Below are 72,089 nucleotides of genomic sequence, written 5' to 3'. Positions count from 1 at the left end.
AGGAGTGGAATTGTGTAAAGAAGATGTTGACTTGAGCAAATCCATCACAAACCCCTTTGATCCCCTCTTAATAGTGCGGGATCCCTATAACTCAAGAATCATAAAAGAGCTACACTACATAGCTATCGAGAATCCATTCTTGAGTGTATATGTTTCTTTTTGGTGGTCATCACTCCACAACACTAACGTCAAAGGAACTAATACCTTTGACACGAGCCGTTCACTTGAGCTTGATGTTGATGTTTCTTCTTGGCTCAAGATGAAGGCAAGACATTGGTGAAGTCTTCAAGTCTCTCCCCCATACACAATGTGGGGAAGCTTTGCTTTGTATTCATCTTCACTTGTCCATCATGTGATCATCCACAAGCTTCAAGCATGTAATCCTTTGGGATGGTTATCTTGAACTTGCCCTTGTCAACCATGATCACCAATACTTGATGTCATCCTCTCATAGACACTTGAAATCTCTTTCTCGATGCGAGCCCATGAGAATCACCTAACCCTCAGAAACATAGAAAACACGTAGTATGGGTTAGTACACAGAGTGCAATTGATAATTTCTTATCATACCACAAGATCCTATGTGGTGCATCACTTTCGCTCGTGTGTTGACCATTTAGAGTTCGATCTTTGAGCTTCATCTTGGTCAACCTATATCTCTACTCCATGTTTAATCTTGACGTCTTGAAGTGTATATTGAATTCTTCACTTGAATAGCTTGCTTGAATACTTGATCAATCATGACTCACACATGAGTCCATTATGGTCATATCTTTGAGCCACTCCTTAAGATACTCCAATGAACTTCGTTTTGATCATCTCAATGTAATTGTTGCTTCAAAGGAGTTGTCTTCCATTATTCTTCAATCATATTCCAATGGGACTAACCTTCAAATGTATATCTCAATGCAAACATCAGTCCATAAGGATTGTCATTAATTACCAAAACCACACATGGGGACTACATGTACTTTGAGGCGCGCCCTCCCCCTGGGCACGCCCCCCTGTCTCGTGGGCCCCCTGACGCTCCACCAACCTCAACTCCAACTCCATATATTCCGTTTCGCGGAGAGAAAAATCAGAGAGAAAGTTTCATCGCGTTTTACGATACGGAGCCGCCGCCAAGCCCTAATCTCTCTCGGGAGGGCTGATCTAGAGTCCGTTTGGGGCTCCAGAGAGGGGGATTCATCGCCGTTGTCATCATCAACCATCCTCCATCACCAATTTCATGATGCTCACCGCCGTGCGTGAGTAATTCCATCGTAGGCTTGCTGGACGGTGATGGGTTGGATGAGATTTACCATGTAATCAAGTTAGTTTTGTTAGGTTTTGATCCCTAGTACCCACTATGTTCTGAGATTGATGTTGCTATGACTTTGCTATGCTTAATGCTTGTCACTAGGGCCCGAGTGCCATGATTTCAGATCTGAACCTATTATGTTTTCATGAATATATTTGTGTTCTTGATCCTATCTTGCAAGTCTATAGTCACCTATTATGTGTTATGATCCGACAACCCCGAAGTGACAATAATCGGGATACTTCTCGGTGATGACCGTAGTTTGAAGAGTTCATGTATTCACTAAGTGCTAATGCTTTGGTCCGGTTCTCTATTAAAAGGAGGCCTTAATATCCCTTAGTTTCCGCTAGGACCCCGAGGGTTGGACAAAAGATGTCACGCAAGTTCTTTTCCATAAGCACGTATGACTATATTCGGAATACATGCCTACATTACATTGATGAACTGGAGCTAGTTCTGTGTCACCCTATGTTATAGCTATTACATGAGGAATCGCATCTGACATAATTATCCATCACTGATCCAATGCCTACGAGCTTTTCACATATTGTGCTTCGCTTATTTACTTTTCCATTGCTACTGTTACAATTACTACAGAACTATTATCTTTACTTTTGCCACTGTTATCATTACTATCATACTACTTTGCTACTAAATACTTTGTTGCAGATACTAAGTTATCCAGGTGTGGTTGAATTGACAACTCAGCTGCTAATACTTAAGAATATTCTTTGGCTCCCCTTGTGTCGAATCAATAAATTTGGGTTGAATACTCTACCCTCGAAAGCTGTTGCGATCCCCTACACTTGTGGGTTATCAAGACTAATTTCTGGCGCCGTTGCCGGGGAGCATAGCTCTATCCTTTGAGTCACTTGGGATTTATATCTATTGATCACTATGAGGAACTTGAAAGACGAAAGAACTAAGATTTTGCCCTCAACTACGAGGGGAGGTAAGGAACTGCCATCTAGCTCTGCACTAGATTCTCCTTCTGTTATTAGTAAGCTTGCGACACCTAAACCTGCTACTACTATGAATTCTGATATGTCGCGTGTTATTGATGATGCCCCTTCTGCTATGCATGATACTTGTGATGAAACTACTTCTGTGCGTGATACTACTATGCCATTAGGTGAATTTCTTGATGAACAACTTGCTAGGGTTAGAGAGAATGAAATTATTGAAGATGCCATTATTGATGATAGTGATGATGAAAGTTCTCCCCCTGATTATGAACTACCTGTTGTTCCTGAGGGTTATGTTATGAATGAGGAAGCTGCTAGAGCTATCTTTGCTTGCAAAGATAGATATGACCTTAAAAAGTTATTAGCTAAATGGAAGCAGCAATCTCTTAATGCTAGAATGAAACCTGACCCTGCTTTTGCTACTTCACCTATCTGTGTTACTGATAAGGATTATGAATTCTCTGTTGATCCTAAAATAATTACTTTAGTTGAATCTGATCCTTTTTATGGCCTTGAATCTGAAACTATTGTGGCACATCTTACCAAGTTGAATGATATAGCCACCCTGTTTACTAATGATTAGAAGTCTCGCTATTATTATATCCTTAAGATATTCCCGTTCTCATTAAAGGGTGATGCTAAGACTTGGTTTAATTCTCTTGATCCTGGTTGTGTGCGTAGTCCCCGCGATATGATTTATTACTTCTCTGCTAAATATTTTCCTACTCATAAGAAACAAGCTGCCTTGCGGGAAATATATAATTTTGTGCAAATCAAAGAAGAGAGTCTCCCACAAGCTTGGGGGAGGCTTCTCCGATTACTTAATGCTTTGCCTGATCATCCTCTTAAGAAAAATGAAATACTTGATATCTTTTATAATGTACTAACCGATGCTTCCAAGGACTACTTGGATAGTTGTGTTGGTTGTGTTTTCAGGGAAAGAACAGTCAACCAAGCTGAATTACTATTGAATAATATGTTGACTAATGAAAATAATTGGACTCTCCCTGAGCCAATTCCTGAGGCAATTCCTGAACCAATTGAGGCAACTCCTAAGCCTATTCCTAAACCAACTCCGAAGAAGAGGGGAGTTCTATTTCTCAGTCCTGAAGATATACAAGAGGCAAAGAAATCAATGAAAGAAAAGGGTATTAAAGCTGAAGATGTTAAGAATTTACCTCCTATTGAAGAAATACATGGTCTTAATATACCGCCTATTGAAGAAACACATTGTCTTGATAACCCGACACAGGTAGTAAAGTTAATTCTCTCTATAAATATGATAAAGTTGAAATCCCGTCTACTAAATTTCATAGCCCATGCTTAGATGAATTTGATGACTTTATGGCTAGACAAGAAAGTTTTAATGCTTATGTTGGTAGAGAATTAAAGAAGAATGCTTTCGAGATAGGACGCTTGAGTGATTATATGGCTAGAGTTAAAGGCGAACTTAAACTCATTAGCAAATATGCTTCTATGGTTACCACTCAAGCTGAGCAAGTACTTAAAGCTCAAAGTGATTTCCTTGATGAATTAAATAATAAACATGGCTTTGCTGTTAGAGTGGCTACTAGAACTGGTAGAATGACTCAGGGACCTTTGTATCCTGAAGGCCACCCTGAGAGAATCGAGCAAGATTCTCCGAGAAATAATTTGGAGGCACCTAGTTCTTCCAAAAAGAAGAAAAACAAAAATGATAGGACTTTGCATGCTTCTAGTGAACCTGTTGTAGACACACCTGAGAATCCCAATGATATTTCTATTTCTGATGTTGAAACACAATCAGGTGATGAACATGAACCTAGTGCCAATGTTAATGATAATGTTCATGTTGATGCTCAACCTAGCAATAATAATTAAGTAGAGGTTGAACCTGCTGTTGATCTTGATAACCCACAATCAAAGAATCAACGTTATGATAAAAGAGATTTTGTTGCTAGGAAGCACGGTAGGGAAAGAGAACCATGGGTTCAGAAACCCATGCCCTTTCCTCCTAAACCATCCAAGACAAAGGATGATGAGGATTTTGAGCGCTTTGCTAAAATGATTAGACCTATCTTCTTACGTATGTGCTTGACTGATATGCTTAAAGTAAATTTGTATGCTAAGTATATGAAGGATATCATTACAAATAAAAGAAAGATACCGGAAGCTAAAATTTCCACCATGCTTGCTAATTACACTTTTAGAGGTGGAATACCAAAGAAACTTGGAGATCCAGAGGTAACTACTAGACCATGCTCCATTAAAAGAAACTATGTTAAAACTGCTGTATGTGATCTTGGAGCCGGTGTTAGTGTTATGCCTCTCTCTTTATATCGTAGACTTGAACTGAATAAGTTGACACCTACTGAAATATCTTTGCAAATGGATGATAAATCAACTGCTATACATGTCGGTATTTGTGAGGATGTGCCTGTTGTGGTTGCAAATGTCACTATCTTAACGGACTTTGTTATTCTTGATATTCCCGAGAACGATAGTATGTCGATTATCCTTGGTAGACCCTTTTTGAGTACTGCAGGGGCTGTTATTGATTGCAACAAAGGCAATGTCACTTTTCATGTTAACGGGAATGAGAATACGATACACTTTTCGAGGAAACAATCTCAAGTTCATAACATCAATTCTATTGGAAAAGTTCCAACTATCATTATTGGAGGTTTTGAATTTCCTCTCCCAAATGTCAAGAAAAAGTATGATATTCTTGTTGCCGGGAATGTTCATATCCCCGTTGAGGTAACCCAGTGTTATTCGAAATTTCTCCGGTTCCGTGTTATTCGGAATGAGTTTGTTAACAAGGCTTGATCAACCTTGTTAGTGGATTCATTTTGATGATCATGAGAAGGATGAAACTAGAAGGAACAACCTTCTGTACCCTCTTTTTACTTTCTGTTATTTAGAATAAGTAAAGCAAAAATAGTATTATCTGTCTGTTTTCTGAACTATCTGTGCAATAAAAAATATCCCGAAAATAAAAGTGCTCCAAATGCCCTGCAAATTTAGTATAATTTTTATGGAATATTTGAGGATTTTAGGCATTGAAAACACTGTAGGAGGGGCAAGCACCTGGCCACGAGGGTGGAGGGCGCGCCCACACCCCCTGGGTGCGCCCCCCTGTCTTGTGGGCCCAAGGTGGACCCCCTCCACTTATTCCTACACCCACACACTCCATCTTCTTCCAAACAAAATCCTCATAAATCTCAAGCACGAGTTCTAGCTCATTTTGCTGCGATTTTCGATCTTCTTGCTCAAAGCTCCATTCACAAAACTGCTTTGGGAGATTGTTGCTTGGTATGTGACTCCTCCATTGGTCCAATTAGTTTTTGTTCTACTGCTTTATTCATTGCAAATTTTTGCTGCATAGGTGACCCTATTCTTGAGCTTGCATGTCAAATTTATGAGGTCCCAAGTAATTCTAATGCATGATAAAGGCTCTAGGCACTTGTAGGAGTAGTTGCTACCAATCTTGTTTAGTTTTATTCACTTTTATTTTGAAGTTACTAAAATTTTAGAAAATTTCAGAAAATGTTAAGAAGATTTTTAAGGGGCTATTCTAGCCAAGGCTCCCAGGAAAAACAAGCTAAAGAGAAGGAAAAGGCCAAGTATAATCTTCCTCGCATAGCAGAAGTACGACCGTGTGAATGGCCATGCGATAATTTCTTGAGAGAAGACGGAATTTATGAAGAATTTTATTCTTTGATCGAGAATGCAGGCCTCACCGACTTCCTCCACGAATGGATCGATCAGTATCTCTTACTCACCAATACTTTCGTGCAAAACTTTTATTACTATCCTAAGAAATAGCCTCCTTCAGTATCGTTCCATTTATATGATGAATTCAAGGAAATGTCTTTACGGAATTTTTGCGCGGTATGTAGAATACCCTTTGAGGGTAAATTAGATGAACCACATCGTAAAGATGTGGATGGCTTTGTTAACACCATTACTATAGGGGATCCAAAGAAGGGTTCCGATGCGAGAATCTCTAGCATACACTTTCATGTTTTACGCTACTTTTCCATATTTGCTAGTCGATGCTTAATTGGTCGTGGGAACAGTGGAAACTTCAGTGTCCCTGATATTATTATTCTGTTCCATGCCTTATTTGGTGATAATAGTTTTAGTATGGGTGTCGTTATTGCTAAACGGCTAAGCCTGAACCATATAAGAGGCCCCATCTTTGGAGGTATCTATGTTGCACGTCTTGCTAAACATTTTGAGATACCTATTTGGCACCATGAGGAAGAGGAGACAATATTGCCTCCTTAAATTTTAGATTACAGGAGCATGGTAGCACATGAGTTTATTGTTCATAATGATGATAAGACACTCCTGTATAACTTGAGATTTAATAAGAAACACAATGAGACTATTATTATGTGTGCGCCTATGTTGTTTGATTTGACTGCAGTTAATTATCTTGTCACACCGGAAGCGGTGTACGCTCATCGAGGCCAAGCATCCACTCCAGAGCCTGAGCCTGAGCCGGAACCTTCACTGGACCCTTATCGTGCATCATCTTACCAGTGGGATCCGGAGGAGATGGCCAGCCAGTGGTATCCTGATTACACCCCTCAGTACACCGGCAAGAGTAGCCGCGGTCCTTGGCAGTAGACCAACTTAGGCCAAAAGCCTAAGCTTGGGAGAGTACGTATTTCTCACCGACTTTACATTCATGTTCACACACTATTCTAGTTGTCGGTGCTCATACTCTTTCATTGTATTATCCATGCTAGTTTAATTTTCTTTTTTTAGCCTTCTTGTGTTTGATAAACCTTAAGAAAAACCAAAAAAAATAGTTAGTTTAATTTCCATGCTTGTAGGAGAAATTAAAATGAAAACCCAAAAAGATTTCTGTTCTTCTTTTTACTTGTTGGGAGCTTTCCCGTGTAAATAGTTTTATTTTTCTTTTCTTTCCTTTGGGGGTCAAGAGTAGAAGACTATATTGAAAACGTTTAGTGCCTCTCATATGCATGATTGTTTATTTAACTTAGAGCCCATATTACTTGTCTTCTCTCTTGAGTTGAATGCTTGCAGATTCCAGCTTAGTCCAATGCACGTGCACTATTATTATTATACACATCGTTCGGTCGTGCAAGTGAAAGGCAATAATGACGATATATGATGGACTTATTGAGATGAGAAAAGTTGGTATGACTCGACCTCTTTTTCTTTTTGTAAATATGATGAGTTCATCATTCCTGATTCAGCTTATTATGAAGTAAACATATTTGCAATGAAATTTAGAGATTATAGTTGCTTGTGCCATGCTTGATGCTATGAGTTATAATGGTTTACCTTGCGTGTCAACATGCTATTAAAATGATTATGATGTGGTATGATGGGATGGTATCCTCCTTTGAATGAATTGAGTGACTCGACTTGGCACATGTTCACGCATGTAGTTGAAACAAATCAACATAGCCTTCATGATATTTATGTTCATGGTAGATTTTATCCTACTCATGCTTGTACTCGGTGTGAATTAATTTTAATGCATATTCATGACTATTGTCGCTCTCTCGGTTGGTCGCTTCCCAGTCTTTTGCTAGACTTCACCTGTACTAAGCGGGAATACTGCTTGTGCATCCAAACTCCTTAAACCCCAGAGTTGTTTCATATGAGTCCACCATACCTTCCTATATGCGGTATCTACCTGCCGTTCCAAGTAAATTTGTATGTGCCAAACTCCAAACCTTCAAATGAAATTCTGTTTTGTATGCTCGAGCAGCTCATGTTTCAACTAGGGATGTCTGTATCTTCCATGCTAGGTGGGTTATTCTCAAGAGGAGTGGACTCCGCTCCTCATTCACGAGAAAGGGCCGGTAACCGGGATGCCCAGTCCCATGATCCAAAAGATCAAAGCAAATCAATATAATTAAACAAAACTTCCCCAGGGTTGTTGTTAGTTGGAGGCACTTGTTGTTTTGAGCAAGCCATGGATTGATGCTTGTTGGTGGTGGGGGAGTATAAACTTTTACCATTCTATTTGGGAACCACCTATAATGTATGTAGCATGGAAGATATCACCATCTCATAGTTGTTGCGTTGACAGTGACAGTATGCCGCTCAAAATGTTATTCATCTCTATTTTAAAATCGAGCTCTGGCACCTCTACAAATCCCTGCTTCCCTCTACGAAGGGCCTATCTATTTACTTTTATGTTGAGTCATCATCCCTCTTATTAAAAAGCACCCGCTGGAGAGCACACTGTCATTTGCATTCATTACTATTGGTTTATATTGGGTATGACTTGATTGGATCTATTTTACCATGAATTACAATGTTTAGTCAGTCCTTGATCTTTAAAGGTGCTCTGCATTTATGTTTTGCGGTCTCAGAAAGGGCTAGCGAGATACCATTTTGTTATATCATATTATGATTGTTTTGAGAAAGTGTTGTCATCCGAGTTTTATTATTATTGCTCGCTAGCTGATTATGCCATTGATATGAGTAATTGTGAGACCTAGGTGTTATTGTGAGTATGGTTAGTTCATAATACTTGCTGAAACTTGAAAGCTGGCTTTACATATTTACAACAACAAGAGCAAATAGAGTTTGTAAAAGTTTTTCTTTATCACTTTCAGTTTATCAACTGAATTGCTTGAGGACAAGCAAAGGTTTAAGCTTGGGGGAGTTGATACGTCTCCAACGTATCTACTTTTCCAAACACTTTTGCCCTTGTTTTGGACTCTAACTTGCATGATTTGAATGGAACTAACCCGGACTGACGCTGTTTTCAACAGAACTGCCATGGTGTTGTTTATTGTGCAGAAAACAAAAGTTCTTGGAATGACCTGAAAATCCATGGAGATAAGTTTTAAAAAATATAAAAAATATTGGCGAAAGAATCAAGGCCAGGGGGCACACACCCTGTCCATGAGGGTGGGGGCGCGCCCTCCCCCCGGGCGCGCCCCCTGTCTCGTGGGCCCCCTGACGCTCCACCGACCTCAACTCCAACTCCACATATTCCGTTTCATGGAGAGAAAAATCAGAGAGAAAGTTTCATCGTGTTTTACGACACGGAGCCGCCGCCAAGCCCTAATCTCTCTCGGGAGGGCTGATCTGGAGTCCGTTCGGGGCTCCGGAGAGGGGGATTCGTCACTGTCGTCATCATCAACCATCCTCCATCACCAATTTCATGATGCTCACCGCCGTGCGTGAGTAATTCCATCGTAGGCTTGCTGGACGGTGATGGGTTGGATGAGATTACCATGTAATCAAGTTAGTTTTGTTAGGGTTTGATCCCTAGTATCCACTATGTTCTGAGATTGATGTTGCTATGACTTTGCTATGCTTAATGCTTGTCACTAGGGCCCGAGTGCCATCATTTCAGATTTGAACATATTATGTTTTCATGAATATATGTGTGTTCTTGATCCTATCTTGCAAGTCTATAGTCACCTATTATGTGTTATGATCTAACAACCCCGAAGTGACAATAATCAGGATACTTCTCGGTGATGATCGTAGTTTGAGGAGTTCATGTATTCACTAAGTGCTAATGCTTTGGTTCGGTTCTCTATTAAAAGGAGGCCTTAATATCCCTTAGTTTCCGCTAGGACCCCGCTGCCACGGGAGGGTAGGACAAAAGATGGCATGCAAGTTCTTTTCCATAAGCACGTATGACTATATTCGGAATACATGGCTACATTACATTGATGAACTGGAGCTAGTTCTGTGTCACCCTATGTTATATCTATTAAATGAGGAATCACATCCGACATAATTATCCATCACTGATCCAATGCCTACGAGCTTTTCACATATTGTGCTTCGCTTATTTACTTTTCCGTTGCTATTGTTACAATTACTACAAAACTATTATCTTTACTTTTGCCACTGTTACCATTACTATCATACTACTTTGCTACTAAATACTTTGCTGCAGATACTAAGTTATCCAGGTGTGGTTGAATTGACAACTCAACTGCTAATACTTAAGAATATTCTTTGGCTCCCCTTGTGTCGAATCAATAAATTTGGGTTGAATACTCTACCCTCGAAAGCTGTTGTGATCCCTTACACTTGTGGGTTATCAGTGTCAAGCGCTTCACAGTCGGAATTGTGCAAGTGTTTGGCCTGAAGTACGTGAGAACTCCCAATGCTGAAGACGTCGCAAGGCTATTGGAGATGAACAAAGCTCACGGGTTCCCAGGTATGCTTGGCTCAATAGATTGCATGCATTGGAGTTGGAAGAATTGTCCAAAGGCATGGCATGGCCAATTCCACGAACAAAAAAAGGGTTCCACTATAATCCTTGAAGCGGTGGCCGATCAAGAGACTTGGATTTGGCATGCTTTTTTTGGAATGCCTGGATCTTTGAATGACATCAACATTGTCAACCGGTCACCATTGATGAGTAGGATTGCAAATGGTGAACTGCCAGCGGTGCAGTTTGTAGCTAATGGTCGTACATACAACCATGGCTACTATCTTGCAGATGGCATCTACCCAAAGTGGCAAACATTTGTGAAGCTGTTGAAAAAACCGGAAGGTAAGAAATATCTTGATTTCCACAATGCTCAGGCGGCGGCTAGAAAAGATGTGGAGAGAGCTTTTGGAATTTTGCAAGCCCAATTTGCTATTGTGAGAGGACCGGCTAGATTTTGGGATCAGAAAATGCTTTGGTACATAATGCATGCTTGTGTGATCATGCACAACATGATCATCGAGAATGAGCGTGGCCAAGATGTAGACTACTCTCACTATGAGCTCTTGGGACATCCCGTGCGAGTGCGGCGAAGGGCTGAAAGGGTGGCTCGTTTTGTTGCCTCCTATCATGTCATTCAATGTCCGGCAGTGCATAATGAACTCAAGAAGGGTCTCATTGAGGAGTGGTGGGCTTGGAATGGCCGCCAAAGAGCATCATGATTTGTGCATTTGATGTTGTATTGTTGAACTATTTGTTGTATTTCTCAAAATACTATTTGTTTGACGAGTTGTAATAAATTGAACTATTCATTTAAAACTTGGTTGAATGATGTTTGTGATTTAAATATGACATGTCTTTGTTTTGTGGATGTGTTGTGAGATAAAATGCAACAAATGTAGATGTGCGGCTGCTCGCGCGCGCTGCATTTTAATGCACTGTTGGAGCTGCGCGTGTGCTACATTTTAGCGCGGCTGCTGGAGCCAGCGCTGCGCACCTCGCCAAACCTGGCGATGGGCGCGCCGTAAACCAGATTTTAGCGTGCCGCGCATTCAGCGCCCGTTGGAGATGCTCTTAGTGTTTTTAAATTTCTTTTCCCCCAAAAAAAATGAAAGCTTGGTGAGTAACTTAAAAATTATGGTCTACCTAGCCATGTATAACATGATTGAAACATTCACTGAATATCTTGAATAATTATGTTATCCATTTTCCACAATAATAGTACTCTCTCAGTTCCTAAATGTAACTATTTGTAGAGATTCCACTAGATAGACTATATACGGAGCAAAATGAATGAATCTAAACTTAAAATGCATCTATATACATCCGTACGTGGTTCATAGTGGAATATCTACAAAGACTTACATTTAGGAATGGAGGGAGTACATTATAGAAAGAATTAGGCATAACATCCCTGTTGCTGGTTGATTCCCCATTTTGCTACGGGATTGCAGCAACTCCTTGCGTCACGCCAGGATGTGGTAACGAGAGGCAGAAGGAAATTGCATGGGGAGGAAGAAGAAGCACAGAGGAAGGATTGTATTCCAGAGAATAATGTTTACAATTGCCGGTTGTCCTTCCTTCCTCCACACGCTAGCTATATAACCATTCTATTACAGGCCACACTAGGCCGGCCCAACGGCCATCCACACACTCAAGGCACGGCAAGGCCCAGGTCATTGCATGGCCCTCCCCTTAAGCAACAGGACGCCCTCGGACTGTTCACCATCACGCTGTTGTCGTTCGCGCCACATCTGACGCCCATTCCCAAGTTGCCATGGACACAGGGAGGCCTCTCCATGCAATCTTCAGTTGCTGTCGCGTGTGTCCACCAACCTGCACCAAACGGGATTGCAAATACCTGTGCCGGTGTCATAGACGTTGACAGAAGTAGTGCATCAAGCGTCTCTGACTGTACTGTAGTTTGGTCTAGGGGTTTGGCCAGTTTCAGCAGGGACACATGAACTACAGGATGGATTTTGCTTGATGCTGGAAGGTCCAGTCGGTAGGCTACAGTTCCAATCTTTTCCACGATCTGGTAGGGTCCAAAGTACTTGAATCCAAGCTTGTGGTTGGAGCGTCTCACCATTGATTGCTGAACATACGGTTGCAGTTTCAGATAGACCCAATCACCCACTGCAAACTGCCGGTCAGACCTGTGTTTATCCTCTTGCGCTTTCATCCTATGTTGTGCTCGGAGGAGGTGTTCCCGAATCAACCCTTGCATCATTGTGCGTTCAGCCAGCCAGCCGGAGAGATCTGAAGATAGAGAACTCTGCAGATTGGAAATGCCCAAATGTCTGGGTTGATAGCCATATAACACCTGAAATGGTGTATGTCCCAGAGCTGAGTGGTCGTTTGTATTGTACCAGTACTCGGCTTGAGGCAGCCAGTATGCCCATTTCTTGGGAGCCGAGTGTACCATGCATCTCAGGAATGTTTCCAGGCACTGATTGAGCTTCTCTGATTGGCCATCAGTTTCTGGATGACTAGCAGAACTCATGTTCATCTTCGTGTCAGAAAGCTTGCATAACTCTTGCCACAACGTGCTTGTGAAGATCGGATCTCTGTCCGCTACCACTACTTGAGGAAGGCCATGCAGTTTATACACATGATCCATGTACAATTGAGCCACCTGGAGAGCAGTGAATGGATGTGACAACGGAATGAAGTGAACGTATTTGCTAAATTTGTCAATGACAACCAGTACAGTGTCAAAGTGTTTGCTCTTGGGAAGACCACCAATGAAGTCCATGGTGACCATGTTCCAAGCTTCTTTAGGGACTGGCAAAGGGCTGAGCAGTCCAGGTTTTTTTACATGCTCAGCTTTGGCTTGTTGACATACAGTGCATTCCTTCACATAATTCTGAATGTCTTGTTTCATAGCTGGCCAAGCAAACAGTGCCTTAATTCTCTGATATGTTCCTTGAAATCCAGAATGACCCCCCACTCCACTAGAGTGTAGAGACAACATAATAGCCTGATGAGCTTCAGTGTTGTGACCCAGCCACACTATGTCTTTATATCTGATGATCCCTTGGTGTAGCACATATCCTTTCTCATTAGAGCCAATCAGAGCCAATTCTTGTAATAATTGCTTATCCTCTTGATGTTGCTGATACCCTTCAGCTACCACACTCAACCATTTAGATGTGCAGAATGATATGGTATGCAGCTCAACAGGAGCAGGTGATCTGGACAATGCATCAGCAGTTGTATTATCCTGACCTTTTTTATATGTGATGGTGTATCTTAGTCCAAGCAGTTTTAAGAGAGCTTTCTGCTGCATAGGACTAGTGATTTTCTGATCTTGCAGGTGTGTCAGACTCCTGTGATCGGTTGACAGTGTAAAGGGGGAATGTTGTAAGTAACTTCTCCACTTATCCACTGCCAGGATGACAGCCAAACATTCCTTCTCATATGTGGACAGAGCCTGAGCTTTAGGGCCCAATGCTTTGCTCAAGTAGGAGATAGGATGTCCATCTTGCATGAGTACTGCTCCAATGCCACTGTTACTAGCATCTGTCTCAATGACGAATGTTTTCTTGAAATCAGGTAGAGCTAGAACCGGGGCTTGAGCTAGAGCAGTTTTAAGGCTTTGAAATGCAGCTTCTGTAGTAGGTGTCCACTGAAATATCACATCCTTCTTCAACAAGTCAGAGAGAGTTCTGCTGATAATCCCATAGTTTTTGATAAACTTCCTATAATAACCTGTTAGTCCCAAAAATCCTCTCACTTGCTTGACATTGGTTGGTACAGGCCAGTTCTGGACTGCTGCAATTTTAGTTGGGTCAGTCTGAACTCCAGCTCCACTTATGACATGTCCCAAGTATTCTAGTTATTGTTGGGCAAAAGAATACTTGCTGAGCTTCACATACAGTTGATTCTCTTGCAGAATTGTAAAGACTTGCTCCAGATGTTGAAGGTGCTCCTCTAGAGTTTTACTGTAGATGAGTATGTCATCCATAAAGACTAACACACATTTCCTTAGTAGCACTGCAAACAGGATGTTCATTGCAGCTTGGAATGTTGCAGGTGCATTAGTTAGCCCAAAGGGCATAACCTTGAATTCATATAGGCCATGGTGAGTTTTAAATGTTGTTTTATGCTCCTCACCTGCTATCAACCTGATTTGATGGTATCCTGATCTCAAATCCAATTTGGTAAAGTATTTGGCTCCTGCTAATTCATCCAGTAGTTCTTCTACTATAGGCATGGGATATTTGTGTTGGACTGTGACAGAGTTTAACATCCTATAGTCCACACAACACCTCCATATGCCATCCTTCTTTCTGACCAACAGAACAGGGGAGGCAAAAGAGCTGCAGCTGTGCTGAACCACTCCTTGTTGAAGCATAGTAGCTACTTGTTGTTCAATCTCTTGTTTCTGCATTGGACTGTATCTATAAGGCTTTACATTCACAGGTTTTGTTCCAGGTATGAGAGGTATCTGGTGGTCAAATTCTATGTGAGGCGGCAGGGTAGTAGGGGTATTGAACAGCTGTTTGTGCATGTTGATCAGGGGTTGTACTGTCGGTGGTATGTCAGTTTCTGACATAGGTCTTTCTGCCATATGGCAGAGATGAATAACTTGTTCAACTGCTCCAGTGTTCAGTAGCCCTTGCAAGTGTTTCCCAGAGATGGCCTTACATGCATTGGGTTGGTCTTTAACACCTCGAAGTGTTATTCTTGTTCCTTGATATTTGAACCTCATGATTTTTTTCCTCCAATCCACCCACATGGGGCTCATAGTTTCAAGCCACTGCATGCCCAATATGATGTCATAAGTTCCCAGTGGTAGAACCTTCAGCTGAGTGTTGAACATTTGACCCTGACAAAACCACTGTAAATTAGGCACTTGGGTAGTGCAGGGCAGAGTGCCCCCATTGGCGACAGTAACAGTTGCTGCAGGAATATCTTCTGTTGAACATTTTAGTTCCTTGGCCAAATTTGCTCTAATAAAATTAGTGGAACTCCCAGAATCTACCAGGATCAGCAGTTGGCGTTTCCCCACCATGCCCTGTAATTTGATACTTTCCTTAGAAGATGTTCCAGTAGCTGCTTGCACAGATAGTTTCATACAATCATCACTCTCCTTGTCAGTCGGTTCAGTTGGTTGATGTTCACTGTCAGAGTCACTAACGGCAGAATCTTGTGACTGCAGAACATCCCATAGTTCTTCCATTACATGTAACTGCACTTTACTGGGGCATTTGTGGCCTGGTCCATATTTTTCTCCACACTTGAAGCATTCTCCCCTTGCTCTGCGCTGAGCCCTGAGATTGTCCACTTTATCTGATACCCGTGGTTGCTCTTCAGGTCTTTTGTCCGCTGGTGAAGAACCTATTAAACCTTGATGTATATACGGCTTGGAGTTGAAACGTGGCTCCCATTTCTTGCTGTATTTTGTGGTGTCCTCTGCGAGCAGTGCTTCTTGTGTTTGAGCTAAGGAGTAAGCTATATCGACTGAAGTTGGCTGTTGTAACTTGACAGGTGCTCTAATGGATGGTTTCAGTCCTTGTACAAAGCGGTTGATGAAGAATGTTTCATCATAGGAGTGATTGTATACCAGCAGCTTGTGCATCTGCTCCTCGAACACATGGGCATATTCATCCATAGTCTCTGTCTGCTTCAACGCAAAGAACACATCAATCGCTCTCGTATATTTGTTTCTCTTAAACTTCGCAAACACTGCTACACACAGCGCTGCCCAACTGTCGATCGTGTGCATGGCTTCGTATGTCTGAAGCCAGAGAGCTGCATTGCCTGCGAAGTGCATTGTGGCAAAATTAACCCATAGTTCCTGTTGGACCTTATACATGCGGAAATATTTTTCACACTGCTGCTTCCACCACTTGGGGTCCTCCCCGTCAAACTTGGGAAAATCAGAGTGAGGAATCCTTAGTTTGTACTGACTGTGATGTGCTCGATGAGTATGAGCCGGTGACAAGTCTGAATCCTCATCCGAAAAAACTTCAGCAGTATGAAATGGAGACTGATTTTGCTCACCCACTGTTGTCGACTGCCGATTCTGACGAGGTCCACGGTACTCTGCAGCCTGAGGCGCCTGGAGACTGCTCTGCCCTTCCGCGCGGATTGTGGAGGATCGCTGATGCGGCTGTGGCTGCGCTTGTCCCGTCGGAGGTGCATGCTCGAGTTGATCCACACGGCGCACAACACCATCCAACGCCTGCTTCATCTCGGCCATCGATGCATCTAGTGAATTGTTGGCGATGAGGACCCTGCCGAGAGTCGCTTCAGTGCGTCCCAGCGACGCGGTGGTCGTCTGTGCCAGCGCATCGAAGGCCTTGGCAGAAGAGGCGGCGTACTTGTCAAGCGAGTCCTGGAGCTCGTTGACGCGTTTCGCCGTGGCCACCCCAGCTTCGGACACCGCCTTGCTCTGCTGGATCGTGTCCTGCACCAGCTTCTGCAGATCCGCCAGGGAGAGCTCCGCTGCCGCCATACGAGCGGAGATCGTCGGCTTGTTGGACCGCGCCGTTGGATCCGATCGATCTACTCAACCAAACGCAGGTACACCGAGGTGTTTTGCGCGGAATCACCCGAGGGGATCCGCACCCTTGCCTGGAATTAGGAGTTAATCGATGGATTGATCGCCAGATGTGGATGAAAATTTTGGGGAAACAGAGGAAGCGGATCGATACTTGGCTCTGAATACCAGATGCTACGGGATCGCAGCAACTCCTTGCGTCACACCAGGATGTGGTAACGAGAGGCAGAAGGAAATTGCGTGGGGAGGCAGAAGGAAATTCCAGAGAATAATGTTTACAATTGCCGGTTGTTCTTCCTCCCTTCACACGCTAGCTATATAACAATTCTATTACAGGCCACACTAGGCCGGCCCAACGGCCATCCACACACTCAAGGCACGGCAAGGCCAGGTCGTTGCACATTTGGTTTCTCATCAAAACAATCGGGACCCCCCATCACCACGTGTTCCACGACACTGGCTTATCCGTCAAAAATCATGAAACAATAATACTCGAGTTAGGTGGCGAGTCTCAGGCTGACAGCGGGCCCACTTCCGGAACGAACGAAGCGACCCGCACGCCACCACAGAGACCCGAGGCCACACGCCCGAACTACCACGCGGAATCCCTCCAAAAAAAAAACACATTCGGCGCGCGATTCCGTCCAGATTCACCCGCCGCTCCTGGCCGCCGCGGCGTCTCCGGCGAGCACTGCCTCCGCGTCCGCCCCCACCCCCAACGAGAGCCTCCGCGCGCATTGCTTTAGCCAGCCCCCGAGCGGAGAGCGGGTCCGCCTCCTCTCACCCCGCATCCCGCGTGCCCCCCGTCGGCGAGCGGCCACCCCCTCCCTCCTCGCCGCGGGAGCCGTGCGCCCCGCCGGTCACACGGTCGCGGAGGCTCGCCGCGTGCCCCCGCTCCGCCGTCCGGGCCGCGTGGGTGCCCGTGCGCGGCTCGCTGAGGAGTCGCGGCAGCTGAAGGCGCGGTAGGGGGAGAGAGAGACGAGGCGGGATCCGAATTGGCCGGGAGAGGTGGCGAGCTCCGTAGAGATCGGATCCATGGGCTCCTCCGCCGTCCAGCGCGACTCCGTCTCCGCGCCAGGTAACGCACGGCTCCACTGTAGCTTCCCCCCATCATTGGTTGTATCATGCTAGAGAAATTCGCTGATTTCCAGCGGTAGAGGTTCAAGTTAGGAGCAGAAGGTTGCTTGCCTTGCGCTGCTTCAGTAGTTGATGCCCAGCCCGTGGGGCTGCGGAGGTATGGGTTAGTTATCACGCATGGTTCGTTGCTGTCAGGCGATTGGGCACAGAAAAGTTTGTTAGGAAGCGGCGCGCTTACTGAATTTTCGGCGTAAACTCGGCATGAATTCTGGTTGTTGGACCGATTGTTATGGGGTTTATCCTAGGATTTCTATTTCAAGTTATGCCTGTCACTTACCTGCTGCAGCTGCAACCCAAGTTCCTTCCAGGATTGGGTACCAAAGCCGTGCTGTCCACATGGAATTGCTGTTTGTGGTATCATGCCAAATGTTAATTTTTGTATTTGCTCTAATAGGAAACATGGAGTGTGCTGATGACCCCGGCAGCAGCAGCAGTAGCAGAAGCAGGTGGGGCAAAATGATGAGCAACGACACTTGGAGGTGGTGTTTAGGGTTGATTTACATCGTCGCTATCGCGGGCATATGGATCGCTGCAAGCTACATCGTTCAGTCTGTCGTGGATGGCGGTGTTTCCCCCTTCTTGATCACGTACATATGCAATTCTCTGTTTATTGTCTACATCCCCATAGTTGAGTTCGCTCGGTACTTCGAGGATTCTATCGACAACCTGTGGTCAAAGTTGAAAGGCAAGGATGGCGCAGACCTGCAGCAGCTTGCGGATCTGGAGAGTGTGAATCTTCTACAGAGAAGCGGGCAGGAGGGCAATGGAGCCTCACCCCTGTCCGAAGACAATTTGACTTCAAATGCAAACTTCCCTATCCATACAGAGCTAGGTGTTGCAGATTGCAGCAAGGGGTTGGATGCAAAAGGGCGCTGGACGCGTGCTCGTACAGCCAGAGTCAGCATGCTAGTCTGCCCTTTCTGGTTTCTCGCACAGCTTACATTCAATCTATCTCTAAGATACACCACTGTTACAGTAAGTGATACTAAGAAAAGCTGTACATTACTTCCATATCAGTCCTGTCTATAATTGGCTTACAATGTTTCCCTGTTTTTGATGCTTGCAGTCAAACACGATCCTGAGCAGCACGTCTACCCTCTTCACTTTCCTGGTTGCATTGGTATTTCTTGGAGAAACATTCACATGGTTGAAGCTGATCAGCGTGCTTCTCTGCATAGCAGGAACAATTATAGTTAGCCTTGCTGATTCAGGCAGTACACTTAATGCTGTTGCCACAAATCCTCTTCTTGGAGACTTCCTTTCTATTGTTTCAGCTGGCTTATATGCCGTGTATATCACCTTGATACGGAAAAAGTTGCCTGATGAGAAAGAAGGTCAAGGCCAAGTGAGTATGGCTCAGTTTCTTGGATTCCTGGGACTGTTCAATATGTTGTTTTTCCTTCCCGTTGCGTTGGTACTAAATTTTGCCAAGCTGGAGCCATTCCACACACTGACATGGGAGCAAGTTGGCCTGATTGTTGGGAAAGGTAGGTCGGCTCTTCACACATTTATTCATTTACATGCTTGTTGCTATTCTTTAGAAACCTGTGGTGCTCATTCTTTATGTCAGCTATAATAGTGAATGATTGTATGATTAATTTTTTACTGCTATTAATGAGTGCTATTTACATGACATTGAAACAAACCATATCGAAATGACTTGTAGAGCTGCTAACTGGGAATTGTCACTAATCTATGAGCTGTTTAATTCCTTGCAGGTTTGTTAGATAATGTTCTAAGTGACTACTTGTGGGCAAAAGCAATCCTTCTCACAACAACCACCGTTGCTACAGCCGGTCTCACGATCCAAGTTCCTATTGCTGCCCTTGTAGACACGCTCACTGGTCATGCTCCCCAACTGCTGAACTACATTGGAGCTGCTGCTGTATTAGTCGGTTTTGCTGGCATCAACATCCCGTCCGATGTGCTACAGCCTTCTCACCACCAGCAGGACCAGCAGGAAGCACCCATTGTTAGCATTGTTGATGACTCGCATCATTCGCCCAGTGATAGGAATTCTACCGATGCTGTTTCATAGTAGCCGCCTGTCTTGTTTCAGGTTCTTGTCCCAGTGTAATTACCAAGCAGTGTATGCCTGGGCTCGCCAGACCAGTTCAGTCAGGTTTCCCCTGTGCTACGACACCGCAATGGAAGGGATGGATATTGGCATCCGTGTAACAAATTGTACAGTTTCATGCGTGGGAAGGGAAAATCGTTTGTATAATTTCTGTCGGTGTGTTGTGTAGCTAAATTTTGTTGTACAAGGTGAAACGGTATTTTTTGTGGCAACTGTACTGAAGTACTGGAGTTGCATGGTTATTACATTGAATTCAACCTCTGTTCACCTGTGAGTTTCAGCTGAGTTTAGCCTTTTATAGTCCTGCAAAAATCTAACATGTATGCATCTTTAGAACGGGTTATGCAGTGCCAATGGACAAATTTGGAACTTGTTACATTAGCAGGCAAGAAACATTTTCAAAAAGAAAGAAAAGATGGAAGAGTTGTTTTTGAGCTGAAAGACTTTCGAATGCAAGGATAGGGAATTTGCAATCATGAATTTTTATCTTTACTCTGGTAATATGAATATCTGCTTGGAGATTAGCTCTTAAGTTGTCAAAAATAAATAAATTACTGCAACTATCACATCATTCATCCCTCTCGGAAAAAAAAAACTATCGTGACTCTTTTTTTTGGCAGTGTATTGTATCATGACTATGTAGCACACATTTGGATTGTAAGCTTTTCTATGTAGTACACACGTGTATTATGATCTTTTGTTAGTGTGTTCAATTGATGTATGTTTTGAGATAACTGTGCAGAAACGTTAAAACAACTCATGCTAAAAAAGCCTCTATAGTAATGCACGAGCATTTGAATTCCATTGTACCAAAAAGAAAGATCTTCTATAGCAATGCATGAGCCTTTAACTTCTTTTATGTTTGCGATGAAGCATTTGACTTCCATTATATTATGTCCATTCCTAAATATAAGACATTGGGGCAGCTTAATTTAAGCTGCCCCAACTTCTTATATTTTGGAATGGGGGTAGTACAATAAAGAAAAGAAAAAACTTCTATCACAATGCATGATCAATTATCTTCCGTAACAACACGAGTATTTACCTAGTTATGGAAAAGATAACAACGAGTCTTCTTTTTTTACAGGACCAATGAGTTTTTATTTTATTTTAATGCACGATAGCATACTAGGAGAGTGGATTTTTGGCTCTCGGGGTCCATGGAGCCCAAAAAATTTCAAAGACTCAAACACCAGCTTTTTAAGTTTTAAAAAAACTGAAAATAAATACACAAGTACTTAGCGATGTTACTACATGTGTGTAAAATTTTATTATGAAATAAGTTTTTATGTGAGCTTTACAAAAAAAAATCATGTACTTTTATAGTAAATAGTACATGTGCTAGAAATACATGATTTTGTTGTTTTGTGTAGCTCGCATAAAAATATATTTTGCCATGAAATTTTACAGACAAGTAGATACATATATATATACACACGTATGTGTGCATTTTTTTCAGAATTTTCTGAAATGTAAAAACTAGATTTTTGGAAGAAAATATCAAATACAATCTGTGTTGTTTTAGAGCGCAAGATAACGCCATTTTTAGATCCTTTTTTAGATAAGAGTGTAAGATAATAAAGAGTTGCTCGGGCAGAGACGCGTCCAAGCATGGGCCAACCCATGTTGTGTGGCAGCCCAATTCGTTGGCCCGTCCCATTTTGCACCCGAGGAAACCCCCAAACCCTAGAAACATCTCCCGCACCTATAAATCCCCACCAACGCCGCCTATTTATTCCAAATCCCCAGCAGTTCATCCCACATGCATCTCTCCCATGTTCCCCTCCCTCCCCCATACAAATCACTCTTTGGGTTTTTGTTTGTATTTGTTTCTTGTCCGTGCTACTTTTGATGGTCAATGAGAGGTTTATAGCGCTGATGACAAATTGTGGACTAGAGTTTCTCATGTCGCCTCTTAGGTAGCGTTTGCAGACAACCCCTTGGATGTCTGAGCTCCAAGATCTCACCATCGATCCGTCTGTTCTTCTTTCTTTCTTTTCCATCTCCCTTGTTTGCGTCGTCGACTGCTTGGGGTGTTCGAGCAGCGATGACATCTATGCATGTAGAACATGCCAATTTTGGTAGTTAAATGGCATGTATTAACGTAGTAGCCATGGATGATTGTAGAGTTAGTTTATGATGCATGTGGTTGTATGGATTTGGGCTTTGCTAAATGAGGTACCCGTCTGTGGCGTCGAAAATTTAAGAGGTGACTGGTCACTGTCCGCGAGCGCGCCCAGGCGTGTCCGTGGAGGTTTAGGGCGGGGGAGGGGGGAGGTTTTGCTAAGTATGGTTGTAGATGCTCTAATTATGATCACCCACGATAAAGATGCCATCTACCAACTTCGTGACATATACCCTCCTCCTTCACGTGCCACAAGATAAGGATCAAGATTGTCCAGGACATAAGGATCGCTCAGACGCTCGTGAACCCTAACACCGTCGCCATTTTCTACTTACCCATCGCTCAGACGCTCGTGAAACCCAACACCGTCGCCATTTTCTGCTTCCTCATCTCAGACCCCTCATTCGCCCTTCCTTCTACCCCTCTCGTCTCCTCCCAAGGCACCACGGCTAAAGCCACATGACTACCAAGGACGGGGGCTACGAGGAGGTCCATGTGGTCGGCGGCAGGGCCGTGCTCGGTGCTGGTGGACACCTGGATCGAAGACGACTGATCTGTCCGGCGTATCCGCCTCGCTCTACAGTGTAGTCGTGTGACCGATGGTCGTGTTCACCTGGTGGTTCCTGATCTGGATCGTGCGCCTTCACTCTTCCTTGCTCGGTGTACTCCTCCGTACGGACTTGCCGGTCTTCGATATAGATGGGAATTCAGATCAGGAGAGATCCCTAGCCGGACTTGCTCGGGCATGATGGTGGCGATGCCTGTGGGCGCTGTTTTTTATCCATGGAGACGTTCGTCAGATCTGCTTCCACCTCCATCATGTCATTTGCCTCCTGGTGAAAAATCTTAATCACGGTGGGCAGCGATGGCGTCTCTGGCATCATTCCCTTCTTGAAGGCTCTGCCCTGAGAGATAGCTGTCTAATGGACACCATTGGGTTGGTGTTGGTGGCGATCTGAATCGGGACGTGGTGCGGTGTGACATCTACCGTGTCGAGGACAGTGAGTTTCAACACCGTGGCGCTGCGTGTCTTGGCGATGGACGTGTGTTGATGGACGCATGTAGGATGATAGCGTTGTCTGGCGTCGTGGTCGCATCGACGACAGTTGGACCTAGCAAGGTCAATGCGTGGATCTCTCCTAAGGTTGGAACAACGAAAGATGGCGGACGGACTTTGGATCATGCGCATGCAGTGCACGTTGAAAGTCTGCCAGACCGGTTGATGATCTCGGCTCCTCGCGGCTTGGCGAGGCCACCGGATTAGATGATGTGTGTTGGTACATGGCGAGGGCACATCATAAAGCTAGTAGGTGTCGCGACATAGATCATTGGGAAGGTGGCCTTGAATTGATCCATATACCTGTTTTCATCAGACGTTGTTGACTAATTTAATAAAGATGGTTGTGTGCATCACTTGATGCAGAGGCGAGGAATTATTCTGCTTTTTGAAAAAAAAGGATGAGTACATGGCATTCTTCTGTGCATTTCTCAACACAAACAGAGAGAAAAGCTACTATTTGTATTGGTAGCGGGTGGCAATGAAGTAAGCTTTATCATTCATCCAACCGTTGTTGTCTACAACAAGTACTATGGGTTTGAATGCATAGTAAGAAACGTAAAAGAGCACTCGGGCTATATAGCCTATCTCTTCTTTGTATCAATACTCGAACACCACTTAAAACTAAGTATAATACTTGATGGTGCGTTGTTCTCTCATTGTTTCTTTTCACGAGAGAACCACTTTGATCCCGTAGTCATGGGAGGCATAGGGAAACAGAGAGTCACATGTAGGATTGATTATTTTACATGTGGAATCCATACTCCTGCAGCACGTGCTCATGGAACTACACAGTTTTTTTGTTGGCTTGCAACAAGGGTTTGACCACCATTGTACACAATGTATAGGAGGACTGACTACACAGGTCTCAGACTCATCATTGTCATCAAGCATAAATCGTAGTATGCAGTCCCTATCTTCCTCGTGCCAAAATCAAACTGAAATGTAATACCGTACACTAAAGATATATGAAGAACTTGATGGTACAATGTTCTTTCCTTTTTTTCCTCTTCAAGGGGAACCAGTTCGAGCATGCCGTCGTGGGAGGCATAGGGAAACAATGTGCCACATGTAGCGTTGTTTTTCCAGATGGGGGTTATCTACCTCTATAAATGTCTAATAATAATCCATTACTAGCATCTTTTTGTTTCTACTCAACAAGCTCAGTTTGGCGCTTACTATGATTCCATATGCTACTTTGCAACACCTACTTGCTTACACTAGATAACCTATTAAAACTATTGATTGTTGTATGTTTATATATAAAACATGTTATTTAGAAGCATATTTAAGGAATATAATTTGTAGAGTAGGTGATCATGGATTTCATTTGCACATCCTCTTGGTCCTTTGGAGAATCAACCATTAGATTTGATGTGTTTTTTTAATAAAAATATTTTTGTTTTCATTGATGACTCAAATGATTAGAATTCAAAATTCTATAAACCTCAAGGGAGAACCAAGAGGAATGTGAAGGCATTGTCGATGAATTTCGTGATGGCGCAATCAATGATGAATTTAAATGCCTTCATATGGAAGACGGTCATATTTTTTTGTAAAATTATGTGCATATGGGATAGAAAATTTTCTTGTGCCACTTCTTAAGAACAAAATATTGTATAGGCGAAAGGCAATTGACTAGTACAACAATAGCCAAATTATGTGTGCCCGAACAAACATTGTTGTGGCCAAGATTTGTAATGCTTTTACTTTTTTTGGTGCAACATTTTTGAACTAGTTTAGTTAGCTTTGCAAAATTTAACAATAAGTCTTATATGAGTCTTAAAGAAAAATTATGCATGGTAACAGAATTTTTGGGAGAATTTTCTTAGAAGTTGACCCCCCCCCCCCCCCCCCCGAAGGCGACTAGGGAAAACCTTTCTCCCTCGATCTCCACCAATGAACCCGTGGATTTGCCCCCCCTCCGCCAGCCATTTCGGCGGCCGATGTTAGGGAAATGATTCCTGGTGCATTGACTCCAGCTAATAGATAGGTAGGGTTTTAGTCCTTGCGAGGGCCGTGTTCAGATGGATGACGACATTTCTTTTTCGAGTCAGTCTTGCAAGCTCCGATCCTCCTCTAGTTCAGGGAGTGTATAAGATAACACCCTCTTTTTACGGAAAGGTAAAAAAGTGCAAGATAACAAAGAGTCGTTAGAGCAGAGAAAAAAAAGAGTTAGCCATGCACCCAATATTTGTTTTTTAGGCAAATATATATTTTTTAAGAAAATTTTGAGGCAAAGAGATGTGTCTATTTTTTGTTTTGTTTTGAGTCTAGTTTTTTTTTTTGAGGATTTGTTTTGAGTCTAGTCAAGCCCCCCACACGTAGTGCGGCAGCCCAGCGGACCAATGCATCGGCCCGGCCCATTTGCAACCGAGGAAATCCCCCAAACCCTAGAAACTTCTGCTGCACCTATAAATCCCCATCAACGCCGCCTCCATAATCCCAACCCACAACGAATCATCCACCTGCGGCTCCATCCCCTCTCTCCTCCCTCCCCCGATCCACATCGCTCTTCCGGTTTTCGTTTGGATTTGCTTCTTGTTCGTGCTCCCTTCGATGGCTGATGAGAGTTTTGCAGCGGTGATGACAAATTTGTGGACTAGAGTTTCTGACGCCGCCTCTTCAGCGGCATCTGCAGACAACCCCTTGGCTGTCTGAGCTCCCAGATCACACACCATCGATACGTCGGTTCTTCTTCTTGCTTTCTTTCCCATCCGTGTTCTTCTCTGCTTGCATCTTTGGCTGGTTGTGGGGTGTTCGAGTAGCGGTGATGACATCTATGTGGACTAGAGTTTCTGATGCTGCCTCTTCAGCAGCGCTTTTGAAGACAACCCCTTGGCTGTCTGAGCTCCCAGATCCCCCAAAACCGACGCCTTTAACCTGTATCTTAGATCGATTTTTTGCTGATTTTTTCTTGGTTTAATTTAGTTGATGCGCGTGTCCATTACCTATTCCGGGGGATGATTTGTGTTCCTCACGGGGTAATGGCTCGGACGCTAGAAGCGATTCATGTGTGGTGATATCCTGATTGGTGGCGTTCTCAGTGCCAGCTTATCCTGGAAACGCCTCATATATTACCGAACTTGTATTACTTTCTTATATGTTTGTATTTGTGTTTTTGGGATCTAAATGATGCGAAACTACGAAAGGGAAATCGTCCACCGTGGCGACCATGTCAGTTCTTTCACATTGATAGGAAGATCTGATAGATTCCACACAACTCCTTTTTGTGTCTTTTTATTGTTTTTGATCTGTTCAGTTTGGATGTGGATGATGAGATCACAAGTAAAAATACAGTTATCCCTGTCTTACTTCCTCGGAAGGGTGCTGAGAATACTTTGAATCTGACACAATTTACTCTGCATTGCTTGACTTTTATTTCCTGTACTTTGGTTTTTGCAAGTGTGAAAGTTGATCTTGGCCGGTGATGATTAGTATTGGTTGCAGAACAGGCAACATAGATTGTCTGTGCAATGACGACACTTTCGAACTAGGACGGTCTGAGGCCACCTTGATCACTACACTGGTTCATCACTAATGTTTTTCTATTTTTCTGTTTTTGCTTCTGATGTTTGTGCTTGCAGGGGCCTTTCTACTGAAGGTATCATAGGCATTTGTATTTGGCGCTGGACAAGGAAAATAGGAATTGTCATTTTGTTTACATGAACTGTAGTCTGATTTTGTTCCATCTATTTGTATTGTAATTTGCAAGGATATGATTGGAATTTATATCTGTTCAGAGTGTTCCAACATTGTATTGGTCATTTGTTGAAATTACATATATTGGAAAACTTGTAAATCCAGATCTCTGCGGGATACAGCTATTGAGAGTTGGTTCTGATACAGCAATGTTCTACATATTATGCATATCAACTTACGTCAGTAGGTCACTTTTTTGACGGACAATACACCACATGGGTAATCAGACCTGCACTATGTGAGTTTCTGCTCAGAATCAGCCCAGTTACTACATGCTGTTGCTGTTCTAAGCACTCAATTAGGTGTTACAACTCAGATCAGTTGTTTCCTGGCTATTAATCAATTTAAATGATGGAGGGCCTTAGTAATGCAGGGTTGTGTTTATCCTGAGTAACTTTGGTGCGCATGGAGTAATTTGGTTCTTCATTTAGTTGGTATTGGCTAGGTCTGAATTAATCCCTTGAAACCAAAATTTTGTATTAACTGTTCAGGGAGTCTAGATCCCGCTTTGATTAACCCCAATGTTTCTGAAGAGTAGCATGAGTCGCCATCTGAAATCTCACCATTGGAAACATATTCCTCTGGGAAAATTCTAATGCATGAATAAGTTAGTAAGAACATTAGCAACAGAGCTGATAAAAACATAAGTTGCATCTGGTCAGAGCATGGCATGCGCTTTGATTAACCCAATGTTTCTGAGAGCAGCATGAGTCGCCTTCTGAAATCTCACCATTGGAAATATATTCCTCTGGGAAAATTCTGGGACACTTTCGTTATGGCTAAGGTTACATAGCACACCAAATCATCTCATCCAACAAGGCGATCTATGGTCTAAATTGCTCTAATTACCACCACGCTCCACCGCTGTACCATGCCACTGACGCCGCCCCGCTACCTTTCCCCTTAGTCTGGTGCCCCGCTACCTTTCCCCTTAGTCTGGTGCCTCACATTGTCATCTCCACAATTAGTGGGCGCTAATGCTCCTTCAAGCATGTTGCCGCCGGAGGTCTTGCATCTAGCTTTGTTTTGTTAGTATTTTTCTCAGTGACGTGCTTCAAATTTTATTCGGGTGTGTGCTTCGACCGATTACCTGGTAATTCTTGATTTTCACTCCATATGTGAATGGTTTAGCTAGCTCTTGATCAATATCCTTCAGTACATAGTTTGTAGCAAATGGTTGTAAGTAGTCTCAGATCGACTAACAGTATTGGTGGATACTAAGTACCACTACCAATCATCAATCATAAACTATACCAATTCTATATTAGTTCTAGAAAATAATATGATACAATAGAAAAAACTCAAATATAAAAAATCACAAACCTATATTGTTGTATTCTTGGCAATTCTGATTGTACACTGAAACTTAGGTGCTTTTGGACAGCTCATTGTACAATAAAATGATGTGCCTTGCATTATCATTTTTCTTGCAAATGAATAAATTAAGAGCATCCAACCCTTAAATTTATCTGCCTAAAGATTGATGTCCAGTAAGTTGAAATGTGCACTGCTTAATTGTTTGTTTACGGCCTTGGCGCTCTTCACGTTGCTCGAAAACCTGATCAGCAGCACACCGACATGCATCAGGAAGCCGACGGACAACCAGAGCAGGAAGGCCTGGAGCTTGAGCTGCAGCGACAAGGACAGCTTGGGCGTCAGCTGAAAAAACAACAGTTCAAGTGTTCAACCAAGTGTAAGTTTGCAGTCAGTCAATGATTGCAGTTCTACAATGACACATTCAGATTTTAGCATCCAAAGTTAGATAATAACATGGAAAGAATCTCTGAAACTTATTTACAGGGAAGAGAAAATGTCACAACTATTTTACCTCCAATGGTTGAACGCTCTTCTACCTTCGGTTCAAATCCTCAGGCTATCTGAAGCACCATAGATTTAGTTTGCAAGCAAAAGGATCACACAACCTGATAGTGCGGGTAAGTTAAATTGTGCGACCGAGATGTCAATCAGAAAGTTGTTGGTCTCTGATTCTCTGAAACTTGATCCTTATGTAACTGCCCATTAGTCAATATTGTTCACGTTCCAAATTCTTGATTGGACTTTTGGTCTGTTTCAAATACTAGTACATGATATCCAGGTCCAAAGATAAGTAACAGCCTATTTGAGCAAGTTGGAAACACATCTTGGATTTGTAGTAGAACTTCCCTAGTGCATTGGGATATTGACCTGGTCCTGGAGCCCTGGAGGTACCGAAGTGTGTGCTGTTTTTCAACTCAACCTTGATCCTGGTGGTCTTCTGACTGTTAAAAGACAGTATATGCCTCACAAGCTCAGGACATTCTCTCTATATAATGTAAGGCGTACTTGTCATATAGGCTACCTATTCCTTTTCTTTTTTCCTGATTTCTTTGCATGTTATGCAGCCAACTTTAGCAGTAATGTTGGGCTAATAAAATTGAGAGCCGTGCTATGTAATGGCACGAAGAGGACACTGAAGGAGGTTTTGCAAGTGCTTCCAATTTAAGTATTCATCTTCTTGAATCCAAGTACCAGAACATTCATCTTTATCTTGAGGTATGGTTTGCTTCCAGGAGCAGTTTCTTAGTTAATGCATCATTGAAGTGTTATTGATTATATTGTCATCTATTTTGGGTTTTGATCACGCCTTCAGCTTCTATTTTACCTCCTAAATTTTCATCATTGAGTTGTCGTGAGTATTAATGAAAATCTGTGTTTGGGTGAAAGTCATAAATTTGCTTCCTTTTAGGCATTTTTGTGTCCACGAATGGAGGATCGTATACTTGTGTTTTGGGTCCATTCTACGAGTCTTCATTGTTGCATAGTCATTTAGCCGTGGGGGCGGACCGTAGGCATCATTGTGTTTCAGATCAGATATGAATGAACTATGATATTTTATTTTTAAGATGGAGATTTGTGCTTAAGTACTAAACTACCAATCATATAGATTTATTCTTGCCTTCTTGTACGTGAAGAGGAAACCAGAAGTTTAAGGTTCCTTAAGAATTTTCCTTATGTATCATCTTCACCTATTTCCCTTTTTTATTTTTGGCAATATAAACGATGCCTTATGTTTGATGTTTCAGACTTAGGAACGTAGGGAGAAGAGTGGACTATGGATTCAGAACAGAACCGGCTTGACCATGGCACATCTTCACCAATGAGTCATGTTGTCGGCACCAATAAAATTCAAGCTTGTCTGTGAAAATGAGGAGAGAGAGCGGTTGTATGTGGATGAATCAATAACCCATGTACAAGCTCCAAGGTAAAATGAGAGCAACCTTGTACATTCTCTCAGACTCTCATCACCCACTGGATAAACTAAATACACTCTACTGGAATAGTTGTACAATGCGTTATTGGTTAGTGATATGATAAATTTACCAACAAACAGATTACTGGAGATGCTCTGCTCCCCTTTTCCATTTTATCTTGTGCGAATTTAAAGCTGACATGAGTGTCATTCTTTTTGGTTTCAACATGTCTTCTTTATTGGTAAAAAGCACATTGGATGTATTTCAATTTGAGGTGACTAAGTGAGCAGCCATAATTCAATTAATTATAGATTACCCAGTGGGACATAGATAGTGCATTTGAAAGAAAATGTGATGTAGATAATGCATCATAGATATTACACCAGTTTAAACTGAAGAATGACACGGAATGATTCTACGAGCAAAGATTGTCTTTCCGCAAAGACATCCATTCCACGTGCACGCTTACTAGTGCACCCTGAAATTCTCCATGCCTCAATGCAACATTTATTGTCCAGGAAGCAAAGCAAATGATGAAATTAAAGCTATTAATACATAAAGAATAAAGAGTGCATATTCTAGTTCAAGTCATTATACATTGTTGCATACTTTTACATCTCCATAGAATGATATCACTCTTCACCCTAGAATATTTTTTTGCTCACACCTACAGGATAAGCTTTTGTTTGTTGGACGTGTTGCTAAACCTTGAGTAGCAGCCTAATATCAACGCGTTGAACCAATATGTGAGGCGAAGTAGGACTTGCCAAAATACCTTGACAAGACTAACTGATCATACAACACCCCTACACCGAAGAATGCACCGAATGCAATCACAAAGGCCACCTTGTAGTCAGCTTGTTTTGCGGACGGAATGATGGGTTGATGTGCTTCTGCTGAATTGCATTTTTGAGTGAGAGCAGAGCCACACAGCTTTGGGTTCCTGTCGAAACTAGAATTCTGAAATGTATCAAACTGGCCTCCAGATGGAATAGGCCCTTCTAGGTTATTGTTTGAAATGCTGAACGCCGAAAGGAAGTGCAGGGCATTCAATGCAACTGGGATAGCACCTGCGAGATTGTTACTGGACAGGTCTAGCACCTGTAAGTTTGTGAGGTTGCAAACCGAATGTGGAATCTGCCCGGATAGCTTATTAAAACTGAAATCAAGAACAACAAGCGCTTTGAGCTGTCCAATCTGCGGGGGAATTACACCTGTCAAGCAGTTGTTCCTTAGATTCAACACTGCTGGGAAAGATGTAATGGTACGGTATTCAAGTGATGGGCCATTGGTAACTGTCAGATCAAAGACCCTTGGGTTCATATGAGTTATGTTCTCAGTTGATTTTAGCATTGGCATCTCCATCAAGGTTAACGGGATTTGTCCTGTTAGTCTGTTGGTTGACACATCCATATAAAAGAGATGACTTAGAGAGTTGATCCAGCCTGGTATTGGTCCAGTGAGACGATTGCCACATAAAAGTAACACCTGCAAGTTTGCAGCCCTTGATATCCATACAGGTATTCTGCCGGAAAATTGGCAACCTTGTATATCGAGAACCTGAAGATTTCCAAATCCATCAATTGTCTCATCCTGTGGGAGGATCTCTCCCCTAAAGTTGTGCCCAATAAACAGTGTGCTCAGGTTCTTGCTGCTCTTAAGGATCTGAAGTGCATTTGTGATGTTTGTGAAATTGTTTTTGCCAAGTGACAAGAAGGACAGATGCTTCAGATTACCTATTCTGGACGAGAGCTGCCCGTGTAAGTTGTTGGTAGATAGCCGCAGCGCTGTCAGATTACTGCACGAGTATATGCTTTCTGGAACTGTGCCGGATAAGTTGTTGGAATCTAGATCTAAAGTTTTTAGTTTTGGAAGATTGGAGAAATTGACATTGGTAAGTTCTCCACTAAGTTTGTTTCTCTTCAGGTCAACTGTTATGAGATTTGTGCAGTTGCTGAGGGCATATGGCAGCTCCCCTGACATATTGTTGTCGTTCAAATGGAGATTCTCCAGTCTCTTGAACAGGCCTATATAATCTGGTATCTTGCCACTGAATCGGTTCCCTCCAAGATCAAGGGTTACGAGATTTCTGAGGCTGACCATGTTTGCAGTATCAAGAACTCCATGTAAATCATTGTTTTGCAAAGACAGGTATTCCAACGAGGTTGCATTGAAGAGTTCATCTGGGAGCGTTCCACTGAGGTTGTTATGCCCGGCCTTGAGCTCTCTCAGCTTGGAGCAATCACCAAGTCCTGGGGGGATGCTGCCGCTAAATTTGTTGAAACACAGATCGAGCACAGCGAGGGATGGTGAGCTGTTACAGAATTGAGCTGGTACCCGCCCAATAAAGTTGTTGTTGCTGGCATTGAGTGCCATCAGATTCTCCATTGCTTTCCATGTGGCGGATGGAAACTGTCCTGCAAATAAGTTGCTTGAGATGTTTAGTACCTGCAACTGTATAGGCCTGGCAGGTGGTGAAGATGACAGCTGACGGAGTGTTCCGTTGAGCTGGTTAAGGCTGACATCGAGGAAGACGATGCTGCTGGAAGACAATAATTCCCGGGGCAGGCCACCGGACAGCAAGTTTTCAGAGAGATCGAGGTGCTGCAGCCCGGTGAGGGCGCCAAGGGACCGTGAGATGTGCCCCTTGAGGCCCTTCGAAGGCAGCGAGACATGTCTGACCATCCTGTCTTGCTTGCAGGCGACCCCTTCCCACTTGCAGCAATCCGTGCCATTCCGCCATGACGAGGATAGGCCACCGTCTTGAGAGAGCTCGGCAAGGAACCGGAGAAGGGAGTTCTTCTCTTGCTCCGTGCAGGAACTGGAAGGAGAGAGCAAGCAGAAGACCATCAACACAAGAGCAACGCCAAGGTAATGCATCTGCAATACCTTGCTGTATGTTTTGCTGTGCAGCTGAAGTTTCTTCATGGTATATTTTGGTGAAGCTAGCATGGGAGCCAAAAGCTTATGATGTCCTCTCACTGGATATAAAGCATCAATAGAGGTCTAATCGTCAAGGAGGACGAGGATTGGGGGTAAATAAGGAAGCAGATCGTGCTCCCATTTTGTCTATCCCTTGTATTGTAGTCGCCACAAAGAAATTTGGGTCAAGAAAATAGGATTTTACACAACTGCCCCCAGCCCACCAGGCAGCTTCCTAGTTAACACTGATGTTTAACTGTTATAATCTACTAACAAGTCGCCCAACCTTCCTGAATACCTTCCTTACAAAAAATAAATAAAATGATTTTTTAAAGGGTAAATAAATAAAATGATTTGTAGATTGTGTAGTCATCGTTTGACTTAGTCCTTGCCTGAATTTTTAAAACATGCCATAGCTTACTTGACCTGACATCACTTTGCTTGCCGGCTTCACTAAACAAATCTAACCACTTCCCACTAGCACTTCACTAAACATCTCTTCTTGCTGAATATGATGGCAATTTATTTTTAGACCATGGATATTTACTTCATGTATGATGGCAATTTATATTTTATAAAATGTGTCAATTTTTTTATCTAACCATGAAAAAAAATCCTTTTTGAACATGGAAAATTTTACACTATGACCATGGCAAATTCATATTTACACCATGTGAAAAAAAATTAGACCATGACAAATTTAATTCATGTATGTTAGCAAATTTATTTTTTAAAATCGTGTCAATATTATTTCTTCTAACATTGATTTGTTTTTTCAACATGCCAAATTTTATATTTAGACCATGTGAAAGAGAAAGACTATTATTTGTGTTGGTAGCGGGTAGCAATGAAGTAAGCTTTATCATCCATCCAACCGCCGTTGTCTACAACAAGTACTATGTGTTTGAATGAATCATAGGAAATGTAAAAGAGCACTCGGACTATATAGCTCTTAGACTTTTCATTCACCATCAAGGCATCAGTCTCATTCTATAGGTCTCTCTTCTTTGTTCAAAACTCGAACACCACTAAAACTAAGTAGAATAGTTGGTGGTACGCTGTTCTCTCCTTGTTTCTTTTCAAGGGAGAACCACTTTGATCCCGTAGGCATGGGATGCATAGGGAAACAAAGAGTCACATGTAGAATTGATTATTTTACATTGGGGTTTGATAGGCCTGCAACATATGCCCATCGAACTACACAGTTTATTTGTTGGCCTGCAACATATGCCCATCAAACTACACAGTTTATTTGTTGGCTTGCGACAAGGCTTTGAATACCACTGTACGCAATGTATGGGAGGACTGACCACATACATCTCAGATTCATCATTGTCATCAAGCATAAATCGTAGTATCCAGTCCCTATCTTCTTCGTGCCAAAATCAAACTGAAATGTAATATCACCCACTAAAGATATATGAAGAACTTGATGGTACAATGTTCCTTTCTTGTTTCGCTTCAAGGGGAACCAGTTTGAGCATGTCATCATGGGAGGCATAGGGAAACAAAGAGCCACCTTTAGCATTGTTTTTTCAAATGGGGGTTATCTACCTCTATAAATGTCTTATAAGAATCCATTACTATCATTTTTAGTTTCTATTCTACATGCTATGTATGGTGCTTACTATGATTCCATAGCTACTTTGCAACACCTACTTGCTTACACTAGACAACCTATTAAAAACTATTGATTGTTGTACGTTTATATATAAAACTTGTTATATTTATTAGCATATTATAAGGGGGGCCTTTTGTCCCTGTTGGAGCCACCAACCGGGACTAAAGGGCCGGCGGTGGCACAGCCGCGGGGCAGGGGAAGTTTAGTCCCACCTGGCTTGGCGAGACGTGCCCACACTGGTTTATAAGCCCAGCTGCGGCTAAGCTGTTGAGCTCATCTCTAATGCAGGCAGTAAATACGCCTCCACATGTGCCTTATCATGGACCTTGGACCGGGATATCATTTGTAGTTACCATTGGAAGTGTGTTAGGATTGACGTATAGTAGTGGCAGACTCTGGCAGGCTGAATGGCCACTTGTGTGATGCTTATGTGGACTGGTCTGTCGAACAGAATCCGGTTGTGATTTGGGGATTGAAGGTTTAGTCGAATAGTTTTGTAGTATCTTGTTTTGATGATCTTTACTGTATTTATAGCTGCACTTCAATTCCTTTGTAGTCTCTGCAACTGTACGAGTATTTGTCATCGATCAGCGTAGATGCGCGAGTTTGCATTTTACCCAGATATATCATCATTATTTTCATTAAACCGCATGTTTAACCAATATTCTCGCTTTGCAACAGATAATCTGAATGCAGTTTCCCCAGCGGTATCGTTTTGCTTGAGCCCCGGTTGTCAGAGTCGTCGGTGGGTCCACGGCAACACGGACGGCCAAGTGATCGAGAAAGGCGTGGCATGGGTATGCCCAGCTGGTGCTCGAGCGTCCTGAGCATGGGTGGCTAACGGTCGTCTCCGGTAAATGATTGTGATATTTGCTTTATAATATAAAACGGGGCGAAAGCCTTTTTAGGTAATGATTGTGATAGAATGGAATCAGGCTACTTGCTTGCCAGTTTAGCTGAACAGTCAGTGGTAAGAATTGTATATATTTCTTTGGGGTGTAACAGTTTCTGATCTAATTTTCAGATGGTATCATTTTCATGCTCTTCAGTAGTAAAGCAAAGGGTAAAAATGCTTGCACAAAGGAGCTTCATATATAACATAGAAAGGCTGGTTTATTTGGTTGGCTCTGATGTAAGTTGTGCCTTTAATAGTGTTGGAAGTCTCTTCTGTCCGACTCGAAGCTACTTCCTCCGTAAAGAAATATAAGAGTGTTTAGATCACTAGGGAGGGAGTAATATACACATTCGTGAGACAACTCATGCAAGTAAACAAGACCAATTAATTTGTTTAGAATTGAGATCGAGTGAGAAACTAGAGACAAACACCATGATGTAAAAGTAAACTCTTGTTCTCATTGATGATGGGATTATACATATATATAGCCCCTGAAGGGGTGCGACTGAAGGGATGTGAGGCAATCGCCTCGGTTAGAAAAAGCAGGGATTAATAGGATTAATTAAATCCTAACACTCCCCCTAATCCATGCTTGTTAGTGTAAGTATCATCATCTTGAGAAGCTCCTTCAAAAACCCTGTGGGAAAAATATAAGGAGATAGGTGTTCCATATGTTGCTAAAACTCCTTCAAACCCAGTGGAAAAAATAAGGAGAAAATGATGCAACATATATAATGGTTATTGTCTCTTTTAACTCAATACAAGAAAACCCATAGAGTTTAGAGGACAATAAATATGTCGTATATACTTTCCTAAAAACCCCGGTGGGGAAAACAGTAAGTATGACATATGATCTCATGTTGATATTACCTCATTAAAAACCTTCATGAAGGGAAAAAGAGTATAATATGATGCATTGAACAGGAACAATTCAGGAAGATACTCCCCCTAATTCTTGCAAAAATTTGAAGCTGTCACATACCAAAACATAGAAGTTGGTAGAGACCCGCTGAACAAATCAGTCGCATGATTTGACTTGCAAAATATGCAATATAGTGATATTGCTTATTATGTAACCTGTTTGCATCCGGGCAACACAAGAAACATTATCGTTGAGATAATGGTTGGTGAATGTAGCCATGAGGTCTATTCCGAAGACTCTTCATGAGAGGGCTACCACACCTAGTAGTAAGGATGACAATTTTATCCATGGACATGGATACCCATGGATATCCGACCCGAATGGATAGGGTTTGGATATGCTTTTGTGTCCATGGGCGGTGCCCAAAACCGACCCGATTGCTCGTGGGTAGGACATTGATATAATCTTGTACCCGTGGATATATCCAAACCCGACCAGATAGTATGACTTATTGGGCAAAAATATGCTATCCCTACCCCACAGTCACATGTCCTGCTGCAATTTTACATTTTGTTATCTAAAACATGCAAAATAAATTGCACAATTCCCGTCGTAACTTTTAATAGTTGACATTCAATCCCATCCATAACATACTCCAACACCCATTCTCTTATTTTTATCTCCTTATTAAATGACTCGTCATTCTCATCTATTAGGAAAAAAATTTCTAAATGATATTTGGTTGTTAGTGGGCGTTGATTTACCATAAGTTGTTGTTTACCGTAAGTGAGGCCTAGCCTGCCATGAGCTAAAGATTGGAAGAGCTTATGTTAACATTGTATTATGTCTTATTTATATGTCTTGAGAGGACCCAATGGATATCCAGTGGGTATGGATATCCGACGGGTTTGGACATGGACACAATTTTTCATCCATGGATATTTTCATGGTTTAGCAAAGACTATCTTCATGGATATGGATATGAATTAGATATTATTCAACCCGGTCCAAACCCGACCCATTGCCATCCTTACCTAGTAGGAACACTAAACTTGTCTATGATTTGACATAGTGGGGATCTGATCGATGTATCCAATGATATTGGTGTTCAGATTTCTCCAAAACTGAAAAACCAGGACAAGATGTTTCACGCCTTGGAGATATCGAAAGATATTCTTGATTACCAACCAATTGTGTTTGGTCGATCCAATGGCATATGGAACGTTGAGTCCCAATATCTCATTTCCATCATCTCTTGATCTAAAATAGATCTTTCTCTATGTCTAGAGAATGAACTAGCATGAGAGTTATGGACGGATAAGATTTGTCCACAATGAATTTCTCCAATATATTTTGGATATAGACAACATAGTATACCATAATGTATGAACGAAGGTGCTCAAGTTGTAATAACAAACGTTATTTTGGTTCCCAAATCCTTCATTTTGAAGTCCGTCACTTAGATGATTACATGTGTCATCATTGCAGACACACAACACATGGATAATCATCATTGTAGGAGTAATACTTGTGTACAAGGATCTCACTACATCGGTTGTACCATATGTACCGACAACAATAAGCCGTATGATGGCTTACTGATTTTACACAATGTATGTTGCATTTTGTATTTCGATTCAGAATTGGGATTCCGTTGGAAATCAATCATGTATGTCTGAATCTAGTGATTCACATGGACATGTGATCACTACATCTATCAACCGCAGCGATAAATGATTTTGAACTGCCAATGATATAAGTTATCGGAATGAGATTCCTGTTGGGGAACGTAGCAGAAATTCAAAATTTTTCCTATGAAACACCAAGATCTATCTATGGAGAGACCAGCAACGAGTAGAAAGAGAGGAGAGTTTGCATCTACATACCCTTGTAGATCGCTAAGCGGAAGCGTTCAAGTGAACGGGGTTGATGGAGTCGTACTCGTCGTGATTCAAATCACCGATGATCAAGTGCCGAACGGACGGCACCTCCGCGTTCAACACACGTACAGCCCGGTGACGTCTCCCACGCCTTGATCCAGCAAGGAGAGAGGGAGAGGTTGAGGAAGACTCCATCCAGCAGCAGCACAACGGCGTGGTGATGATGGAGGAGCGTGGTAATCCTGCAGGGCTTCGCCAAGCACCTACGGGAGAGGAGGAGGTGTCACGGGAGGGAGGGAGGCGCCAAGGGCTCAGGTATGGATGCCCTCCCTTCCCTCCACTATATATAGGGGCAGGGGAGAGGGGGGAGGCGCAGCCTTGCCCCCTACTCCAAGAAAAGGGTGCGGCTAAGGATGGGGAGGAGTCCATCCTCCCCAAGGCACCTCGGAGGTGCCTTCCCCCTTTAGGACTCTTCCCTTTTTCCTTTATCTTGGCGCATGGGCCTCTAGGGGCTGGTGCCCTTGGCCCATGTAGGCCAAGGCGCACCCCCTACAGCCCATGTGGCCCCCCGGGGCAGGTGGCCCCACCCGGTGGGCCTCCGGGACCCTTCCGGTGGTCCCGGTACAATACCGATGACCCCGAAACTTGTCCCGATGGCCGAAACAGGACTTCCTATATATAAATCTTTACCTCCGGACCATTCCGGAACTCCTCGTGACGTCCGGGATCTCATCCGGGACTCCGAACAACATTCGGTAACCACATACAAGCTTCCTTTATAACCCTAGCGTCATCGAACCTTAAGTGTGTAGACCCTACGGGTTCGGGAGACATGCAGACATGACCGAGATGTTCTCCGGTCAATAACCAACAGCGGGATCTGGATACCCATGATGGCTCCCACATGTTCCACGATGATCTCATCGGATGAACCACGATGTCAAGGACTCAATCGATCCCGTATACAATTCCCTTTGTCTATCGGTATGTTACTTGCCCGAGATTCGATCGTCGGTATCCAATACCTTGTTCAATCTCGTTACCAGCAAGTCACTTTACTCGTTCCGTAACACATCATCCCGTGATCAACTCCTTGGTCACATTGCGCATATGATGATGTCCTACCGAGTGGGCCCAGAGATACCTCTCCGTTTACACGGAGTGACAAATCCCAGTCTCGATCCGCATAAAACAATAGATACTTTCGGAGATACCTGTAGTGCACCTTTATAGTCACCCAGTTACGTTGTGACGTTTGATACACCCAAAGCACTCCTACGGTATCCAGGAGTTACACGATCTCATGGTCAAAGGAAGAGATACTTGACATTGGCAAAGCTCTAGCAAATGAACTACACGATCTTTTGTGCTAGTCTTATGATTGGGTCTTGTCCATCACATCATTCTCCTAATGATGTGATCCCGTTATCAACGACATCCAATGTCCATAGCCAGGAAACCATGACTATCTATTGATCATAACGAGCTAGTCAACTAGAGGCTCACTAGGGACATATTGTGGTCTATGTATTCACACGTGTATTACGATTTCCGGATAATACAATTATAGCATGAATAAAAGACAATTATCATGAACAAGGAAATATAATAATAATACTTTTATTATTGCCTCTAGGGCATATTTCCAACAGTCTCCCACTTGCACTAGAGTCAATAATCTAGTTCACATCGTCATGTGATTAACACTCACAGGTCACATCGCCATGTGACTAATACCCAAGAGTTTACTAGAGTCAGTAGTCTAGTTCACATCACTATGTGATTAACACTCAATGAGTTTTATGTTTGATCATGTTGCTTGTGAGAGAGGTTTTAGTCAACGGGTCTGAACCTTTCAGATCCGTGTGTGCTTTACAAATCTCTATGTCATCTCCTAGATGCAGCTACCACGCTCTATTTGGAGCTATTCCAAATAACTGTTCTACTTGGAGCTATTCTAAATTGTTGCTCCATTATATGTATCCGGTATCTCTACTTAGAGCTATCCGAATAGGTGTTAAGCTTGCATCGACGTAACCTTTACGACGAACTCTTTTACCACCTCCATAATCGAGAAAATTCCTTAGTCCACTAGTTACTAAGGATAACTTTGACCGCTGTCTGTGAGTCATTCTTGGATCACTCTTGTACCCCTTGACTGACTCATGGCAAGGCACACTTCAGGTGCGGTACACATCATAGCATATGAAGAGCCTACGTCTTAAGCATAGGGGACGACCTTCGTCCTTTCTCTCTATTCTGCCGTGGTCGAGCTTTAAGTCTTAACTTCGTACCTTACAACTCAGGCAAGAACTCCTTCTTTGACTGGTCCATCTTGAACACCTTCAAGATCATGTCAAGGTATGTGCTCATTTGAAAGTATTATTAAGCATTTTGATCTATCCTTATAGATCTTGATGCTCAATGTTCAAGTAGCTTAATCCAGGCTTTCCATTGAAAAACACTTTCAAAATAACCCTATATGCTTTCCAGAAATTCTACGTCATTTCTGATCAACAATATGTCAACAACATATACTCATCAGAAATTCTATAGTGCTCCCACTCACTTCTTTGGAAATACAAGTTTCTTATTAAACTTTGTATAAATCCAAAATCTTTGATCATCTCATCAAAGCGTACATTCCAACTCCGAGATGCTTACTCCAGTCCTTAAAAGGATCGCTGGAGCTAGCATACCTTTTAGCATCCTTAGGATCGACAAAAAACTTTCTGATTGTATTACATACAAACTTTCCTCACGAAAACTGGTAAGGAAACTCGTTTTGATATCCATCTGCCAGATTTCATAAATACAGCTAATGCTAACATGAATCCGACGGACTTTAAGCATCGCTACGAATGAGAAAATCTCATCGTAGTCAACTCCTTGAACTTGTGAAAAACACTTCGCCACAAGTCGAGCTTCATGGACGGTGACATTACCATCCACGTCCGTCTTCTTCTTAAAGATCCATTTATCTTAATGGCTTGCCGATCATCGGGCAAGTCCACCAAAGTCCATGGATCCGTTCTCGGATTTTATGGCCTCGAGCCATTTATCGGAATCCGGGCCCACCATCGCTTCTCCATAGTTCGTAGGTTCATTGTTGTCCAGCAACATGACTTCCAAGACAGGATCACTTTACCACTCCGAAGTAGTACGTGTCCTTGTCGTCCTACGAGGTTCGGTAGTGACTTGATCCGAAGTTTCATGATCAATATCATAAGCTTCCACTTCAATTGGTGTAGGTGCCACAGGAACAACTTCCTGTGCCCTGCCACACACTAGTTGAAGAGACGGTTCAATAACCTCATCAAGTCTCCACCATCCTCCCACTCAATTCTTTCGAGAGAAACTTTTCCTCGAGAAAGGACCCGATTCTAGAAACAATTCATATTGCTTTCGGATCTGAATTAGGAGGTATACCCAACTGTTTTGGGTTTCCTATGAAGATGCATTTTATCCGCTTTGGGTTCGAGCTTATCAACCTGAAACTTTTTCATATAAGCGTCGCAGCCCCAAACTTTTAAGAAACGACAACTTAGGTTTCTCTAAACCATAATTCATACGGTGTCATCTCAACGGAATTACGCGGTGCCCTATTTAAAGTGAATGTGGTTGTCTCTAATGCCTAACCCATGAACGATAGTGGTAATTCGATAAGAGACATCATGGTACGCACCATATCCAATAGGGTGCAACTATGATGTTCGGACACACCATCACACTATGGTGTTCCAGGCGGTATTAATTGTGAAACATTTTCCACAATGTCTTAATTGTGTGCCAAAACTCGTAACTCAGATATTCATCTCTATGATCGTATCATAGACATTTTATCCTCTTGTCACAATGATCTTCTACTTCACTCTGAAATTACTTGAACCATTCAATAATTCAGACTTGTGTTTCATTAAGTAAATATTCTCAACATCTACTCGAATCATCTGTGAAGTAAGAACATAACGATATTCACTGCATGCCTCAGCACTTATTGGACTGCACACATCAAAATGTGTTGCTTTCAACAAGTTGCTATCTTGTTCCATTTTACTGAAAGTGAGGCTTTTCAGTCATCTTGTCCATGTGGTATGATTTGCAAATCTCAAGTGATTCAAAATCAAGTGAGTCCAAACGATCCATTTGCATGGAGTTTCTTCATGCATATACACCAATAGGCATGGTTCGCATGTCTCAAACTTTTCAAAACGAGTGAGTCCAAAGATCCATCAACATGGAGCTTCTTCATGCGTTTTATACCATTATGACTTACATGGCAGTGCCACAAGTAAGTGGTACTATCATTACTATCTTATATCTTTTGGCATAAAAATGTGTATCACTATGATCGAGATTCAATAAACCATTCATTTTAGGTGTAAGACCATTGAAGGTATTATTCAAATAAACAGAGTAACCATTATTCTCCTTAAATGAATAACCGTATTGCGATAGACATAATCCAATCATGTCTATGCTCAACGCAAACACCAATCTCGGTGGTAGAGGGAGCGTGCGATGTTAGATCACATCAAACTTGGAAACACTTCCAACACGTATCGTCAGCTCACCTTTAGCTAGTCTCCGTTTTATTCCGTAGCTTTTATTTCGAGTTACTAACACTTAGCAACCGAACCGGTATCCAATACCCTGGTGCTACTAGGAGTACTAGTAAAGTACACATTAACATAATGTATATCCAATATACTTCTATCGACCTTGCCAGCCTTCTCATCTACCAAGTATCTAGGGTAATCTTGCTCCAGTGGTTGTTCCCCTTATTACAGAAGCACTTAGTCTCGGGTTTGGGTTCAACCTCGGGTTTCTTCATTGGTGCAGCAGCTGATTTGCCGTTTCATGAAGTATCCCTTTGTTCCCTTGCCCTTCTTGAAACTAGTGGTTTCACCAACCATCAACAATTGATGCTCCTTCTTGATTTCTACTTTCGCGGTGTCAGACATCGTGAATACCTCAAGGATCATCTTATTTATCCCTGATATGTTATAGTTCATCACGAAGCTCTAGCAGCTCGGTGGCAATGACTTTGGGGAAACATCACTATCTCATCTGGAAGATTAACTCCCACTTGATTCAAGTGATTGTTGCACTCAGACAATCTGAGCACAAGCTCAATGATTGAGCTTTTCTCCCTTAGTTTGCAGGCTAAGAAAATCGCCGGAGGTCTCATACCTCTTGACGTGGGCACGAGCCTGAAATCCCAATTTCAGCCCTCGAAACATCTCATATGTTCCGCGACGTTTCGAAAACGTCTTTGGTGCCTCTACTTAAACCATTTAACTGAACTATCACGTAGTTATCAAAACGTGTATGTCCGATGTTCGCAACATCCACAAACGACGTTTGGGGTTCAGCACACTAAGCAGTGCATTAAGGACATAAGCTTTCTACTGATCGCATAATCGCTACTATCAACTTTCAACTATAATTTCTCTAGGAACATATCTAAAACAGTAGAACTATAGCGCGAGCTACGACATAATTTGCAAAAACTTTTTGACTATGTTCAGGATAATTAAGTTCATCTTATGAACTCCCACTCAGATAGACATCCCTCTAGTCATCTAAGTGATTACATGATCCGAGTCAACTAGCCCGTGTCCGATCATCACGTGAGACGGACTAGTTAACGTCGGTGAACATCTTCATGTTGATCGTATCTACTATATGACTCATGCTCGACCTTTCGGTCTCCGTGTTCCGAGGCCATGTCTGCACATGCTAGGCTCGTCAAGTTAACCCTAAGTGTTTTCGCTGTGTAAAACTGTCTTACACCCGTTGTATGTGAACGTAAGAATCCATCACACCCGATCATCACGTGGTGCTTAGAAGCGACAAACTGTAGCAACGGTGCACAGTTAGGGGAGAACACTTCTTGAAATTTTGTAAGGGATCATCTTATTTACTACCGTCGTTCTAAGCAAACAAGATGCATAAACATGATAAACATCACATGCAATCAAATAGAGTAGTGACATGATATGGCCAATATCATATAGCTCCTTTGATCTTCATCTTCGGGGCTCCATGATCATCTTGTCACCGGCTTGACACCATGATCTCCATCATCATGATCTCCATCATCGTGTCTTCATGAAGTTGTCACGCCAACGACTACTTCTACTTCTATGACTAACGCGTTTAGCAATAAAGTAAAGTAGTTTACATGGCGTTCTTCAATGACACGCAGGTCATACAATAAATAAAGACAACTCCTATGGCTCCAGCCGGTTGTCATACTCATCGACATGCAAGTCGTGAATCCTATTACAAGAACATGATCAATCTCATACATCACATATATCATTCATCACATCCTTTTGGCCATATCACATCACATAGCATACCCTACAAAAACAAGTTAGACGTCCTCTAATTGTTGTTTGCATGTTTTACGTGGCTGCTATGGGTTTCTAGCAAGAACGTTTCTTACCTACGCAAAACCACAACGTGATGTGCCAATTGCTATTTACCCTTCATAAGGACCCTTTTCATCGAATCCGTTCCGACTAAAGTGGGAGAGACTGGCACCCGCTAGCCACCTTATGCACCAAGTGCATGTCAATCGGTGGAACCTGTCTCACGTAAGAGTACGTGTAAGGTCGGTCCGGGCCGCTTCATCCCACAATACCGTCGAAACAAGATTGGACTAGTAACGGTAAGCATATTGAACAACATCAACGCCCACAACTACTTTGTGTTCTACTCGTGCAAAGAATCTACGCAATAGACCTAGCTCTGATACCACTGTTGGGGAACGTAGCAGAAATTCAAAATTTTTCCTACGAAACACCAAGATCTATCTATGGAGAGACCAGCAACGAGTAGAAAGAGAGGAGAGTTTGCATCTACATACCCTTGTAGATCGCTAAGCGGAAGCGTTCAAGTGAACGGGGTTGATGGAGTCGTACTCGTCGTGATTCAAATCACCGATGATCAAGTGCCGAACGGACGGCACCTCCGCGTTCAACACATGTACAGCCCGGTGACGTCTCCCACGCCTTGATCCAGCAAGGAGAGAGGGAGAGGTTGAGGAAGACTCCATCCAGCAGCAGCACAACGGCGTGGTGATGATGGAGGAGCGTGGTAATCCTGCAGGGCTTCGCCAAGCACCTACGGGAGAGGAGGAGGTGTCACGGGAGGGAGGGAGGCGCCAAGGGCTCAGGTATGGATGCCCTCCCTTCCCTCCACTATATATAGGGGCAGGGGAGAGGGGGGAGGCGCAGCCTTGCCCCCTACTCCAAGAAAGGGTGCGGCTAAGGATGGGGGAGGAGTCCATCCTCCCCAAGGCACCTCGGAGGTGCCTTCCCCCTTTAGGACTCTTCCCTTTTTCCTTTATCTTGGCGCATGGGCCTCTAGGGGCTGGTGCCCTTGGCCCATGTAGGCCAAGGCGCACCCCCTACAGCCCATGTGGCCCCCCGGGGCAGGTGGCCCCACCCGGTGGGCCCCCGGGACCCTTCCGGTGGTCCCGGTACAATACCGATGACCCCGAAACATGTCCCGATGGCCGAAACAGGACTTCCTATATATAAATCTTTACCTCCGGACCATTCTGGAACTCCTCGTGACGTCCGGGATCTCATCCGGGACTCCGAAAAACATTCGGTAACCACATACAAGCTTCCTTTATAACCCTAGCGTCATCGAACCTTAAGTGTGTAGACCCTACGGGTTCGGGAGACATGCAGACATGACCGAGACGTTCTCCGGTCAATAACTAACAGCGGGATCTGGATACCCATGATGGCTCCCACATGTTCCACGATGATCTCATCGGATGAACCACGATGTCAAGGACTCAATCGATCCCGTATACAATTCCCTTTGTCTATCGGTATGTTACTTGCCCGAGATTCGATCGTCGGTATCCAATACCTTGTTCAATCTCATTACCGGCAAGTCACTTTACTCGTTCCGTAACACATCATCCCGTGATCAACTCCTTGGTCACATTGCGCATATGATGATGTCCTACCGAGTGGGCCCAGAGATACCTCTCCGTTTACACGGAGTGACAAATCCCAGTCTCGATCCGCATAAAACAATAGATACTTTCGGAGATACCTGTAGTGCACCTTTATAGTCACCCAGTTACGTTGTGACGTTTGATACACCCAAAGCACTCCTACGGTATCCAGGAGTTACACGATCTCATGGTCAAAGGAAGAGATACTTGACATTGGCAAAGCTCTAGCAAATGAACTACACGATCTTTTGTGCTAGTCTTATGATTGGGTCTTGTCCATCACATCATTCTCCTAATGATGTGATCCCGTTATCAACGACATCCAATGTCCATAGCCAGGAAACCATGACTATCTATTGATCATAACGAGCTAGTCAACTAGAGGCTCACTAGGGACATATTGTGGTCTATGTATTCACACGTGTATTACGATTTCCGGATAATACAATTATAGCATGAATAAAAGACAATTATCATGAACAAGGAAATATAATAATAATACTTTTATTATTGCCTCTAGGGCATATTTCCAACAATTCCACCTCTGGAGAATAGTTGGGTATCTGCGTGAACCCTTGTGCTACAATACTTGCTCTTTGTCTCACCACCTCGTTGTTCTCAATTCTGTTTCCAGAAGAAAATTAGTGTAGGTATTGCTATGAATACCTTCCCATTATTGAGCAAGATCATTTCTACCTAGATTATACCCTTTGCTTGAGTTCAGTCCGAGTGTTGTTCACACTTTGCCATGGCCATGGTCTTTGGACCTGAATCATGTGAAAGGTTTTGCAATCTAGTTGAGAAATGTATGTCGACAATTGTAGACTTTCGGTTATATGTTTCTCCAGAATCTATATATCAATATAGAGTTGATGGAAATATCGTTACCCGTAGTGACTTCTCGCGATTTCCCAATGCGATTGAGTTGGGTATTCCGATGTCCCGGTCATTGTGTGCACTATGACCTGGGTTGGTGGAGGTTTCCCGTCCACTGGGTGTATACTACCCATTAGGTGTCTGCCAACGTGAAGTTGACTTGCATTTACTGATTCATAGGCCTTGGTATCCTTGCTTGTGAGAAGCTGAATCCTGATGTACTTCTGCCATACATCTCCCCCTGTTGCTTTGAATGAGGAGTGGAGTGGATTTTGCTGGTACCTCCACTCTTTCAGGCGTACTTTTGCAGGATTGTAGGATTGTGTGTCACCTTTATAGTCAGTAAATGAATTCGGCAGATTATTTGCAATGTGTTGCAAATCTTCTGAACGCATGGTTCAGATCTTTGAGTACGTGGATTTGAGGCAGAAATGTGTTGAACATTCCACTAAATTCCTGGCATTTTTATGGTACTTGAAATCTCCTCCTAATGACTGGAAATGTTCCTCATTGAATCAGCATACTAGCCTTGAATAACTCCCCATGTGAGGGGCTTGAGGTATTGACGGAAATACAGTTATTCCTCACATAGATCCCAACTATATGTTGAGGGGCCAATGATGTATGCCGGGTGGTGATATCGGTATGCAACCGAATTACCGCAGATAGAAAATGCTTGGTAGATTCCCACGTATCAAAGACAGAGGGGAATAATATTATGCAGTTTGGTCATGAGCGTGTAAAACTACATGACTCCAACGTAAAGTTGGTAAGTTGCAATTCCAAAATAAAGATAATGAAATGAGCTTAACTCTTTGGATATGATTCTACCAAACCATTTTGAGTCTAGACATTAGGACAAATTGCTAAACTTCAATCCAAAGGCCATAGAGAATGCCTTCAAGGAGAATTCTGCAATGTTATCCATTCGATTTGCTTGAAACCGATGTCAGGATAATGAGCCAATGGTTTCGTGTGAATAAAGCACACACTTAAGACCATCATGTAGATATGTCTTTTAGAACCATGGAATACCTGAATAGTCTACTGAATGGCTGGGAAGAGCCACTTACCTCGACTTGATGCATTCAAGGAGTTTGAGTGGTTCATCGTAGAATTTAAGGTGTGCAAGCCTTAAAATTAGCTTCCCCGTGTCACTTGTAGTGCACATAAAATCCAAATATTATTAGAATTTAGCATCATAATAATCATAAACTATTGGAATTGCTGATAGTTTCTGTTTCAACCCAATGTCTCGATGACCAAGACGAGTATGCCAATTTTGTCATGTACAAGACACTCTGGAAAACTATCTCGTACATAACATGTGCTACGGGTTGTGTCGTATATGTAGTACAATCCAGATGATACACATAGAATGTGCTTGCCATATCCGTTGCATATGGTAAAGAGAAGTTATTTCTCTTTATTGTCATCATAAGTTTCGCTATGAAAACTATTTTGACGGATACCTCCATAGTTTAGTAGGGTACGAGTTAAACCTGGGAAGCAATAAAGCATCCTAACGTTACTCAAGTACCCACAAGGATAGTAAATATGACTCGAGTTGAGCCAACAAATACCTCATCGCGTCTAGCGATTTAAATATCTCCTTTCTCTCAATGAGAGTGGAAACATTGGACTTCCCTGAGTATAGAGTGAGTGTGGTGCATATGTCCACAAGGCACATATCATTTTTCATCGGATTGACTCCCGTAGAAATCTATATATAGACATGAAGATTCTCAATATGAAAATCACTGTCAGATATATAGAATGCATACAAATGTATGTGTATCAAAGTGCTGATATAATATATTGTGATATACAATATATGATGACAACAATACTTATGTTCTTATTAGAACATCATAAATTGACATAAATTATGTTGACCACTCAGGAGATTGAGAGACTAGAAGAAGTCTCCAAACATGTCGGTTGAGGCATATTCAACCATCACGTTCTCCGTGCTCATAGGGTCCCGTCACAGCTGGTGTTGTCGGATTGAAGGTTGAAGTAAGATTCAAACCTTTGCCCTTGAGGTTCATTGTATCCCAGGAATTGCTGATACAGAATAACCAGATGCTGAGATCTGAATCTAATGCCTTATAATGTATAAGACAACATTTTTCTGTTAGCGATGTGATCCTGACCAGAAGTGAATCCTGGATTGCACACATTATCCCACGAGACACAAGAGTGATCATGATGTCCATGGCCCAGATAGGGCAGTGGTGGCCATTGAGGGCGAATGCCCCAAACTCTATAGCCATATGTTACCTCTATGGGTAAACCAGAGATAATTAATTTACAACCAGTAAATTAAAGACCATCATGGTTGATGTTATAATGAACTTAGCAAAATCAATGGGTATTTCAAGAAGTTATCTTGAAACCATTAGTGTGAATCTCAAATTGCTAAATATGACACCTTGAAGATAATCTCCAAAATGGAGTAGATCTCGCAGCACTAGAGAGTATAATCTGATGGAATCAGTAGATACTCACTCGTAATGCCTTATGTCATGACTTAGTAAAATGCGTGGGAGAGCACTTTGTAAAGCAATTATAATGTCAAAATGACAAAATATAGGCTTTAACAGTAGTCATTGATAATCTGCGAAGGCAGTAGATCTAAATGACTACCTTGTGATCCCAATACATCAATTTGAAGAAATCACTTTGAATTTTGCATTCTTATTTGCAAGAAATTAAAAATCTCAATTGCAAATAGACATATTAATCTCAATATGTAGTGGACATGGAGATACATACATTCCGGAATACATCGTACTCAACAGAAATGCACCACTATTATAACGAATAGTAATAATGTTGCAAACTTGATGTTCAAGTGAAAAACTTGAATTGTATAGATCCCAAATTAAATGAGATGATCCTGTATCAAGTTGCAAGATAATTCAGCAGGATGAATTTATATTTTGCGAAAGAAAATTAATCTCAATCGCTATGAAATTGTTTTGTGTGAGAAAAAAAAATTCTCAATCCCAAAATCAATATTGTTATGCGAGAAAATTTAATCTCAATCGCAAAACAATGTTGTTATGCTGGTAAAGAACATGTTGTAGGAATTGCTAGAGCGCAAATACATTGAACATGTCCTAGTCCGTGAATCAGTAAAACCTCGATGGTAGAACTGAAAAACAACAAAGAGATAAGCCTCCATCGGCCCTCTCTATGCGTGGTTACACCACCGTTGTGTGGGAACGACGTCGAGTCGCCGGCATAGGAGGGCGAGCCACGCTGCCGCTACGGGAGGGGCTCTCCGCGCCGGGCCGTCCTTCGCCGCATCCAGCACCATAGGCGGCACGCTTTGGATGGCCGCGCCGTTGCCGAGAGCAGACGAGGCTACGCTGTCGTCGGAAGTTGTGCAACCGGAAGAACGGGTCACGCGAAGGCGACGCCCGTGGCCGTGATGCGGGCGCTGCCGCCTGTCCAGAGGGGAGGCCTCGTTGTGAGAGTCCACCTCGATCCAGACGGGCTATGGCGACGCCGCCAGCTACGGGATAGCCGTGGCTGCAACAGCGTGCAGGCCACGTGTCGTGCGTCGAGCCGGAGCATGGGAGGGCGCTGCCCGCCATGGCTGGGGCGAGGGCGCGAGGCGCAACACCGTGGTGGTGGGCGCTGCACCGCTGCCGCTGATGCGGCACGTCGCCGGGAGGAGGAGGGATGGGGTTGAGGCCGTAGGAGGCCGCTGTGGCCGTCATACCTTGCTGCCATGGACGATAGCCACGGACGCATTGTTCGTTCTCTTCTTGGTAACTGCTTCCGTGAAATCGATCGGCAGTTGCCGATCTGATCTCCATGGCTTCTGTGCCGACGAGCACCATCGAGAGGCATCTCCTCTGTTCCTTTGTAGGCCGAATCGCTCGGTTGAATTTGCGCCACGCGCCGGAGGGTGTAGCCGGCCGCTGGTTTCCGCATTGTCGTCTGTTAGGCCAGCGCCGTGGAGGAATCGTGCCGGCCGCTTGGGAATCGGCTATGGCTGATGCGCCGTTTGCGGTTTGCCACGCCCGGGGGGCGTCGCCGCTACAGCCATCACGGCCGCTCATGGTGCAACTGCTGCGTTGATCATGCTCCTGAGATCTCCTTGTTCCAAATTGATGCATAGCGAATCAACAATACAGTGCATTAGTAATGTTTGTTTAATCAAACTAGGAACAAGACAAAAGGGAGCGCAGCATGCACTGATCCATCAAGATCATTGGTTCGTGTAGATGGATCGATTCCGTCCTTGAAAACTTCAACGTTTTTGGCCGATCGCTTGTTGCCGGAGAGCAAGTGACTGATAACGTGTTTAGAATTGAGATCGAGAGAGAAACCAGAGACAAACACCATGATGTAAAAGTAAACTCTTGTTTTCATTGATGATGGGATTACACATATATATAGCCCCTGAAGGGGTGCGACCGAAGGGATGTGAGGCAACCGCCTCGATTAGAAAAAGCAGGGATTAATAGGATTAATTAAATCCTAACATAATGAACTCTACTATCTTTTTATCTGAAAATGATCAAACAGAAGGGCACTTTCATAACAGTGAACAAAATTTTTCTTCCAAAATTCAACAAAAGAATGGAAGTTGAAGTCTCGGTGAGTACAGCTGTAGAGAAAAGAGGCTGTATTCGTAGACGAGAATCATCTCTTCTTGCTGAATTGCAAATCTCAGAAAGTTCTTTTTCTCTTTGAATGCAAGTAGCCTAATTATGTTTCTATGTTGAAGATTTGCAGTCGTTTCAATCTCAGCAGTGAATATATTCAGGATCAATATAACCACTGCAGGGTTGAGATGGAATTGACATATTAACACAGACAAATAAAGGATACTAAGTTGACTGAATGCTTCTTCTTTTTTTCCATATGACATCTTTTTTTGTTTTGCACATACCATGTTTTTTTTTAAGTTGTGTTTTTTGCCATGGCCAATTCAATAGCATGGTAATTTTTGTTAATTATAGACTTAAATAACAATGTCAAACTAGTGGCAACTCTTTTTTAAGTGTCCATGGCAAATCTGCTATATAGACGATGACAATTCATGGCAAAAGAAATTCTTCATTTATAGATTGGCAGTTTCACATATGTGGCACTTGCCTTGATAGAGCTAATTTTTGCCATGACAAATCTATTTACCGAAAAGGCATTCGCCCCGCTTTATAAATATAGCAAACCACCACAGCCACATGGTACAACAAGGTCCACACCCACACACACAATAGCAGCACGACATAAAGCAAGGATACTATTGTTGATTTACTAACCTCTATAAGAAATGCGAACATGAATAAAAAAGGAACAGTTCGAGTAGTATCTACAAATATTACCGAAAACATTGTTAAAATACTCCTACGAGAGAGTTTTATTGAAAGTGTTCGAAAACATCAGGAACGTAACAGATATTTCTTGGTTTCAACTGTGCGACATCAAAAGAGAAAGACTAGAAAAGAAATATATAGAACAAGAACCTTTTTAAAGCGTATCAGCGGGGGTTCCGCTGAGAGCAAAGCTCAACAAGCCTAGAAAAAACATAAAAGACAGCGGACGAGCCGCGGCAGCAAGAGATGTATAGACCATGCCAATGTATCTTAATTTTGTCACAAATATAATGCTTAGACCAGCGACAACTATTTTTGTGTGTATCCATGTTAAATATATTATATAGACCATGGCAAATTTTGTTTAACAACCCATGGCAAAATCTTCATATACTATTTTTTTTAGTTTTTCGTGGAAACACTAAAAATCTGACGTTTTTCGTGTCAATTTATATCAACACGATGATGGCAAATTTAGTTTGTAAGCACGGAAATTTTCTGACCAAAAAATGAACTGGGGCGGATTTGCCATGTTCCCCAACTAAACTTGACATCTTCGGAGAACATAATTTGCCATGTACACGAATTTAGTTTGTAGTGGAGTCTTTTTTTTTAGCACAATGGCAAGTAGGTCCATACACATCCTGGCATTTGTACTGTATATGGCTTGTCATATTGTTTTTTTAGTTGGGTATCATGGCACATTTCTCTTCTTTACCAACATGACAAATTTACTTTTTTGTTGGAACATGACTTTTTTACTTTATGCACCATGGAAATTTTACTTTGTGTATGATGGAAAGCTTCATTTTTTAATCATGTCAACTTTATTTTTCTGACCATGGCAAATTTTATTATTTTTTCCAGAGAAAATTTTATATTAAGACCATGACAAATTTATATTGGGACTTTGGCAAGTTTCTTTTTATTAAACCATGGATTTTCTTACTAGTTGGACCGTGGCCATTTTATTTTTAGACCATGGCATATTTATTTCATGTATGATGGCAATTTATTTTTATAAAATGTGTCAACTTTTTTTTGTCTAACCATGGAAAAATCCTTTTTGAACATGGAAAATTGTATATTACAACCATGCAAAAAAATTGGACCATGGCATTTTGTACTAGTTTGACCATGGTCGTTTTATTTTTAGACCATGTCAAGTTTAATTCGTGTACGATTGCAAATTTCTTTTTCTAGATCATGTCAACTTTATTTTTTTCTGACCTTGGTAAATTTTACTTTTCAACATGCCAAATTTTATGTTCCGACCATGGCAATTTTTTTGGTGTAAAAACCATGGAAATTTTATATTTTTGCCGTCATTTTTAGACCATGGCAACTTTGGTTCTTTAATAATTTTTGTCAATTTTCATTTTGTTTTTCTTAGATGTGGCAGATTTCTGGTTCCCCATGCACGTCAATTTGTAAATTTTTATACTATATGGCTTGAGTTGGCCGAGGGTGGAAGCTGGCAAACTGGTAAACGGTTGCTTTTCCTCTCCTGTAAGCGAAAATACAGCCGACCATGCGAGTGAAGTCGAGACGCCACCATCGCAACCAACCTGCGAGTGAATTTGAAATGCCACCATAGCTAGCTTGTCCTCCATTAATTCCCCACCAGCCGCCTACGTAGTTAAGACTTAAGAGGAGCAGCCGTGTATGTAGCGCGTGCGTGCGTCCTCTTCCGTCCTCAGCAGTCGATGGCGGAGGAACAGCGAGCTGCGGCCGAGAGGCGAGCACGGCGCAAGCTGCTGTTCGCCGTCCCCATCATTCCGATCGTCTTGTTCATCGTCGGCTCATGCGCGCTCTTCTTGTTCGCGGCCGACCTCCCGCGCATCCGCATCGAGTACGCCTGCCTCAATGGCGCCCGTGACGCTCCGCCCACGAATTCGAAGGAGCCGCCGGAGGCCGTGGTGGTGCAGACTGTTCGCGGCGAGGAGGAGCAACGGCTGCGCCAGCTGAGCGACCGGCCGTACTCGCTCGGCCCGAACGTGGCCGACTACGACGCCCGCAGAGCGGCCTGGCTGGCCGCGCACCCTGGGTTCCCGGCCATGGTCGCGCCGGGGCGGCCCCGGGTGCTCGTGGTCACCGGGTCGTCGCCGCGCCGGTGCACGGAGGCGGAGGGCGACCACGTGCTCCTCCGCGCGTTCAAGAACAAGGCGGACTACTGCCGCGTGCACGGGCTGGACATCTTCTACAGCAACGCGGTGCTGGACGGCGAGATGACGGGGTTCTGGACGAAGCTGCCGCTGCTGCGCGCGCTGATGGTGGCGCACCCGGAGGCGGAGCTGCTGTGGTGGGTGGACTCGGACGCGGTGTTCACCGACATGCTGTTCGAGCCGCCGTGGGGCAGGTACGCCGGCCACAACATGGTGCTCCACGGCTGGGACGGCGAGGTGTACGGCGCCAGGAACTGGCTCGGCGCCAACACCGGCAGCTTCGTGCTCCGGAACTGCCGGTGGTCGCTGGACCTCCTGGACACGTGGGCGCGCATGGGGCCGCGCGGCCCGGTGCGCGACCGGTACGGGAGGGTCTTCGCGGAGGCGCTGTCGAACCGGGCGGCGTGGGAGGCCGACGACCAGTCGGCGCTGGTGTACCTGCTGGCGACGGAGCGTGGCCGGTGGGGGGAGAAGGTGTTCCTGGAGAGCGCCTACCACCTGCACGGGTTCTGGGAGGAGATCGTGGGCCGCTACGAGGAGATGCGGAGCAGGTGGCGGCCGGGGCTCGGCGACCACCGGTGGCCGCTGGTGACGCACTTCGTCGGGTGCAAGCCGTGCGGGGAGCCAGGCGCGACCTATGATGCAGTGGCGTGCCGTGAGGGCATGGAGCGCGCGCTCAACTTCGCGGACGACCAGATACTCGGCCTCTACGGGTTCCAGCACGAGTCGCTGGGCACCACGGCCGTGCGGCGCGTCAGGAACGACACCGGACGGCCGCTGGACGACGATGACGAGGAGATCGGCAGGCTCCTGCACCCAGAGTTCAGGGCCGCCAAGGAGAAATGATGTTCTACCATGCCGGGATATCCGGTGCATGGCTAAGCCATCCATTTCTTGGAGATTCGGATACATGCAAATCTGGCCCGCTGTATTCACCTTATATATTGCCTATCCAATTGAATTTCGAAAGTGCTTTTTTTTTTTTGAAATGGAGGAGGACCCCCGGCCTCTGCATCTGGACGATGCATGCAGCCACTTTATTAATTATTCATACAAGACCATACAAAGTCATACAACAGTAAGACTGAAGCCACCGTCTAGGCAACAAAAGTGTCGCTACTCCTATCCAAGTGATGAAGGGATGCTGATAGTCTGGGCCTAGTACCAAACACACCTCGCAGCCAAACCTACCATCTAAGACCTGAGGTCCCAACCAGGACACCTGCCGGGTATGGGCCACCTACCGGTCCGACGCACTTCTCAACCAGGACGCCTAACGGGTCTGAGGCCGCCGCAACCACCTGCCACCAATCCATCTTCAGAGCTGTACTGCTACATCTACCTTGCCTGGTCTAGCTGCCGTCGACGCCACCACGACGCCAGACCGCGTCACCCTCCTGCGCGAGTCCATCTCCGCGCATAGGACGCAGAGTCACCACAACGCCATGCCGTCGAGACCCGCCGCCATCAATGAGTGAGATGCCGCATCGCTCCACCAAATAATCCGTCCTCTGGTCTGCATCCAGCCGCTGCTCAGAAAACGATGTCCCCATGAGGGAAAACGACGCCAAAAGCACCGCCATCGTCCGATCCGAAAACTCCGGATCTAGGTTTTCACCCAGAACAGCGCAAGCAAGTCGCCAGAAGCTGCAGAGGCGATGTCTTCAACAAGATAACGACGCGAAAATGCCGCCATCGCCCGCCATGACCCGAGCCATAGCACGGTTTTCACCGGCAGCCTCGCCTCCCCACTCTACGCCGGGACTGGATGCGAGAATCCACAACCATCTAGCCGACCACCTCCGGCGAAGAAGATGGCCACCACCTCCATGCCCAGGGCTAGAGCCCCCGACGTCCTCGTGTCGCGTGCCTAGTCCAGAGATCGCTTGCCGGGCCGGAACAAAGGATGCACACGACGGCTCGAGGAACCACCATCCAGATCCGAAAGGGATCCAGATCAAACTGTTAGGGAACGTTGTAGAAAATAAAATTTTTCCTATGGTTTCACCAAGATCCATCTATGAGTTCATCTAAGCAACGAGTCATGGGAGAGATGCATCTACATACCACTTTGTAGATCGCGAGCGGAAGCGTTCAAAAGAACGGGGTTGAGGTAGTCGTTCTCGTCGTGATCCTATCACCGGAGATCCTAGCGCCGAACGGACGGCACCTCCACGTTCAACACACGTACGGTCAGCGTGACGTCTCCTCCGTCTTGATCCAGCAAGGGGGAAGGAGAGGTTGATGATGATCTAGCAGCACGACGGCGTGGTGGTGGATGCAGCAGAACTCCGGCAGGGCTTCGCCAAGATGCTGCGGGAGGAGGACGAGGTGTAGCAGGGGGAGGGAGGCGCCAAGACTTGGGGTGCGGCTGCCCTCCCCCTGCCCTCCTTTATATAGGCCCCCAGGGGGGGGGGGCGCCGGCCCTGGGAGATGCAATCTCCCAAGGGGGGCGGCGGCCAGGGGGGGTGGAGTGCCCCCCAAGGCAAGTGGTGCCCCCCCCACCTAGGGTTTCCAACCCTAGGCGCAGGGGGGCCCAAGGGGGGGCGCACCAGCCCACTAGGGGCTGGTTCCCCTCCCACTTCAGCCCACGGGGCCCTCCGGGATAGGTGGCCCCACCCGGTGGACCCCCAGGACCCTTCCGGTGGTCCTGGTACAATACCGGGTGACCCCAAAACTTTCCCGATGGCCGAAACAGCACTTCCTATATATAATTCTTTACCTCCGGACCATTCCGAAACTCCTCGTGACGTCCGGGATCTCATCCGGGACTCCGAACAACATTCGTTTTGCTGCATACTCATATTCATACAACCCTAGCGTCACCGAACCTTAAGTGTGTAGACCCTACGGGTTCGGGAGACATGCAGACATGACCGAGACGGCTCTCCGGTCAATAACCAACAGCGGGATCTGGATACCCATGTTGGCTCCCACATACTCCTCAATGATCTCATCGGATGAACCACGATGTCGAGGATTCAAGCAACCCCGTATACTATTCCCTTTGTCAGACGGTATGTTACTTGCCCGAGACTCGATCGTCGGTATCCCAATACCTCGTTCAATCTCGTTACCGGCAAGTCACTTTACTCGTACCGTAATGCATGATCCCGTGACCAGACACTTGGTCACTTTGAGCTCATTATGATGATGCACTACCGAGTGGGCCCAGTGATACCTCTCCGTTATACGGAGTGACAAATCCCAGTCTCGATCCGTGTCAACCCAACAGACACTTTCGGAGATACCTGTAGTGCACCTTTATAATCACCCAGTTACGTTGTGACGTTTGGTACACCCAAAGCACTCCTACGGTATCCGGGAGTTACACGATCTCATGGTCTAAGGAAGAGATACTTGACATTGGAAAAGCTCTAGCAAAACAAACTACATGATCTTGTGCTATGCTTAGGAATGGGTCTTGTCCATCACATCATTCTCCTAATGATGTGATCCCGTTGTCAACGACATCTAATGTCCATAGTCAGGAAACCATGACTATCTGTTGACCAACGAGCTAGTCAACTAGAGGCTTACTAGGGACGTATTGTGGTCTATGTATTCACACGTGTATTACGATTTCCGGATAATACAATTATAGCATGAATAAAAGACAATTATCATGAACAAGGAAATATAATAATAATCCTTTTATTATTGCCTCTAGGGCATATTTCCAACAGTCTCCCACTTGCACTAGAGTCAATAATCTAGTTACATTGTGATGAATCGAACACCCATAGAGTTCTGGTGTTGATCATGTTTTGCTCGCAAGAGAGGTTTAGTCAACGGATCTGCGACATTCAGATCCGTATGTACTTTATATCTATGTCTCCATCTTGAACATTTTCACGGATGGAGTTGAAGCGACGCTTGATGTGCCTGGTCTTCTTGTGAAACCTGGGCTCCTTGGCAAGGGCAATAGCTCCAGTGTTGTCACAGAAGAGTTTGATCGGCCCTGACGCATTGGGTATGACTCCTAGGTCGGTGATGAACTCCTTCACCCAAATTGCTTAATGCGCTGCCTCTGAGGCTGCCATGTACTCCGCTTCACATGTAGATCCCGCCATGATGCTCTGCTTGCAGCTGCACCAGCTTACTGCTCCACCATTCAACATATACACGTATCTGGTTTGTGACTTAGAGTCATCCAGATCTGTGTCGAAGCTAGCGTCGACGTAATCCTTTACGACGAGCTCTTCGTCACCTCCATAAACGAGAAACATGTCCTTTGTCCTTTTCAGGTACTTCAGGATATTCTTGATCGCTGTCCAGTGTTCCTTGCCGGGATTACTTTGGTACCTTCCTACCAAACTTACGGCAAGGTTCACATCAGGTCTGGTACACAGCATGGCATACATAATAGATCCTATGGCTGAGGCATAGGGGATGACGCTCATCTCTTCTTTATCTTTTGCCGTGGTCGGGCATTGAGCCGAGCTCAATCTCACACCTTGCAGTACAGGCAAGAACCCTTTCTTGGACTGATCCATTTTGAACTTCTTCAAAATCTTATCAAGGTATGTGCTTTGTGAAAGACCTATGAGGCGTCTCGATCTATCCCTATAGATCTTGATGCCTAATATGTAAGCAGCTTCTCCAAGGTCCTTCATTGAAAAACACTTATTCAAGTAGGCCTTAATGCTGTCCAAGAATTCTATATCATTTCACATCAAAAGTATGTCATCTACATATAATATGAGAAATGCTACAGAGCTCCCACTCACTTTCTTGTAAACGCAGGCTTCTCCATAAGTCTGCATAAACCCAAACGCTTTGATCATCTCATCAAAGCGAATGTTCCAACTCCGAGATGCTTGCACCAGCCCATAAATGGACCGCTGGAGCTTGCACACTTTGTTAGCATTCTTAGGATCGACAAAACCTTCCGGCTACATCATATACAGCTCTTCCTTAAGATAACCGTTAAGGAATGCCGTTTTGACGTCCATCTACCATATCTCATAATCATAGTATGCGGCAATTGCTAACATGATTCGGACGGACTTAAGCTTCGCTACGGGAGAGAAAGTCTCATCGTAGTCAATCCCTTGAACTTGCCGATAACCCTTAGCGACAAGTCGAGCTTTATAGATGGTGACATTACCATCGGCATCCGTCTTCTTCTTAAAGATCCATTTGTTTTCTATCGCTCGCCGATCATCGGGCAAGTCAGTCAAAGTCCATACTTTGTTTTCATACATGGATTCTATCTCGGATTGCATGGCTTCTAGCCATTTGTTGGAATCTGGGCCCGCCATCGCTTCTTCATAGTTCAAAGGTTCACCGTTGTCTAACAACATGATTTCCAGGACAGGGTTGCCATACCACTCTGGTGTGGAACGTGTCCTTGTGGACCTACGAAGTTCAGTAGCAACTTGATCAGAAGTACCTTGATCATCATCATTAATTTCCTCTCCAGTCGGTGTAGGCACCACAGGAACGTTTTCCTGAGCTGCATTACTTTCCGGTTCAAGAGGTAGTACTTCATCGAGTTCTACTTTCCTCCCACTTACTCCTTTCGAGAGAAACCTTTTTTCCAGAAAGGATCCGTTCTTGGCAACAAAGATCTTGCCCTCGGATCATAAGTAGAAGGTATACCCAATGGTTTCCTTAGGGTATCCTATGAAGACGCATTTTTCCGACTTGGGTTCGAGCTTTTCAGGTTGAAGTTTCTTGACATAAGCATCGCATCCCCAAACTTTTAGAAACGACAGCTTAGGTTTCTTCCCAAACCATAATTCATACGGTGTCGTCTCAACGGATTTAGACGGTGCCCTATTTAAAGTGAATGTAGCTGTCTCTAGAGCGTATCCCCAAAATGATAGCGGTAAATCGGTAAGAGACATCATAGATCGCACCATATCCAATAGAGTGCGATTACGACGTTCAGACACACCGTTACGCTGAGGTGTTCCCGGCGGCGTGAGTTGTGAAATGATTTCACATTTTCTTAAGTGTGTACCAAATTCGTGACTTAAATATTCTCCTCCACGATCCGATCGTAAGAATTTTATCTTTTGGTCACGTTGATTCTCTACTTCATTATGAAATTCTTTGAACTTTTCAAATGTCTCAGACTTGTGTTCATCAAGTAGACATACCCATATCTACTCAAGTCATCAGTGAAAGTGAGAACATAACGATATCCTCCGCGAGCCTCAACGCTCATTGGACCACACACATCAGTATGTATGATTTCCAATAAGTTGGTTGCTCGCTCCATTGTTCCGGAGAACGGGGTCTTGGTCATTTTGCCCATGAGGCATGGTTCGCATGTGTCAAATGATTCATAATCTAGAGACTCTAAAAGTCCATCAGCACGGAGCTTCTTCATGCGCTTGACACCAATGTGACCAAGGCGGCAGTGCCACAAGTATGTGGGACTATCGTTATCAACTTTACATCTTTTGGTATTCACACTATGAATATGTGTAACATTACGTTCGAGATTCATTAAGAATAAACCATTGACCATCGGGGCATGACCATAAAACATATCTCTCATATAAATAGAACAACCATTATTCTTGAATTTAAATGAGTAGCCATCTCGTATCAAACGAGATCCAGATACAATGTTCATGCTCAAACTTGGCACTAAATAACAATTATTGAGGTTTAAAACTAATCCCGTAGGTAAATGTAGAGGTAGCGTGCCGACGGCGATCACATCGACCTTGGAACCATTCCCGATGCGCATCGTCACCTCGTCCTTCGCCAGTCTCCGCTTATTCCGCAGCTCCTGCCGTGAGTTACAAATGTGAGCAACGGCACCGGTATCAAATACCCAGGAGTTACTACGAGTACTGGTAAGGTACACATCAATTACATGTATATCAAATATACCTTTAGTGTTGCCGGCCTTCTTGTCTGCTAAGTATTTTGGGCAGTTCCGCTTCCAGTGACCCTTCCCTTTGCAATAAAAGCACTCAGTCTCAGGCTTGGGTCCATTCTTTGACTTCTTCCCAGTAACTGGCTTACCGGGCGCGACAACATCTTTGCCGTCCTTCTTGAAGTTCTTCTTACCCTTGCCCTTCTTGAACTTAGTGGTCTTATTGACCATCAACACTTGATGTTCTTTCTTGATTTCAACCTCTGCTGACTTCAGCATTGAAAATACTTCAGGAATGGTCTTCACCATCCCCTGCATATTGTAGTTCAACACAAAGCTCTTGTAGCTCGGTGGGAGCGACTGAAGGATTCTGTCAATGACCGCCTCGTCCGGGAGGTTGATCTCCAGCTGGGACAGGCGATTGTGCAACCCAGACATTTTGAGTATGTGCTCACTGACATAACTGTTTTCCTCCATCTTACAACTATAGAACTTGTCGGAGACTTCATATCTCTCGACCCGGGCATGAGCTTGGAAAACCATTTTCAGCTCCTCGAACATCTCATATGCTCCGTGTTTCTCAAAACGCTTTTGGAGCCCCGGTTCTAAGCTGTAAAGCATGCCGCACTGAACGAGGGAGTAATCATCAGCACGTGATTGCCAAGTGTTCATAACGTCTTGGTTCTCTGGGATGGGTGCTTCACCTAGCGGTGCATCTAGGACATAATCTTTCTTGGCTGCTATGAGGATGATCCTCAGGTTCCGGACCCAGTCCGAATAGTTGCTGCCATCATCTTTCAGCTTGGTTTTCTCTAGGAACGCGTTGAAGTTCATGTTGACATGAGCGTTGGCCATTTGATCTACAAGACATATTTTGCAAAAGTTTTAGACTAAGTTCATGATAATTAAGCTCATCTAATCAAATTATTTAATGAACTCCCACTCAGATTAGACATCCCTCTAGTCATCTAAGTGTTACACGATCCGAGTCGACTAGGCCGTGTCCGATCATCACGTGAGACGGACTAGTCATCATCGGTGAACATCTCCATGTTGATTGTATTTTCCATACGACTCATGTTCGACCTTTCGGTCTCTGTGTTCCGAGGCCATGTCTGTACATGCTAGGCTCGTCAAGTTAACCCTAAGTGTTCTGCATGTGTAAATCTGTCTTACACCCGTTGTATGTGAACGTAGGGATCTATCACACCCGATCATCACGTGGTGCTTCGAAACGACGAACTTTAGCAACGGTGCACAGATAGGGGGAACACTTTCTTGAAATTATTATAAGGGATCATGTTATTTACTACCGCCATTCTAAGTAAACAAGATGCATAAAACATAATAAACATCACATGCAATTATATAGTAGTGACATGATATGGCCAATATCATATAACTCCTTCGATCTCCATCTTCGGGGCTCCATGATCATCTTCGTCACCGGCATGACACCATGATCTCCATCATCATGATCTCCATCATTGTGTCTTCATGAAGTTGTCACGCCAACGACTACTTCTACTTCTATGGCTAACGCGTTTAGCAATAAAGTAAAGTAATTTACATGGCATTCTTCAATGACACGCAGGTCATACAAAAAATAAAGACAACTCCTATGGCTCCTACCGGTTGTCATACTCATCGACACGCAAGTCGTGATTCCTATTACAAGAACATGATCTCATACATCACAATATATCATTCATAATTCATCACAACTTCTGGCCATATCACATCACATGACAATTGCTGCAAAAACAAGTTAGACATCCTCTAATTGTTGTTGCATCTTTTACGTGGCTGCAATTGGGTTCTAGCAAGAACGTTTTCTTACCTACGAATAACCACAACGTGATTTTGTCAACTTCTATTTACCCTTCATAAGGACCCTTTTCATCTAATCCGCTCCAACTAAAGTAGGAGAGACAGACACCCGCTAGCCACCTTATGCAACTAGTGCATGTCAGTCGGTGGAACCTGTCTCACGTAAGCGTACGTGTAAGGTCAGTCCGGGCCGCTTCATCCCACAATACCGCTGAAGCAAGAAAAGACTAGTAGCGGCAAGCAAGTTGACAAGATCTACACCCACAACAAAATTGTGTTCTACTCGTGCAATAGAGAACTACGCATAGACCTAGCTCATGATGCCACTGTTAGGGAACGTTGTAGAAAATAAAATTTTTCCTACGGTTTCACCAAGATCCATCTATGAGTTCATCTAAGCAACGAGTCATGGGAGAGATGCATCTACATACCATTTTGTAGATCGCGAGCGGAAGCGTTCAAAAGAACGGGGTTGAGGTAGTCGTTCTCGTCGTGATCCTATCACCGGAGATCCTAGCGCCGAACGGACGGCACCTCCGCGTTCAACACACGTACGGTCAGCGTGACGTCTCCTCTGTCTTGATCCAGCAAGGGGGAAGGAGAGGTTGATGATGATCCAGCAGCACGACGGCGTGGTGGTGGATGCAGCAGAACTCCGGCAGGGCTTCGCCAAGCTGCTGCGGGAGGAGGACGAGGTGTAGCAGGGGGAGGGAGGCGCCAAGACTTGGGGTGCGGCTGCCCTCCCCCTGCCCTCCTTTATATAGCCCCCCAGGGGGGGCGCCGGCCCTGGAAGATGCAATCTCCCAAGGGGGACGGCGGCCGGGGGGGGGGGGGGGAGTGCCCCCCCAAGGCAAGTGGTGCGCCCCCACCTAGGGCCCAAGGGGGGGCGCACCAGCCCACTAGGGGCTGGTTCCCCTCCCACTTCAGCCCACGGGGCCCTCCGGGATAGGCGGCCCCACTCGGTGGACCCCCGGGACCCTTCCGGTGGTCCCGGTACAATACCGGGTGACCCAGAAACTTTCCCGATGGCCGAAACAACACTTTCTATATATAATTCTTTACCTCCGGACCATTCCGAAACTCCTCGTGACGTCCGGGATCTCATCCGGGACTCCGAACAACATTCGGTTTGCTGCATACTCATATTCATACAACCCTAGCGTCACCGAACCTTAAGTGTGTAGACCCTACGGGTTCGGGAGACATGCAGACATGACCGAGACGGCTCTCCGGTCAATAACCAACAGCGGGATCTGGATACCCATGTTGGCTCCCACATACTCCTCGATGATCTCATCGGATGAACCACGATGTCGAGGATTCAAGCAACCCCGTATACTATTCCCTTTGTCAGACGGCATGTTACTTGCCTGAGACTCGATCGTCGGTATCCCAATACCTTGTTCAGTCTCGTTACCGGCAAGTCACTTTACTCATACCGTAATGCATGATCCCGTGACCAGACACTTGGTCACTTTGAGCTCATTATGATGATGCACTACCGAGTGGGCCCAGTGATACCTCTCCGTTATACGGAGTGACAAATCCCAGTCTCGATCCATGTCAACCCAACAGACACTTTCGGAGATACCTGTAGTGCACCTTTATAGTCACCCAGTTATGTTGTGATGTTTGGTACACCCAAAGCACTCCTACGGTATCCGGGAGTTACACGATCTCATGGTCTAAGGAAGAGATACTTGGCATTGGAAAAGCTCTAGCAAAACGAACTACACGATCTTGTGCTATGCTTAGGAATGAGTCTTGTACATCACATCATTCTCCTAATGATGCGATCCTGTTGTCAAGGACATCTAATGTTCATAGTCAGGAAACCATGACTATCTGTTGACCAACGAGCTAGTCAACTAAAGGCTTACTAGGGACGTATTGTGGTCTATGTATTCACACGTGTATTACGATTTTCGGATAATACAATTATAGCATGAATAAAAGACAATTATCATGAACAAGAAAATATAATAATAATCCTTTTATTATTGCCTCTAGGGCATATTTCCAACACAAACACCATAGCCGCCGACATGATCTCTTTGTCGCCGCCGCCAGCACGACAACCCTGGTCGCCACCGGCTTGCGCCACCACCCTTGAATCGGACGGAGTAGGTCGCCGCCACCTAGATCCGATCGCCGGCCAAGGAAGATTGCCGCCGCCGCCGCTGCGGCCCGCAGGCTTAGTCTGCGATGCCCTCGACGGCGGCGGTGGGAGGAGAGGGATGCCCGGCGGGGAGGAGAGGGAGGCCCGACGGGGAGGCCCCGGTGCGGCGCGGCGCCGTCGCATGGGGGAATTTCAAAAGTACTGTACACACGATCTGTAACGCATGACGCGTACACTACTCTACATGATTAGGAGGCACACAGATTTAGAAAACGAGGCAATCCTATGGTCTGGGTGACTTGTCGTGTGTGGATCGTGCACGATTCCGTCTTTTGCATAGCAGTGCTCATTCTGTCCAGGTGCATAGCAGTGCTCATTGAATTTTATCCCCGCATATTCCCCCATTTTTGTCACATCAATCATTTACTATATTTAATTCACAGTACCTTCACCAGAAATTGTACAGACTCTATATCCATTGTATCATGCCATGCTCAACTCACATGTTTTTTTCACAATGTTTACAAATTAGAAATCATTTTATCTTATAAACCAAAATTCCAATTGAAGATTCATCTGCATATTTGTGCTTCTAGTGGCAAGGACTTTCAAACAAGACCTTTCTCCAATATATTTCACAAGTTCTAAAAATCAAATATCAAAACAAGGTGAAACTCTACCAAACATGGTTTCGTTTAAAAATTCACTAAACTAGACACGTGTCTGATCTTGTTTAAAAGGTCTTGTCGCGAATAACCCAAATATGCAAACGAATCATAAATCTAAACTAAGGTACATAATCGACGTGGGTTTCGAAATATCCTATTCGACTTAAAATAGAATTGAGTAGGTGAAAATAGATAGGTTGAGGTAGGAGTGGGTAGACTATTCACCTCAATTGGTCAGATACGCTTTCACGAGTACATGTGACATGGTGTGTACTGTGTAAGTGATGGCGTGCACGGTAGATGGTAGATAATCCGCTCTCGACCGCCAAACCATTGTGATAAACTAGATCCTTCGATTGGTTTGGGTGTGAACATGCAGACATCAGAACACGCAACACGCCCTATTTTACAGCCAATAATTTCTCTGTAACTATTGTAATATAATAGGGGTTGGGGCACACCGACCGTCTTGTGCACATCAATCTTTTGTACGCACATTAGGGTGGCTGGTTTGGTCCCGATCTCAGCTTGGTTACTATGCACATTGGCATGTCCGGTTCAGTAGGTCACGTCATCGATTACTTTTTGTTGAGTTCGTTACGCATAATCATTTTTTAAAATATAGTACAAACGCAACCGCTGATACATACGTGCATACATTCATCTCTATGAACACACACATGCACACTCTATCCTATAAGCACCTTCGAGAAACCAAGTCGGCATATCATCTTTAGATTTACGAAGTTACTATAGGCGCCTCGTCGTCGACGGAACGTCTCCTCCCACTGAAGGTGCATTGCCAGAAATCCTGAAATAAATTCAGAAATAATGCGAGCACTAGGACTTTGTCACGCCCAATATGCGACCCTATCCAAAAGGAACTCGAAGGTCCCACCAAGGATAGACCCGCATATTGAAACACTTTTGCAAGGTGGATATCATTACATCAACATTACATAATAGATGGAGATATATACAAAAGGTATACAATACCACACGAATACAGCATCATCATACACAAGAGCCACATCCGACTACGAATGAAACACAAACAGAAACTCAAACGACATCCACCCTGCTAGCCCAGGCTGCCGACCTGGAACCTATCCCCTGATCGAAGAAGAAGCAGAAGCAGAACTCCAAAACAAGCAAACATCGCTCTCGCGTCATGATCATCGCATAACCTGTACCTGCAACTGATGCTGTAGTAATCTGTGAGCCACGAGGACTCAGCAATCCCATTACCCTGGGTATCAAGACTAGCAAAGCTTAAAGGGAAAGGAAGGGGTAAAGTGGTGAGGTTGCAGCAGCGACTAAGCATATATGGTGGCTAACATACGCAAATAAGAGCGAGAAGCGAGCAAATGGAACGGTCGTAAAGCTAGCAATGATCAAGAAGTGATCCTGAACTCCTAGTTACGTCAAACATAACCCAGAAACCGTGTTCACTTCCCGGACTCTGCCGAAAAGAGACCATCACGGCTACACACACGGTTGATGCGTTTTAATTCGGATCTGGTGTCAAGTTGTCTACAACCGGACATTAACAAATTCCCATCTGCCTATAACCGCAGGCACGGCTTTCGAAAGATTATACCCTGCAGGGGTGTCCCAACTTAGCCCATGACAAGCTCTCGCGATCAACGAAGGATATACCTTCTCCCAGGAAGACCCGATCAGACTCGGAATCCCGGTTTACAAGACATTTCGACAATGGTAAAACAAGACCAGCAAAGCCGCCCGATGCGCCGACAATCCCGATAGGAGCTGCACATATCTCGTTCTCAGGGCAACACCGGATGAGGCATCCTACGAGTAAAACCAGACCTTGAGTTTCCCCGAGGGGGCCCCGCAGTCTACTCGGTTCGGACCAACACTTAGACAAGCACTGGCCCCGGGGGGGGGGGGCTGAAATAAAGATGACCCTCGAGAGAGCGACTCCCAAGGGAAAAGTAGGTGGTGGTGAGGCAAATGGTAAAACCAATGTTGGGCCTTGCTGGAGAAGTTTTATTCAAAGCGAACTGTCAAGGGGGTCCCATAAATCACCCAACCGCGTAAGGAACGCAAAATCCGGAAACATAACACCGGTATGACGAAAACTAGGGCGACAAGAGTGGAACAAAACACCAGGCATAAGGCCGAGTCTTCCACCCTTTACCAAGTATATAGATGCATTAATAATATAAGAGATATTGTGGTATCCCAACATAATCCTGTCCGTCATGGAGCAATCTTCAACTTCACCTGCAACTAGCAACACTATAAGAGGGGCTGAGCAAAAGCGGCAACATAGCCAAACAACGGTTTGCATAGGAAAGGTGTCAAAGGTTAGAGGTTCATGGCAATATGGGAGGCTTGATAAACATGTGATAGGTAGCGCAACAAAGCGATAGAACGAAGCAACTAGCATAGCAATGATAGTACTGAGATTTAGGGTAGCGGTCATCTTGCCTGAAATCCCGTTAGGAAGAAGAACGAGTCCATGAAGAAGATGAAGCCACGAAGACGAACCAAGCGTAGACGAACGAATCCTCACGATCGCAACGAAACAGGAACTATCGAAAAGAAGCATACAACATAGTAAACACACCACTCATAGACAAGACATGATGCACAATAAGCATGATGCATGACAAAGCTACATGAAGCTACTCATGGCAAGAGATGATGCAAAATAAGAGCAACACATCAAGGCAAGTTTAAATGAGGCCGGGAACAACATATAACAATTCCGGTAAGTCCTCATGCAAATTTCGTAATTGGTCCAGATCTGAATAAACCTTATGTTCAAGTTGTTAAACAGCAAGTTAAGATGCACAAAGATGATCTACACGAGATTCTAGTCAAGTTACATATAAAGTTCATTTAGTTCGGAGCTACGGACTAGAAGATATGAGCAAAACAAGTTAAACATGGTATTGATGCAAAATGCACCCAAACATCAAGCAAACACCTCAAAATAAGGATGCAACATGATAATATGAAACTACATGCAATTCTAAGCAAGTTTCATATAGAGCACACTTAAAACGGAGCAACGGTTCAACGCATACACTATACAAGTTTAAAGGACAAGCTGTCCAAAACAGCAACTGGGCATATTGCAAGCACCAAAACAACATGCTACAGCACCTTAACAAGAGAACAAAAGGCATGGACATGATGTACAGGTAAAGCATAAAAAAATATGAACACTGAGCTATCTCCAGAAATTACTAGAACATGCTCAAACACACATGGCAAGATTGCAAATAATAAGAGTTCAGACTTTGCAGAAAATAACATCAGGTTGCAATGTTTAGAGCTATCAAAGAACATGTTACAGGAACTTATCATGGCAAACAAAGGCATGGCATGAACCTACTAAATGCATAGATCAAATGTCCTTTACTGACCATGAGCCAAAAAGGACCAGAAGAAATGATGGCACCCATGTAAACATGGCAAGTTATATGACAGATTTAAACATGGCAGGAACAACGATAAGTAGGCATGTAGATGAGCTTGTACCACTCACCACAGAGCAATACATGGCATGGCAATGCAACCAACAGTAATAAGACATGATTATGAAGCTAAGCATGGCAAGAGCAAGTTCATAGGATGCATGGATCACTAGCAAAACACATGGCAACAACTCAACATAATGTTAACAGGCTGACAGCAATATTATAAAGCAAATTTGGAGCAAGATAACAACAATCTACAGCAGGCCATAAATGCAACCAGGGGCATGGATAGATAGAGCATGACATGTAGAACAAAACACCCTTAGTGAACATCTCCAGATTATGCATAGAATGACTAGTAAGAGCAGGTTTACCTAGCATCACGAAATAACAGATTCAACCTAGCAAAACAGCAACAGCAAGTACACTACTTAACAAGCTTGATACACTCACCACAAGTCATTGCATGACAAGATAAGCATAGCATCAGCAAGAAGACATGTTTATGAAATAAACCAAGGCAAGAACAAGTTCATAGCATGCATGGATCAACTACAACAACCTTGGCAAAATTGAATAACATGTAAACAATCTGTCAGGAAACATTTTGGAGCAAAAGTAGAGCACAAAAATGACATGCTATACTACTCCATAATTACAAATAGGGGCATGAATGGCTAGATAAAAACCATATGTTCAAAACATCCTGAATGAAGTATCTCAAAATATGCATGGATCTCTCTGTAGCATCATGTTTACATGGCATCAAAATAACAGCAGAACAGGGACTAAAATCAGCAACTTCACGAAGCCTAGTTTACATGCTTGTGCTAGTCACCACAGAGATCACAAAAATACATGGAAAGCACCTCTGTAAAGAAGACATGGCATAGTTCAAAACACATGTAGACATCAACCTCATAGTATGCACACATCAATCATGGCAAAAATGACAAAAGAGCAAGTTCTGTTAACAAACAACAGACAACATTATGAAGCACTCTTGCAACTATGATTCAGGCATCAAGATGAGCTCAAATGAACATGATGCGATGGAATGAAATGAAGTACTTGTTGAGACGAACAATTTGACATATTACACGCACAAAACGGAGCTACATGCATGGAGTTATGATGCGATGAACATGGCATGATAATGTAAATATTTTGGGGACTTAGTGAAAATTGGACCTCGGGGAGAGTGGACGGAGGGGTTCCGGGACGGAGCGGGGCCGTTTGGATCAGATCCCGGTGGATCTCATCCACCTTGCAGGTTCCGGGCTGGATCTCGCCGGATCCGGGCGGAGTTCTCGCCGGAGGCGGCCGGAGATGCGGGGGACGGTGGTCGGAGGCGAGGGAGAGGCCGGGGAGGCGCGGGATGGCGAAGGGCGGCGGAGGGCGCGGCGCCGGCGTCGAGGAGACAGGCGGCGGTGACGGAGATCCGGCGAGGCGGCGCTGGAGGAGCTCCGACAGCACCGACCGGGAAGGCGGCGAGGACGGCGGGACGGCGCAGAGTCGGCAGCGCGCGGGCGCGGCGTCGGGCGGCGAGGGTGCGCCGACGCGAATGGGCGGCGCGGCCGGGCGGCACGACGCCGGGACGAACGCCGGCGAGCGGGAGGCGGAGCCCCACGGCAGGGCGGCGGCGCGCGGGCCGGCTATGGACCGGGCTGGCCCGACGGCGGAGGTGGCGGGGGAGTGCCACGTGGCCGGATCTGGTTGGCTGCGGGCAGCGGCGCGGGCTTTGTCCGGCGCGGACGGACACGTCCGGCGCGGAGAGGGGAATTTGCTAGGGTTTCGGGTGGATTTCATCCGCGAATTTCGGGGGAGGCACCTATTTATAGGTAGAGGGAGCTAGGAGAGTCCAAATGAGGCACGGTTTTTGCCCACACGATCGTGATCGAACGACCGAGAGCATGGATGGAAGTTAGATGAGTTTTGAGTCACTTTGGAAGGGTGTTGGTCTGCAAAGAGAAAGGGGGGTTTCGGGCTACGCGGTTAACCGTTGGAGTATCAAACGACCTCCAAATGGCACGAAACTTGACAGGCGGTCTACTGGTGCTATACCAAGGCCGCTTGGCAAGACTCGGTCCATTCCGAGAATGTTCAACACCCACTCACGAAAAGAGAGAAGAGGGGGACGCCGGAGGACATAGGAGCGCCGGATTGCAAAACAGACAACGGGGAAAAAGCTCGGATGCATGAGACGAACACGTATGCAAAATGAGATGCACATGATGACATGATAAAATGAAACACGCAAGCAAATGACATGGCAACTACAGCGAATAACTAGAAGACACCTGGTGCATCGGATCCGGGGTGTTACAACACTCCTCCACTAACAAGAGATCTCGTCCCGAGATCTTAGGACCGAGACGG

The 72,089-nt window shown here is 44.3% G+C and overlaps 2 protein-coding genes, 1 long non-coding RNA gene, 5 other non-coding genes and 1 pseudogene across 8 annotated transcripts; 8 read left to right on the top strand and 1 right to left on the bottom strand.

Annotated features, from left to right (window-relative positions):
- The first annotated feature begins 17,506 nt into the window (after window positions 1-17,506).
- Window positions 17,507-20,416, top strand: LOC123159461 (uncharacterized vacuolar membrane protein YML018C). The gene is made up of 4 exons (XM_044577301.1): window positions 17,507-18,006; window positions 18,460-19,040; window positions 19,132-19,552; window positions 19,784-20,416. Exons 1-4 carry the CDS (start codon window positions 17,964-17,966, stop codon window positions 20,101-20,103), a joined length of 1,365 nt encoding a protein of 454 aa, XP_044433236.1. The 5' UTR covers window positions 17,507-17,963; the 3' UTR covers window positions 20,104-20,416.
- Window positions 20,417-25,768: 5,352 nt separating this feature from the next.
- LOC123158873 (uncharacterized) lies at window positions 25,769-31,518 on the top strand. Its single transcript, XR_006479370.1, has 5 exons — window positions 25,769-28,719; window positions 28,827-29,337; window positions 29,408-29,558; window positions 30,089-30,267; window positions 30,930-31,518. It is a non-coding gene; the product is annotated as an uncharacterized lncRNA (long non-coding RNA).
- Window positions 25,899-25,993, top strand: LOC123163411 (small nucleolar RNA Z157/R69/R10). The gene has a single exon (XR_006481880.1). It is a non-coding gene; the product is annotated as a small nucleolar RNA Z157/R69/R10 (small nucleolar RNA).
- Window positions 26,086-26,182, top strand: LOC123163410 (small nucleolar RNA Z157/R69/R10). Its single transcript, XR_006481879.1, has one exon. It is a non-coding gene; the product is annotated as a small nucleolar RNA Z157/R69/R10 (small nucleolar RNA).
- Window positions 26,274-26,404, top strand: LOC123163452 (small nucleolar RNA snoR80). Its single transcript, XR_006481906.1, has one exon. It is a non-coding gene; the product is annotated as a small nucleolar RNA snoR80 (small nucleolar RNA).
- LOC123163366 (small nucleolar RNA R38) lies at window positions 26,590-26,682 on the top strand. Its single transcript, XR_006481873.1, has one exon. It is a non-coding gene; the product is annotated as a small nucleolar RNA R38 (small nucleolar RNA).
- On the top strand, window positions 26,748-26,834 carry LOC123163446 (small nucleolar RNA snoR20a). The gene has a single exon (XR_006481900.1). It is a non-coding gene; the product is annotated as a small nucleolar RNA snoR20a (small nucleolar RNA).
- On the bottom strand, window positions 30,015-34,841 carry LOC123158871 (receptor-like protein 2; annotated as a pseudogene).
- A 19,337-nt stretch (window positions 34,842-54,178) lies between these two features.
- Window positions 54,179-55,792, top strand: LOC123160565 (probable glycosyltransferase 4). The gene has a single exon (XM_044578368.1). The coding sequence runs from the start codon at window positions 54,345-54,347 to the stop codon at window positions 55,647-55,649; it is 1,305 nt and encodes a 434-aa protein (XP_044434303.1). The 5' UTR covers window positions 54,179-54,344; the 3' UTR covers window positions 55,650-55,792.
- Window positions 55,793-72,089: the final 16,297 nt, after the last annotated feature.

This window comes from Triticum aestivum, chromosome 7B (assembly GCF_018294505.1).
Source record: "Triticum aestivum cultivar Chinese Spring chromosome 7B, IWGSC CS RefSeq v2.1, whole genome shotgun sequence".
In the NCBI taxonomy this organism is placed as follows: domain Eukaryota; kingdom Viridiplantae; phylum Streptophyta; class Magnoliopsida; order Poales; family Poaceae; genus Triticum; species Triticum aestivum.
This window is presented reverse-complemented; position numbering and strand designations above follow the sequence as displayed.

What these genes read in the sequence shown, in the direction of transcription:
- LOC123159461 (XM_044577301.1), top strand. Translation starts at nt 17,964, where the DNA reads ATGGGCTCCTCCGCCGTCCAGCGCGACTCCGTCTCCGCGCCAG. An exon ending in TAAGATACACCACTGTTACA is followed by an intron (nt 19,041 to 19,131) that starts GTAAGTGATACT and finishes TGATGCTTGCAG; the next exon opens with TCAAACACGATCCTGAGCAG. An exon ending in TGGCCTGATTGTTGGGAAAG is followed by an intron (nt 19,553 to 19,783) that starts GTAGGTCGGCTC and finishes AATTCCTTGCAG; the next exon opens with GTTTGTTAGATAATGTTCTA.
- LOC123160565 (XM_044578368.1), top strand. Translation starts at nt 54,345, where the DNA reads ATGGCGGAGGAACAGCGAGCTGCGGCCGAGAGGCGAGCACGGCGCAAG.